At 34.7% G+C, this 72,089-nt stretch overlaps 1 long non-coding RNA gene across 1 annotated transcript; it reads left to right on the top strand.

Moving 5' to 3' along the window:
* The first annotated feature begins 16,793 nt into the window (after positions 1–16,793).
* LOC145681669 (uncharacterized) lies at positions 16,794–52,482 on the top strand. The gene is made up of 3 exons (XR_014130856.1): positions 16,794–16,835; positions 35,707–36,532; positions 48,443–52,482. It is a non-coding gene; the product is annotated as an uncharacterized LOC145681669 (long non-coding RNA).
* Positions 52,483–72,089: the final 19,607 nt, after the last annotated feature.

Below are 72,089 nucleotides of genomic sequence, written 5' to 3'. Positions count from 1 at the left end.
CTATCACCAGACTTACACATATAAAGAAATGGTCTAGAAGTATCAACTTTTGTACACAGATAGGTCTTCACTAGATCTAATCATTTACGATGTTCTCTTTTTATTTTCGGCTCGGAGTGTCGGATTTGGGTGGGTGGAGTTTAAAATATACGTATGAAAGTAGAGGATAATTATCTGGGAGGACAAATATCCGTTTCAAGAGCATAGTTCATCCAGCTTAACAGGAGACTCGAACTACATGAGCTGCCGAAAGGAATCGAATCCGAGTCCGCTTGAGGCAAAGCCTCTTACACTAACCATATGATCACGAGGGAGCTAAGAATGGATATTTGTGTCAAATCCATAGTTTTCAGAGTTGCTGAAATGAATAGTGACTTCCCAATGCTGTTTCCTTCCAACTTTAACCCACATGTCCATCGGGAAGGGGTGGATGGGAAACGTGTCCAAAATGACCGACATGAATGTCGAATCCAAAGATTTTGGGATGTTGAGATGAAAAGTACCGGTAACATTCTCGACAAGTTTAACTTTAGATCCATCATCATCGATATGTGTGTGTGTGCGTTTATGTGTGCGTGAACAATAACATACGCATACCCAAAATGTTCATATTATTGACTCATTAGTGGTGGGTACAAAAACCGGTTTTTCTGTTTCCAGCTTTTAGAAACACCGAAACAGGTTTTTGAAAATTTTCAAAAATCCGGTCTTTCACCGAAACCAGTTTCGATTTCTTCCAAAACCGGTTATCGTTTTTCATCGAAACCGGTTATCGGTTTTCACCGAATCCGATTTCGGTTTTCTTCGGAACAGGTTAAGTTTCTCATCGAAACCGGTTTCAGTTTCTCCAAAACTGGTTCTATTTTTTACCAAAATAATATTTCGTTGTTCTCCGGAATCCGATTCCGTTACCATGGAAGTAGTTTCGTGTTTTCCAAAACAGTTTTGGGTTTTTAGTTTCAGTGAAAACCGAACCGCTTTTGTAGAAAACAGAAATAGGTTTCGGTGAAATCCGTACCATTTTTGAAAAAAAAAACGGAAATTGTTTCGGCGAAAATCCGAACTGTTTTTTGGAGAAAAACCGGAATGCCAGTTTTTCGAATTTCGGTTTTCTAGAAACCGGTTTCCGGTTTTTGTAAAAATCGCTTTTGTTCATCGCTAACACGAATACATTGTTTTCAAAACCGCTAATCTTTATTGCGACGGTCTTGATTAATTTTAAGCCGAAATTTAGACACTAAGGGACATAGCAGCTTGCCCGGGAATAAACACACAGGTAAAACCGAAGGCATTGCTCTATATTAATTATTTATTCCATTTATATTCGCAGTGACAACGAAGACGTTACTTTTTATTACTTATTTCACTCATGTTGGCAGCAACAACCCGAAAGCATTACTATTCATATTTATGTATTTCAATCATCTTTTTACCCATTTTTTCTTTCTCAACTTAGGGTAATTGGCGAGGGCCAAATTGTATGCATAACAGGAGAGGATAAATACCGAGGATGACGAATATTGGTAACATACTCATAATTTTTCTGGGTCGCTGAAATGAATAGTAACACCCGCGATGCATTTCAGTTCCAATTTTAGTCGTCATCGTCATCGGGAGGATTAGAAGTAATATGTCCCAAATCACCATATTAGTGTCGAATCCATACTTGTCGAGATCACCAAGCTGTCTGGATACATTGGAGGAGGGATACAATGGCCTACTCCGAAACTCGAGAATGGTCAAAAAATAAAATTTGATAATTGTTTTGCGAGGCACAAATATATATATTTCAGCAAATTTGGGTGATTCTGTTTATTATTTTTTTGTAGGTAAAACAATATCTAAATGTTATTATTGCAGCATGTCCCGTTATTCACCTAATTTTTCTTCCTTGAAGACCCTTTAACAAGGTGTATGACTATACGCGTATGATAAAGCACGGGGGTCCGCTAGACATGAGTGCAATAATCCTTCTTTACAAAAAAATAGGAAGGCACATAGAATCACCATTAAATTTAGGAATTGTCAACAAATGAAATTTGGTAAATGTTCATTAGGACTGGAACACAAAATTTTGTGTAAGTATGGATGATTCTGTTTATTCCCTTCTACCAATAAAAATGCCGAGGTATTCATATTACCATATGTTTACTATGTGCTCGGTTATTCACCTAATTTATCTTCTTACATATGGATTAACACGTTCAAAGTGGCAGTAAAAAACTGAGTTTTATCACCGTGCTATACGAGTCACCATGTGTCTCGTTGAAGGTTTGTCCGTGGACGCTAGTAATGTTAAAAATCTGTACAAATGAAAATACCACAATACAGAGGTAATACAATGCATAAAACTTCACTACACAGAAATGAAGTATCGCACGACCCACCGGTGACTCGTAACGCAGCGAACGTGTTGACTACAACATGTACTTATATAATTCATTATAATGGTTAATTTTCTTTGGTACGACATAGGTACATCGATGCAATTCTCTTTAGTTTATAAAGAGTACATTGAACCATCCCTTTAAATTTATGAATTCTCCAAACTAAAATGTGATAAGTGTTGTCTAGGACGCAAATATATATTTCAGTAAATATGATTTTTAATGTTTGCCCCCTTTTATGATAGAGAAAATTGTCAAAAATTCCAAATGTGGAAGTTTTGATCCATTATATTCTCTTTGATGGAGTTTAATATGCTTATATAGATTATCTTCATAGGGTATGGGTACATTAATGCTTTCCTTTTAAAATCTGGGAAGTGTGCATTATCCACCATTTAAATTTAAAAAACAAAACTATCAGAAATGTATATTGGTAAATGTTCTCTCGGCCTTGGACATACCGTTTACTTATCTAAATCATAGAAATCTAAATCGAAATACATAGCTCCAATTTTATCAAAAATATTCAATGCTCCATTAAGAACTAGGTTATTTCCATATACAGTATATGGAAACATGTATTATCAGTCAGGAAAGTAAATATACACCTGTTTTTTGAGTCTGGCATTCCTGCGCTCCGTCCATGGAGAGTATGAGAATTAAATCAATTGAATCTTTACTGAGGGACAAGAAGAAAAGTCTAATCTGAATAAGACATTGTAGAGGGGCACAAACAGTGAATACGAATAGTGCATAGTGTAAATAAAGGGCGACACCGAAAGAGAAAGCCAGAAACAGCTGCTAAACGGAGAAAAAAGAGTAAAAATTGTCGAAGTGGGAAAATAAAATACAAATACAACAAATATGTCAACAACTAAGCGTTTACCAAGCAACGATCTCGGTGTAGTGGTTAATGCGCTAGATTACAAATCCATAGAACAGCGTTTCGAATCTGCCCCACGTGGTATGTTTTTTTATTATTTATTTAAATAATGCATACAACACATGAAAGGTGGTAAAAGAGAGCGTATTACCCGTTTAATGTGTTAAGTGAAAACGAGTTAAAAATTTCGGTGGACAATGAAAATGAGGAAGCAAGTATATTTAATCAGGGGTTGTATCAGAGGGTGGCCACCGAAAAAGCTGGAAATTTTCCCGGATTTTGCCCATGTGAGTCTCTACGATAGGCAAATTTCTTCAGAAATGTGCGTATTGCAGACAGAGAGAGAGAGAGAGAAAGAGAGAGATGCTGAGAGTGTGGTGCTTCCATTCAAATCAACGAGATGACAAATAGACGCTTACATAGTAAGAATGCCGAATGCAAACAGCCATAAAACAGCAAAGTAATAATTGCAAGCGTTATCACCTAAGGTTCAAAGATCCGAACAACATTTCACTAATATCCTGAATGCCGAAATATTGTGACTTACACAACATCCCCTTTCCATAAATGTGTCCTGTGGAAACAATCACAAGTTCTGGGATGAGGGACCATATTGAGACTACAATATTAAACTATATAAGTAGACTTTTAGCAGATTTGTATTCAGTTATTTTTTTACAACCAATTTTATTGATATTCAAGACAGCAAAAGCACTATATTTGTGAACGACAAAGCGAAGATATTGCAACATTGCGTTACACAGTGAAACATGCATATTACACTCGTGAGTTTTGCTATGGAGAGGCTAGCTACTGAGGCACGCTGAATAACGCCTGGAGGAAGCAGCGAGGACAGATAGCGATACAGTGAACGGAACCGCAATGCATTACAGACATTTCAAGAGAAAAAAAGAAAGATCCCTCTTTCCACACTTCATGCCGTAGTTCTAACTCCCATTTCCCCATCAAAGTTATATACCTAGACTATTATACAATTCCATTACACTTAATCCAGAGCCTTCAAACAACTTTGTTATACGAAGGGAAACGTTGAACACTGCACTTATAGATATACCATACATAGACAGTTAAGTAGTAATAGATGAATGCAATTAACCCCACATAATATCGATTGTCTAAATATACACTGGTTTCGAATAATTAGACACATAACAAACATTCACAACACCATTATAATCTGTCATATGTTAATTCCACTTCACAAGTGGTAGAATGAATACCGTAGACTGACCGTGGAATGAAAACCGTAGAAAATAGAATGATTTTTTTAAAAAATACAATTATGAACACAAGTTAGTAAAGGGAATAATGACAGCCAATGAAAAGAAGATGATCCGACGTCGGATTTCGAGAAATAACTTGATAATGAGATGAAAACAGAATTTTATAAAAAGAATGGTTATGATGCGTTAGACACAACATGTTTGCCTGTTTCGTCTTGTCATGTGAAAATGTCTCGTTTTAGACAGGCGAGAAAAAGCCTGTGTTTCGTCTTGTGCAGTGACGGATCTAGCTCGGGGGCGAGGGTCTAGGCCCCCCTACTTACAAATTGACGAAGATAATTTAAGCTATTATTTATATAGTTTTGAAAATTTATAATAGAGTCATGATATACTTTTCATGGTCTAAATTCAGGCAGCCCCCTAGTTTCTAACTTCTAGATCCGCCACTGGTTTCGTGGCTACCCCGGTGTCATTTCGTGTTTCCGAAACAAGACAAATTGTTATCTAGTCTCCTTTCGTCTAATTTTCTTTCGTAAACCTCATAAGAATAGAAGTAAAATTGGAAGCCATGCGGCTTCAAAATGTAACGAAGCTTACAAGTTAGAATTGATAATCGGACAAGAGAGGGCTATGGAATGCTTTCAAGACATTTAAAACGTGACGAGTCCAGACAAGAACCTGCCACGTCTCGTCTCGGAAAACGAGACGAGACATACGCTTTGTCTCGTCTCGCCTCGGATTTAACAAAGCCTATATTGTCTCGCCCATGCTAAATTGGAAGCCTTTCACAAGAGATGAAGTAGATCGTGGGCCGTAGGTCAACAGGACGTGACCCACTGGAACCCACCATCCGCCGTGACTCACCATAAACCAGCGAACAACCATAACCTACATATCCACTACGACCCACCGACACATTCTGCATTGTATATAGCACCCTCTGAAGAGTGGTGAATTTGTCTACATTTTACTTTTAGGATCTCCATTTTCTTCTTCTTCTTTTGCATTTGTTTCTATATATTTACCTGAGATGAGTATATCTAACAAGGATAAGGCAAACTTTGTTAAATGAACTTAGGGGCCATCTTTCGCGAGGTAGTAGTGCACATTTAAACTGGGAGAGCGCAATAGCCAGAAATAGCCTAGAAAAAGCGTTTTAAAGTTTCGACTCGCTGTATATATATGGTACGACGCCTAAAGTTATCAAGTGGCGGTGTAGCAGAGTGTGGAGCATTCACGACTCCCGTGTAAGGGGTCCAGCGTTCGATTCCCGCTCGTGTCAACTTGTGTTTACCAATAAACTAGTCATTTATAACTACAAGTAAAATATTAATTAACTATATGTTCATATATTCTAAACGATAGGAATTTTCAAATCAGTTGTAAAACTTTTCAATGTTTTATGTGAACATTGAAAAAAATTCACCACTGTTCAGAGGATGCTATATACAATGCACTAATCAGAGTGTGTCGGTGGGTCGTAGTGAGTCTGTAGGTTATGGTGAATCGCTGGTTTATGGTGGATCACGGTGGGGGGTGTATTGCAGTGGGTTCACTCCTGTTGACCCACGACCCACTAACTGACTTGCACATCTTGACCCACATGTTTCACATGACACAAAACCCACTTCAATTCTGGTGAGAGGTTTCCAATTCAGCATGGGCGAGACAATATAGGCTTTGTTAAATCCGAGACGAGACGAGACAAAGCGTCTGCCTCGTCTCGTTTTCCGAGACGATACGTGATATGTCCTTGTCTGGACTCATCGCGTTTTAAATGTCTTGACAGTATTCCATAGCCCTCTCTTGTCCGATTATCAATTCTAACTTGTAAACTTGGTTACATTTCGAAGCCGTATGGCTTCCAATTTTATTTCTATTAGTATGAGGTTTACTAAAGAAAATTAGACAAAAGGCGACGACATAATAATTTGTCTCGTTTCGGAAACACGAGATGACACTGGGATAGCCATGAGACGAGACACAGGCTTCGTCTCACATCGCTAAAATGAGACAATTTAACGTGAAAAAACAGGCAATCATGTTGTGTCTAGTGCATCATAATAATTTCTTTTCTAAAGTTCTGTTTTCATTTCATTATCAAATTATTTCTCAAAGACCGACATCGGATCATGTTGCATTGACCATCACCGTTCCGGAACCTTAGGTGATAATGCTTGCAATTATCACTTTGATGTTTTATAGATGTTTGTATTCCGCATTCTCATTATGTAAGCGTCTATTTGTCAACTCATTGATTTGAATGAAAGCACCTCACTCTCAGTTCCGGGAACATCTCTCTCTCTCTTTCTCTCTCTCTCTCTCTCTCTCTCTCTCTCTCTCTGTCTTTGCGTTTCAGAGGTGATGATAGACAAAAGGGCAAAATTGCATAGAAATTTTAGAGATATATATTTCTGGCAAGATGGTCTCTACAATAGGCAAACTTCTTCAAAAATGTGCCTATTACAGATACCATCATACTCCACCGATTGCGCTAGTCAAAGTTAGTTTAACAATAACAAATGGTTGTAGTGTTTTTGTCCACTTTCTTAACGATTGCTCAATTAGTATGAGAAGTCACTCTTTGATTCTTCACGATTGGTTTGAAAATAAATTAACTTGAAAAAGATTTGAAGCTATATTGATTAGCTGTATTACTCACAAGTCCAGCACTTCACCCATACATTATCTTCTCATGCAACATCATAAGCTAAATATTGCTAAGTTCAGCCCTGATGTTTGGAACCAACCGGCAACGTTCGTGTAATTATATTTCCACCAAAGTGCATGCCGAAGTTAATTTATTCGATGATCTGGAGAAAACTTAGTGCCCATTATTAAACTAAATAACATACAATGAAGTAAAATTACAGAAATGATATAGTATTATACAGTGATTTCACCGTGCAAGTTCAATAGTATAATAATTTTGCATCGGTCCTGCGCGGAAAGTGAGAATTAAATCAATCACATGTGTATTCAAGATAAGGAGAAAAGCCTAAACTCAATAAGACATTGAAGCGGGTCACAAGCTGGGAATAAGAATAGTGCATGGTGTAAATAAAGGACGACACCAAAAGAGAAATCCAGAAACAGCAGGTAAACGGAGAAACAAGAATAGAAATTGTTGAAGTGGAAACATAAAATACAAATACGAATAGGGATTAGCACGAGTCGAGCCAAAATTCGACTCGACTCGAGTTCAATTTGAGTCGAGTCAAAGGTAATTTTCTTGAGTCGAGTTCTGAGCAAAGTCGCTGTTTTCGAGGTCGAGTTTCGAGTTGAGTCGAGTTTGATAATGGCTCGCTCGCTCATTCAGCTCGTTTTAACTCGTTTTGAAATAATGGCCTGATTAGACTGGAAAGCGAAAGCCATGAGAAATGTAAGCATTAATGTGGAATACTTCGTGTTGCTCACGACAGGGGTGCATCTCGTCAAGTAATGTTAGTGCATCTCGTGGGGCAATTTTAGTGTATCTCGTCTCGTCTAGATAACGAGAAGACAAGAGTTTTTTTTTATTATTACGAGAGAGCCTCAAATGTCGTAATCACCAATATAAGTATATACTGTATTTCTTAAAATCAAGGGTGAGACCTGCACAGTCGGATTCTTGAGCCCAAGCAGAAGACCAAGCCGGGTAGTGATATCAACCGGCTCGGCTTGTATCAACTGAGCGAATAGCTTGAGTCGGCTCGGTTGGGATGAGCTGTCGGCTCGGCCCAATTGAGCCGATGACCTGAGCCGGCTCAGTTGGAACGAGCAATCGACTCGGCTCAATTGAGCGGATGGCTCGAGGTTTCTTGGTTGGAATGGGTCACCTACTCGGCTCATGTGAACCGGTTCGAGCCAGCTAAGTTGAAACTAGTCCATCGACACGGTTCGACTCAGCTCAACTAAGCCGATGGCTCAAATCGGCTCGGTTGGGTGAGCTGTTGGCTCGGCTCACTTCTCGGCTCTTCAGCCACTCGAGCCGCTGAGAAGCATAAACCCGGTCCCAGCTGTTTTGAACATGTTTGGCTGAAGCCTATAACTTTTACCATTTTTTGGCTTGAGCCCGAATACTTGCCCCTTCGGAACTCAAACCCAGAGTGTTCCACTGAAGTTTCATGTAGAAAGTATTCTATTAATTCTATTGTGTTTTAAGGAAAATAACTGTAATAAAAATAACTGAATATCACGCAACAGTAAGGCATATAATAAACTAATTTTTAGGATATACAGAGTTAAATATAAAAGCTTTGCTACAAAAATACCTATACAGAACATAATTCAATGAGCTATGAAGTACAAAGTAACAAAAAGCCTATAAGATTCAGTCTACAGAGCAATTGTTACTTAAAGAATGGACATACACTATTTCGAGAATCGAGACAAGACGAGAAATTTACGGTACTTTTTGTCTCGTCTCGATTCTCATCTCCAAAGCGAGACGAAAATTTTGAGTTAGCCTTGTCCCGTCTCGAATGTAAAATGTTAATTCTCATGTTATTTTGTTTGTTTTAGAAACGAGATGAGAAATTCCTCTTCTCGTGGGCAACATTAAACCAAACCGAAACATTCTTTCCAAATGTCACGTTTCTGCTTGTAATGGTATGACCTGAGCGATAATTAGCTCCTAGCTTTTAATCTTCTACGAGATAATTATTATTATTATTATTAGTTTATTATTATTACTATTATTATTCCTGAGGGTTTGATAGTTCAAATATTGAAACATCCGAGTGTTCAAATATCTGAATATAATAGAACGTATGTCATCGCCGATCAATCGCCATCAAAAATCCTAAAGTAAAAAAAATGTGCGACGTGAATTCAAACAAGCACCTTGAGCACTGAACCACGATCGCTACGCGATAAACGATTCGTCTTTATTCTGGTTACGTTAGTTTTTTTTGTCTCCGCTTGCAAAGTTGTATGTTATATTTCTTCGATTCGAAACGTCTTTCGTATTTCTTTTGTGAATAATGTTCACCAAACTTTATATTAATAACTTGAGTTGTTCTTAAACCTTTGCTTCACAAGTTTTTCTCCACACGAAACTACAGACACACAGATTTAATTCTCATACTTTGCATTTGTTTCAAAGCAGTAGCCATTACCTAGTTAGAGACTTATGTCCGCCACGTTACAGATTAACCAACATAAATTCATTTTCTGGAAGTGAAAGTTTTACTTTCGGGATTTCGGAAAATTATGGAATTTGGTAAAATTCCGGAATTCAGAAAAATTCCGGAACTCGGAAAGAATCCGGAATTTAGAAAATTCCGAAATTCCGAAAAATCCAAGAATTTGGAAAAATTCCGGATTTTTTCAAATTTCGGAAGTTTACGAAATCAGAAATCCCTAAATTCCGGACTTTTCCGAGTTTCGGAATTTTTCCAAAATCGTTTTTTCCGAATTCCGGAATTAGTCCGGTTTTACTTTCGGGAGTCCGGAAAGTAAAAATTCCGGAATTGGCCATCCCTAGTTTACACACAACCTTTCAGAATACTAAACTAATAGCTGTCTACAAACAAAGCAGTAATGCAAAGCTTTTTGTATCCTGCAATACGTCATGTATTAAAATCCGACAGCAGTTTCAGTATCTAACCAGAAATTGAATATATCTAGCTGCTGGAAGTTGAGGTATGAAGAATTATATTGTGTCTTATCTTTTTGTGTCTTAAACGACCCTGCAAACCACTGAATGTCTAAACGGCTTTCGTTAAATCCAAGTTGTAGTATTCACAGTTACATCCATTTGTGTCTATATGATCGGGTTAGTAAAGCTTTCTATATGATAGGGTTAGTACGATTTTCTCTGCTCTCCCGTAAAGTTGTGATACGATCTACTACAGGATACAGAACGAATTTAATCAAGTTGTTGTATTACTACACATCTGCTTCCGCCTCTGTCAACTCTGGTCGATCTCGTTGCCGCCACATGTTTGATTTCTATACCCCCTTCTTCGTTTACTGAACTAAACAGTAACTATTCTGAATTATATCACTGCGCGTGCCTCCTAGATAAATATTTTTGATGCCAATAGTTTCCGTTTTGTCCAAGGAATGTTATTTTTCTTATTCCCAGCATGACCCTTTTATTACATTATATGATGAGCATGTATGTCTAAATACCTCATGTATTACATAGAATGTAGATTTAACTCTTTCAGCAAAGAAGAAACATGTGATCATATACAACCCACAGAAGTGATAGCTGGTAATACATTGGTCGTAATCCCTAATGACACAGAGGGTGAGTGGTGCCCTCTCCGCTCGTCTAGTGGCTAGCATGTGCGCCTTTGCTGTACGGTGTCCCGGGTTCGATTCCTGGCGGGAGAGTCTTTATGAGTTTCAACTCTCCTCATTGTTTCTGCGTTCGTGTCCCTGCCGTCATAAATTATTAGAAAAAGCAAGTTAAACGAGTGAAGCAAGTAAAATTAGCAATATGTAAGTTACTGAAACACGTTTGGTGAGTCAGTTAAAAACAAAAAGTGAACAAAGCACTGGCTTTTCGGGCCGTTCATGCGAGTTCGAATCTATCTTGGCTTGATTTTTTTATCCATTTGAAAGAAAGTATTGTTTCTTTTCGCTACAGGTAGTCACTGTTTTCGTATTTTTCGCCGTCCTTCACAGTTGAAGTAACTGGCTCTTTCTATTCTTTCTACGAATGATGGTTCTTCTATTTGGTTTCATGTCAAACATGCACACGTAATGAAAAGACACTGTTGATAATAATAATAATAATAATAATAATAATAATAATAATAATAATAATAATAATAATAATAATAATAATAATAATAATAATAATATGAAATATTACTAGTTAACTCGTGTGTATATTTCGCACAATATAATTTTATATTATCATGTGGAAGCAAGTAAGGTTGGCTGGCGCCCCCCAAATTTTTTCGATGCACCTTATGGGTCCACAGTGTCCAACGTTGGTCCCAGCCCACTATCACCTCCTGTTCTCTCGATATGTTATCAACATTTTGCCTAAAGAGAGCTCTGCCTTGGCCCCATGACACTCCATCACAATGACTCTTCTTTCTTTTTGCATTGAAATCGCTTATTTTTCTGAGTACTATGAGTGCATACTGTCCAACGTTGCTCCCATCACTCTACCATTTACCGTTCTCTCAATATAAATTGCTAATATTGTGTTTGTAAGGGAGATATGGCGTTACAATCATTATGTTTGAAGAAGAATTGAGGAAGATATTGCCTTGCCACAAACAACACCTATTACTATTATTATTATTATTATTATTATTATTATTATTATTATTATTATTATTTTACTTACCACTAATGTTACCTACTTTTATTTGCAATGCAATGTGTTACTAAAAAGCAAATGAAGTAACGTTCCTCGCCATACACGCTCCCGAACTCGAAATACATGATTTACAGTTATCTGAGTTAGTGGAAAGCACATTTATTATATTATTCCTTAAATAACACGTTTCACTAGTTACTTCACTTTCAATGTGTAACTTCATATCCTAACTAACAATCATCTTGTTCCGATAGGAAAATATCCCCCCTGCAAAAGAAAATGTCTGACCGTAGCGAAAGGGCGTGATCCTTCTTTAGGTGATTAATAGGGTCCAATATATTAATAAAAGAGGATAAGTCCCTGCACACAAATATTTCAGTAAAAAGAGGAAAAGTTACCCAAACTTTGCGAATACCCATTTATGGGCGAAATTTGGTTCCCTTGGAACTTTTAAAGATTTTGACGGGTCGCCATTTTGAACACTTTCATCTGATTATTCTGGTTAACGAACTCAGTCAAGATATTTGAACAATTAATGTTTGTGCCAAGCTTCGTCTCAATCCGCTTGAAATTACGGTGGTTATGGCATTCACAAATAGCGTTATATATATATATATATATATATATATATATATATATATATATATACAGACAGATAGATAGACACACAGAGGGAGAGAGAAAAAGTGTCTTGCACCCTTCTCCCACCTGTGCTGCGTCAGAGCTAAATCGGGCCTCTTTGCAAAACGTATTGACCAGCTTAACCTAAACACAAGCCTCTTAGTAGTTAACGTACAAACATGGTCGAGAGGTTTAAGGCACATAGTGATTCTATTTTTAATAACCATGTGTATGGGTTTCGAACCCCTCCACTTCCATGTTTTTTTTTACTTTTTGCAGTTACATCGGAACGTTCAATTTTTATTCTTTACTAATTGCAAATGGCGTTTACATTCAAAATAAGAGGAATTTTGGTGGCATTTGTTCGGATATTCTTTTCTTTCGAAATGAAGACAACAATAAAAGCAATACGCAAAGACAAAACGTATTATCAGTACTAAACATTACCGATAATAATTGCTACGAAAGACTAAATACGACCCCTTTTACCATCTCTCATGAGCTGTATGTATTATTACCAAATAATTAAAAAATGTCCCTGCCGGGGATTTGAACTGGCGTCCTTTGCATTTGTAAGCCAGCACCTTAACCACTACACCAAGATCATGGTTTGGTGAACGTTGAGTTGTCGGTGTATTTGTTCTATTTGTGTTTTATATTCCCACTTCGACAATTTTTCCTCTTTTTTTCTCCGGTTAGCATCTGTTTCTGTCTTTCTCTTTCGGTGTCATCCTTTATTTACACTATGCACTATTCGTATTCACAGCTTGTGCCCCTCTGCAATGTCTTATTCAGATTAGACTTTTCTTCTTGCTCCTGAGTAAACATTTGATTGATTTAATTCTCATACTCTCCATGGATGGAGCGCAGGAATACCAGACTCGAAGAATAGGTGTACATTTACTTTCTTGACAGATAATACATACATGTGGTAACAGTTTGCAAGAACAACGGCAAATTAAATCCGAGCAACTACAGGTTGATAATCTTATTGCACATATTGCACGTAACATTTTTGAAATTATCATTCAGGAACAGTTGATTTTCAATTAAGCTAAAAAATATATTCTAAGAATCACAGTACAAAATTTACAAAAGTAATTCAATTGTAACCAACCTCTGTACAATAACAAATTTTGTCTACTGTTCAATGAAAAGGGGGCGCGGTGGCTCAGTGGTAGATCGTTTACCTCCGGTGCTTGGGGTCCCTGGTTCGATCCCAGCTTGCGCAGTGCTCCTGGGTTTTCTCGGTTTTCTCCCGCTTGCTCCCACTTTCTTCGTTCCACCATTCCACTCACCTCTCATAATCATCGTTTCCTTTATCCTAACCGGCATAACCGTGGAACGTAAAACTCAAAGATTTCATTTCATTTTTTTTCAATGAAAAATACTGTAAATCACAAACAAATGTTGTATATATTGACATAAGTAAACCCTTTGATTCATTTGATCATAGATTACTCGCAAAGAAACTGTCAAACATGAAGGTAACTCACTTATATCTAATATTTTAAAAGTTATTTGATTGATAGAACATATCAAATTAAAATTGGAAATATCTTATCACATTCATCAGATAACAGTAATGAAATTCCTCAAGGTTCTCCTCTAGGTCTATTACTTTTCTCAATTTTAACTCATGATATGCGAACAGCTTTAAGCATTGTAATATTTTGTTTTATGCTGATGACATTAAGCTTTCAGGGTAGTAAACAATATAGAGGGTAACATTGGACTACAAGAAGATTTAATCAGAATCATTATATGGTGTGAAGATAATAGTATGAATACCAATTGTTTAAAAACTAAGTGTATGACCTGCAGGAACTATGCTCACTCAATGCTATGTTAGTCTAAATGATATTCAAAATACTACAATACAAAAGTTGACACAATGAAGGATTTAGGTGTAACATTTGACATGTCATTACGCTTTAATGATCATATCCTGAATATATGTAATGAAATAAGGAAAATAATTGGGTACCTGTTTAATCAATGGCCTGCTTTGTGTCAGTCGGACACTTACGTATCTTATATAAATTGCTCCTGAGATCAAAACTAGAACGCATCAGTGCTTTGGAACAGCCTAACCAAGTCCCTCGTGAACAAACTCGAAATACTTGAAGTGCTTTATTACAATATTTTATTTTAATTTTACACTCTATAATTATTCTAACACATCTAAATACTGGCTAATGTATTTGAAATTAGAACCACGGGCTGATAAGAGAAAATTGATTGACTCTGCATTCGTTTAAAAGATACGTAACAATCGATGTAACAGAGACTAAATGTATATTTTAAAAAAATGTATATTTTAAAGTTCCAGTACATGCTATAAGGGCTAAAACTTTATTCTAGCCATATAATAGGAAACACATTTTAATCTCTAGGCTTTCAACAAGCTCTAATACTTATATATCTTAGAATGACACTTTATTTTAGAATTTATATTATATTTTAGTAGTCGGTTTCATTTTGATTTTGTGTTTATTTTTGACGTCTAAATGTTTTAGGTATTGACAACTGACATTGTCAGAATTTAACCTTTTATTCATTCATGTTAAACCTAATTATTAATCTCCTTTCTATATTATAATGTTACAATAATATTAAAATATATGACAAAGTGCAGTACTTCTGCTTTCAGCTTTTCTCAGCATGTAAATATAATTTTATTATTATTATTATTAATTCTGACTTTTATGAAGCAAACGTCTGACTTCTTGAATACTATTAAATACCCTATTATTTAGGATAGCAGTTGGTGACTGATGATGCGATGTAAATATAAATTAAAGACATATAAAGAAAAAGTTTCACCCTCTTTTATAAAACACTGCATCATTAGCATTCTACAGTGCAATTCACTACAAAATCAATTACCTTATATTTATTTAGTAATAATTCATCGTACAATCGTGAGGGCCGGGAATAGGTCGGAGAAAAGACAAAAATAACGAGAGAAATTCGAAGGACACAACTTAACATTTTATTTTGAGATACCGTATCAGTTAAGTATGTTATATTAAACATGTTTAACTTTAACATGTAAACACAGCATTAAAAAGTAAATACTACAATTTGTAGTCATATGTGAATAAAATGATTTACTAGATACACGACAAAGGACGCAAACGTAATTTTCTTATTAAACACAAGCTTAATTTGTGTATGTGAATCAATATTCTCTTCTGCGCCGTTAGTACCTGCTCTATGATGCTCAAGTTCAAACTGTTTTTACTTTGATTTACTCAAACCAACCCTTCACATAAAAACTACGTGAAATGTTTATATTTTTAGGAAGAGGAGATAAAACTCTTGTTCTTCGCATAAAGAGAATAAGTTTGTGAAATGTACTTAAACCCTCTTTCCCTCTTAGGATGAGCATTTTAATGAAACTACAATATAACGATTAAAAAATACATAATGTCACCACTCCCCACCATCCTTTCGCAGGCCCACATGCCGTGGGGGATGGATTTGGATTTGAAGGCATTAAGAGTGTCACTATTCTCTGTAACCGCCCTCTCCTCCCCCCCCCAAAAAAAGGATTTGATACTAATATCAGTGTCTTCGAATATGTTTCCGTGTCATTTCTTAGCAGTTGCACGTAAACGACAGCGCCTATGTCAATATTATCAGGACTTCAGAAACTAGGGACTGGACACAAATATTAGTCATTTTCCGTTATTTTTGCATGTCACTTCCTTCCCATACCAGCTCTTACCCCCTCGTCATCCCAGTCCTGATAAATCATAAACATCGAACGTTCATATATTAAAATCACCGAATTCTGTGCAGTTATTGAGGAATCCGTAAAATGTTACATCTCATTTTAGTTCGTATAGATATTGAGTAGGAATCTTTTTTCCAGAATTATTTTCGCAAAAGACTTGAAAAGAAGTAGATTAAATAAATATGTTCCATTTTTTTTTCACCAAGTGATGGGAGTAAAGTATGTCACTTTCCTATATTAATCCGATACTAATACATGTATTTCCCCATATTAGAATATTTATACCATTAAGTTCTACCAAATAATGCATAGCACAGTTTCCGTTATGGGCTAGGTTGTCATAATAGTTTTTTATGTATTTATTTTTTGAAGGACCACATATCCTACCAATTTAAAATCTCGGTAAATCATATTTTCCGAATGAACTTTAACACATATAATTTGGATGTTTGTGCTTGAAATAATTACCGACAGAAGGTCACATTTGCTATATATGTTCATGTAAACTTTAAAGAAAGAAAAAATAAAGAACATATCGACCTATTTATTAACATGTGGCATAGGGAAAAGAAAAACACTTTAGTATATATTGATCGCAAGTGCAATTTATACCCTTGTTTTCCCTTTGACAACGCAGTTGTGAGCTTGTGGCTGTTGCGTGAACATTCTGTCGAGATAGTGTCGCACTAAGGTAGGCATTTATTATTATTATTATTATCATTATTATTTCACTGCACATACAGACGCCACTCTACCCCTCCCTTTCTATCTCACTTTAGTTAACAACTTCCGAACTAATGGTCACCTTCAGTACTGAAGGCTTTGCATGTGAGTTTGAGTTATACTCCAAACGAATCAATGTTTTTCTCAAAGGTATCAGTCAGAGAAAGATAATATTGTTTTGAATAGGAACAGAACTTACATACAGCGCTCGGTAATGTTGTTTTTAAAAACATACCAAATACTCTGTAGTTTTCAACTTTGTGCTGTGTAACTGTTTTAGGCTATTTAAATATTTTTGTTTTTGTTTTGTTGTACATAAACATAAGGAAGCCTATTGATAATGTTGAACAATATTCTCACTTAGATAAGCACACTATGATTTCTTCTTTATGCTAAATAATAGGTCTAAAGCATTAATTTACATTTTAGTCAAATATATATGTTGTAGTATATCTTATTTGGATAGCGTTAACCTAGAAATTGAACTTTATTCTAACAGCTTTCTCACGTGCTGTTTGATAGCTCTGTCATGGACCGCTGGTTTAAGCCACTATAAGAAATATATATTAATAAGACTAGACACTAAAATTCACTTTTTAGAAAAAATGCGGGAAATTAGCAATGGTTTAAAATAGCAATATTTTAATAACTTATTAAGAAATTGTCTTTGTTTTACTATCTTACTTCGCGAGTCTGAAACAGAAAACTTTACTAATATATTTAACAAGGTATTCTAGAACTCGATAAATGAAAGCTTTTGTATATGATTGCAAAAGTTTATAACAATAAATATATATATAAAAAAACAGATATGTGATGAGTTGAGTTTAACGTCCCGTTTAGCAGCGAGGCTATATGAGACGTGGACCTACTGATTAACGTGGAATTCGAACCACATGAGCTCCCGCCGGGAATCGAACCCGGGTCTCCCACGCCAAGGGCGCGTACGCTAACCGCTTAGCCACGGAGGAGCCTAAAACAGATATGTGAGAAATTTATCAGAACAAAAACCAGTTGAGAAAGCTCCAAGAGCATTACCAGAGGGAACTTTTAAATAATGGAGAAATGAACTGGGAAGTAGAAATGTGATTTTTCAAACATGTAAAAGTATATCTTTTTATCCGCACCTTCTTCTGTTTCTGGAAAATATATCTTTCTATGACTTACGGTTCCCGAGACATGGCTATTCAAATCTCCCGAAATCGGAACTTCTTTTTAGCCAGTATCTGGAGAACGGTGACCAGTTGGCCAGTGGCCACCGGTTACTATTTGGTACCAAAATGTTTACCATCCTCTTAGGTATTGATCAACACCAACATGATTTCTCTATGACTCACGGTTCCCGAGATATGACTTCTTAAATCTCTCGAAAATGGAACTATTTTTTGGGCAATATCTTAGGAAAAATAAGTCATAGAAAGACGATATCGGTGTTGATCATTACCTAAGAGGACGGTAAACATTTTGGTACCAATATTAACTGATGACTACTGGGCAAACCAGTATTCAGTTGGACATTGCCCACCGGGTACTATTTGGTACCAAAATGTTCACCTTCCTCTTATCATCATATCATATCTGTATAACTTATGGTTCCCGAGATATGACTCCTTAAAGCTCATGAAATTTGACATTTTGGCCAATATCTCGGGAACGGTAAGAGTGACGCGAGAAATTTCATCACTTTCTTAGATAGATATTGTTGCTCTATCGAATGAAGGGCTGAAAATTGAAAAAAATCGCAAATAACAGACAGATGGACAGACAGAAACACAGACATAGAGAATTCAGTAATGAACTTTTTATGTTCGTTGATAAACGTTGTTTGTAGCTTCAATTAACCAATTTAGTAATGTAAAGTCTTTATGAAAAGGCGTTAATGTACAAATTCCACCAGCAAAAATAATTCAATGAATGATTATCCAATTATTAATCCAAGTAACATTTACGTCTAAGTTGAATTCTAGTAATGCTTAAATCCAATATTTCTTTTTATATAAAGTATATACAACGGTAAGATAATACTCATACAATACAAAATTGAACATTCACCTAAAATAGTAATTGTACCAGACCTAATTCACCTCTCTTATGGAATTTTACAACTCATCACTACGCAATAAATATTTTCAATTTCACAATGAAAAATTTTCGAATAACAACACTTCTTGAAATTTAGAAAGCTTGATTCGCTAAAGAATATTATGTACTTCTCAAATCAAATTATAATTATATGTATTTTTCATCGAACAATAAGAACGTAGAACAAAAAAGCCATATAAATCTTGCTCATTCGAAGATACAGGGTGATCAATATACAATGCACATGGAATTTGGGACACTAGAACTTTTGAACCTGAAGTTATACATGAATAATGGTTATACCAAAATGAAGCCTTGTTCATGTATATGTTTTCAAACTTAGAAGCAACGATTGAAGAGCACTAGGAACCACACAATGTTGCCAGATGTAACCGAAGGTGTAAATCAATTTTTTTGCAAAACATGTAAATTGACTCATAACTCATACGTATGGAAGTTCTGTCGTTAATTTTCAGTTTTAGTTGGAGTGGTTTGGAAACTATGGAGCAGAGAAAAGAATTTTTCATTTCCACCGATAGTTAATCGTATGAGGCCTCTGTAAGGAGGAACTAGGGAAATCGTAGTTTTCATAAATTAACACTCTGAATTGGCTACTTTGCTGATGTTTCAGTGCATCAAAAGGTGTGTTAAGGATCTGTCTATTTTATGCAATTCCTGAAAACAATGAAAAACAAACTTTGAAATTATCATGATAAAACGTTTACTTACATGCACCAGGCAACACTGCTACTATCAGAAATAAGTTACCAGCTCTACAGCGGATGCTGGGAGTGTCTCCTGTTTTGATTCACACGTTTCATCAGGTTGGCAGCAACTTTACGAAGATTAGAAGTGTTAATGTTCTCAATGGCACTGCAAATGTTCGTTTCCAGGTCTTGAATATTTCGAGAATTGTTCTTGTATACCTCTTGCTTTAAATAGCCCCATAGAAATGAATAGCAGTGTTGCCGGATATTTGTAAGTAAAATTTTTATCATGATAATTTCAAAGTTTGTTTTTCATTATTTTCAGGAATTGCATAATGTAGACAGATCCTTAACACACCTTTTGATGGACTAAAACATCAGCAGGGTTGCCAATTCGAAGTGTTAATTTATGAAAACTACGATTTCCCTAGTTCCCCCTTACAGAGGCCTCATCCGATTAGTTATCAGTAGAAATGAAACATTCCTTTTTCTGCTTCATAGTTAACGAACCGCTCCAACCAAACAAACTGAAAATTAACGACAGAACATCCATACGTATGAGTTATGAGTCAATTTACGTGACTTGTAAACAAAAATGAGCTACACCTTCGGTTACATCTGACAACAGTGTGTGGTTCCTAGTGTGATTGAATCGTTGCTTCCTAATTTAAAATATATACATGAACAAGGCTTCATTTTGATATAACCATTATTTGTATATCACTTCAGGTTCAAGAGTTTTATTATCCCAAACTCCAGGTTGCACTGTATATTGGACACCCTGTATGAGGTTCAAAATTTTCCAGAAGAGGCACTCAACTAACAGGTGGTTCATGCGGGTTTGCATAGCCTCCAGGTTACACTTTCTAAGATCTTTTCTTTTTTATATATCGAGTGGTAAATTTACCACACCTAACACGGGTACTGTTGTATCGGTTCTAGAAGGTAAAAACTGTTAGAGCAAGTCATAACCAAGACTATGATAGGTATATCAAGAGCTTACTATAAATTTAATATATATATATATAATAGCTTCAATTTTTTCCATTTATAAACTGGGGGGAGCCTAGGGTTCCCATCCTCGACATAGATGAGCCACTGATTATGTATCCAGTACATGAAAACGATTTGATAGTTTGTGAAATGCTAATAGTTGCAAAGCCATTTTCCTCCTCGGAACGTGATGAGAGATTTTCGATAGTAATGTTCGATGAATTTCATTATGTGTAAGTTGATTGAAAACAGAAAGAAACACACACAGAGACACACACAAAAGAAAATTAACTCTTTCTGTTTCAAGAAATTACAATCATTTTTCTCATCGAAAGTACTATATTGTATCGTATAAACCAAAATTTTTAATTACAAATATTTAAATTTTGAATTTCAAAACTGTGTAATAAAATTTAAAGGTTAGATATAAACTAATTACCGGTATTTGCTAAGCAAAACTATATATTTTCCTTAAAATTCAACACGTATTACAATTTCGCCAACTAACTCTTTGGCTTCATCAGACAGACAGATAGTGTCTGATGAAGCCAAAGAGTTAGTTGGCGAAACTGTAACACGTGTTCAATTTTAATGAAAATATATAGTTTTGCTCAGCAAACAATTAGTTTATATTTAATTATAACAAAGCAAAGCTTCTACTTATGAAAATATTAAAGGTTAGGTTTATACAAAAGAAAATGTTTAAATTACGTAAATTGGATTATACTTGCTTTGATTTAGATTTTTAGGAACAATACTTAATTAGTTTACCTTAGTAAATTTTTAATTTATTTAGTAAAACAGTGGGGGTTGTATTACGCTAGATTTCAAATATTTATATGAATTTACGAAACAGAAATGTTGATTATTTATAAGTCCTAATTTTGGGATTATAATTTTGGTAAACTACAATAGCCCTGTATCCTTTCCTAATAACGCACAATTTTTAGATAGAATTGACTTTATTTGATTTAAATGTTTCTCTGCATTAGGGCTCCAAATTATCGATAGGAGTGGAATGTTAACAAAAATGATTCCAGGATTGAACTATTGAACAAAGTCTACGACCTTTTCCAACATGAGGAACGATGCTCATTTCAAACACTATAATTTCAATCGATACTTAACATAAAATTATTATTATTATTATTATTATTATTATTATTATTATTATTATTATTATTATTATTATTATTATTATTATTATTATTATTAATGAAAATAATGTATATATTATTGTAAAAATAGAAAAACACAAGTATTATAGTACAAAAATATATAGAAAGATACATACATGAATGAATATACCTTATGAAAAAATAGAAATATAAAAGACTTCAGATTAAAATTGAAGAAAAAAACTGTGGTCCGATGAACATGATTAAGTAATAAGAGAACAAACGAGCTCATCCATGGTTAAGCGGTTAACATAAGCACCTCCAGTGTGGGAGGCAAGGGTTCGATTCTCGGCGGGAGCTCATGTGGTTCGGATTCCACGCTAATCACTAGGTCGAAGTCTCATATAATGTCGATGCAGAAGGGGACGTTAAACTCAAAATCTGGTCTACTAATAAAAGAAGAAACGAAACTTCTAGTTTTTTTTTCTTATCAAGTCAATACAGAAGTTTTAATAACATTTACACATCTATTTCATTCTACAGATTTCAATAAAACAAAAAGTAGGGTATGCATGCTCACAGAGACGCCTACAGAATGTTCCCAAAGGGTGCAAAACACCAGCTCCAAGGTGGGCAAAATACCGGCTCGAAGGGGTGGCAAAAATCTGAAAAAATCGCTAAATCGCATGCATGCAGTTTGACGCACGCGTAAAACAACAATTTAAGCAGTATCCTTAATAACTACAGTAAGTAAACTTTAATACTGTACTGTTTAATCGGAGCACGGTGGTTTAGTGGTAGAACGCCTACCTCGAGTGCATGAGTTTCTTGGTTCAATCCTCGGCTAAGTAAGTTTGTGGTGGGCAACTTCGTGCCATAGGTTTTCTTGGGGTACTCCAATTTGGTTCCAAAATCTCATTCCACAAATTATTCCAACAGTTTTTCACTTGGTTTAATCACCCGTCTCCGTTAGTCTAAAGGACATAATCGTGGAACGTTAAATTGAATGAGCTCATTTCATTTCATTGTATGGTATTTAATACAAAATATACTAGAAATCTGCTTGAGCAGATTACTATATTTTGACATGTTTCCAAGAACTGCATACCCTTCGAAATCGAATTGCCCTCCGTTGTCCCCGCATATCCAGTATAGAATCTTGTAGCTCGTTCTGAAAACATTCAAGAAATTTAGTAACAGTTTATCAAGTACTTTTCATGAAACTAGGTATGAGTTTAGTGCTTATAATCAATGGCTGATCTATGAAGGGGCCTTCCAATTTTTTGATTGACAAAAATAATTGAAGCTATTATTTATATATTTTTGAAAGCTTATAGTAATCTCATTATATGCCTATCATAGTCTGGGTTTTGACTGTAGCCCAGTTTTTACCGCCTCTGATTATAATATTATCAAAAATGGACAGTATCCCAACTATATATAAAACGATAAGAACTGACACAAAATAAAGGGGTACTTATGGTTGACGTGGAAAGTTGAATTTTGGCTTGATTGAAACTTTTTCGGACTAACCCACAGGAAAATTGTCAAAAGTGAACATTTTTAATTTTGAGGGGTGTCTAAAGGAGCCATAAAGAAACTCCCCATGTTATTGAAATTGGCCTTTTTTCTGGACATACAATCTCATGTTTTAGGTACTTGGAATTGAATAAAAAAACTTGAAATTCGGTATGCTTGTACGTTTTTGTTAGCGTTACGTAAGTAAATCACTGATTTTTTTTTTATTTCGGAGTAGTTCAACGGGGAACTGAAAAATCTTCCCCATGTTATTTATATGGGACATCTTCTAAACTCCAAAATGTTTAGGCACTTCCGGTAGGATTAGAATGATAAAATTTTGCATGATTGTAGCCTTCTGGGACTAAACCGCAGGAAAATTGCGAAGTGAATATATTCAGTTTTTAAGGGGTCAAAAGGGGGGATGAAGAAATTCCCGTGTTATTTAAATGGGCGTTTTCAAAATCTTATTTTGAATTCAGATTGGGATTTGAATCTTATTTGAGATTCAAAATCGTATTTTTATATAGTTGAAATACGATAAGAAACTTGAAATTTGGTAGAATTGTAGGTTTAAGAGGTGTGAGGCCGTAGGCCGAGCAAACGTGAGGGTCAGTCGGCGAAGCCCGCAGCTTGGCCAATTTCGGAAAATGTTATTAAAGAGCAAATGCAAGAAATTCGCTCTTGTTGCAAAGGCTGATACATAAGAGATGCGAGGCCGTAGGCCATGCAAACGCTGGGATCGGGAGGTAAAGCCCCCAGCTAGCCAAAGGCTAGTCTTTAATAACACTGAAGTTATTCTTCTGTTACATGAACGGACACTAGCACAAAACTTTGAAACTAATAAATTATCCACCATATATAGTTTAAAAGTTTTATTGAAAGCGCGAGGCGTTAGGACAAGACAACAAAAAACAAATATTAATACGTATTATAGAAGGCCTATTCTAGATAGGTTAATAAGAAACTATAAATAAATAATCGAATTATAGAAAAGTAGTCCATAAATATGATAAGTATACCTAAATACTTCCATAAATTTACATGACACAACAGCATATCAGTGGCTCAGGAGAAGACAATGGTATGCGCTACTTTCGGGAAAATTGAGTTATTAGGTGAAATAGACTGGGATCGGATCGGAGAACAGTTCGTAGATAGTTTAAGTTCAGAATTGTATCTACATACGGCAGTTAAAACTTGTTTAGTGTATGCCATTCCACCGTATTGTATGGGAATGTTCAACTTTCTTTTTGAGTTTTCTCGAAATTTAGAAAATAGCGCTTATCTTTGTTTTACCCCGAGTCGCTCATATGTGGACGAATGGAGTTCGAGTCTAGTATTCTGTTCGGCATTGAAGTTATATGAGATGTGCCCCTGCAGCTTAACGTGGAAACCCAGTCAGTAGGTCGTGGGTGAAGAGGATGTGACCCACTGCAACATACCGTGTCCCATTTTGACCCATTACCCACTGTGACCCACCGACCCATTACGACCCACCGATGTATTCTGCTCAGTGTGTTGTAGACAGCATCTTCTGAACACTGGTGAATTTGTCTACGTTTTACTTTCAAGGCCTCCTTCTTTTTTCTTCTTTCCTTTTGTTTGTTTCTAATGAAAAAGGAACTTCAGGTACTTTTGGATATTCATATTTGTAATTGTAATAATAGCAATAAAACTTACTACATGGCTTTTGAGATACAGCCTGAGTTTTTAGAGGAGCTAACTACTAGAAAAAATCGCTTGTAATACATGAATTATTATAGAAAAATTGAATGTAATTATGCGTGCTTGGTCGCCACGTTCAAATTGCAAAGTCAAATGAAATGACTTTTGATATACAGATAGACCCCAATCCTAAGTGGGAAGTTATCATACGCGCATCGCTTTCATTATAATACATGTCTCAAGGTGGGAGTGTGGATCCGAATTTTTGCAAAAATTGAGTATCTCCCAAGCCCTTCAACTTAGAGAGCTGAAATTCAGTATAATAACTTTTTATTAGAAATAAACAGAACTAGTTCTAACTTTTTTTTAAAAAAAATTCTCTTTTATGAGGAGGGGGGAAATTTTATTTATATTGTAAATTGGTATTGAGATGATTTGTAAAAATAATCGAAAACGATCGACACTAGTTGAGAAACAAATTGAGAAACAAAAGCTACAGTGCTTAGCTGTTATAAATTAAGCTTATACCTTGTACTAAACTATAATGTTTTATATGCGTATCATGTAAATGGATTCCTTCAATGACATTATCTATTAGTAGATTTCCTTTGATTCCTGTAAAGAGACGGACGAAAGGAAAGTCGATCTACTGTATTAGGCTTTCCATTTTATTAATTGCAACTTTTATGAGTACACATCATAATCGTTATTATTATTATTATTATTATTATTATTATTATTATTATTATTATTATTATTATTATTATTATTATTATTATTATTATTATTATTATTATTATTATTATTATTATTATTATAGAAAAGTGCTGGATAATATACATGGTAGTGTATACTATTTATATAATATTGACTTATTATGTGCAAGAGGAATATGAAATAGTAAGTAGGTTGTCTCTTTCTTTTCAAAAAATAAATTTAGATCAAATAAATACATGCATAATTTTACCACTCTTTTACTGGCCCCTTGATCCTTAGAAACACGATTAACCATTAGTTTGCCCCAGTAAAATATTATTGAAATAAGGCAACAAGCACAATTTGAATTGAACTCTGTGTTTTAATACCTGATATATACATCTGTGGTTTAGTTGTAGAGTGAACGATCTGTTTAATTGAATCAGTAGTTTTGAAAAGGTCCTCAGTCAGAAAATGACGAGTTTGCTTTGATTACACTTTTTGTTACTACCAATTGCTCTAAGGAATTTTTTCATTTTGTACAATGACAAGAAAAAACTAATTTTTCAAACAAATGTCGATCATTTTATCTCTAGCAGGAGTTTCAAAGGTTAAACAGTTTTTTTTGTTCGACTTTTCATAAGTTTACTTTTGTGACTAATGACCTTTTCAAAACTACTGATTCAATTGTACTTAAGATGCTAATAAACAGAAAAATCATACTTGAAGACGTAGAGGATAGATAAATACCGTGCAGCATGGAAGCTTCTCAGTTGCGGCAAGTAACCTGACAATAATGAATGAGTATATAAGATGATCATAATGATATGTTTTAAAATATAACGTAATTTACTTGTAAAATGAGACATCAGTTTAGTTGTATTTTTGCTGCTAATGAATCGAATTTTCCCTCATTAACCACTACTCAAAAACTAGTGAAGCCTCAGTGACCAAATTTTAAGCACCTATTACTACCCAATAATAATTATTTTTGAAAAGTTGAGACTTTTCAAATTTGTCTATTCCTTTTGAGATATTTCAGGTTGAACATATACGATTTTCGAAAAAGAAAAAAAAATACGCAATATTTTAAGATCCATAAAACTAGAAAATGATGAATCTCTGAGACATGAAGCTCTTTTAGGAAGTGGTATGATATGAAGTCTATATCTTAGAAAAAGTGAACAATGAGTCTTATTTTTGTTTTTGAAATTTTTAATTTCAAAAATGACAGTTTTCGTTTTAAATACTTTAAGATTCATCATTTTTTTTAAAAAAATTTGTACTGTAGTAGGCTCTTAATTGTCTACCGGATATAAAATACTGTACAATTAATTCTCTTTCAACCTATTATTATTATTATTATTATTATTATTATTATTATTATTATTATTATTATTATTATTATTATTATTATTATTATTGGCGTCTTTGGCATGTTAAAATTGGAGGACGGGGACGACTAGAATGCTAGTAGACCCCAACTGAAGTTATGTCAAAATTCTGAGTAAACTGGAATCTACTTTACAAATGGCATTCGCTCTTTCTACCTTTACCAACACAATTCATCATTATTTTCTTCCATCACTGGTCCATAGACTATTTGCTGAAAAAAGTTTATATATAACATATGGTTCTTAGGTAATTTTTTCACCTTGACATTCCTCTCGGTGAATTCCTACTCAGTGATCTTAAAAGCATTTGCAGCAGTATAGTTTTATAGTCCTCATATATTTCGATTTTTTAGCTAACAAAATTTTACGTCTCTAAAAGAAGTCTTACGATGATACTTCATTTGATTGCGAATTTCGAATTTTTGATTTTCATTCTTCTTCTGTATTCTTAATAAATTCAAAATGTATATTATCTATTTTTGTTCTTCATTTCGCTATTTGTTTTTGAACTTGTCCATGATTACTTCGTTTTCCGTTTTAATGTCTAAAATGTACAGCTTATTCTTGCTGTCATCCGGCTCCTCAATGTATTCTTTCCATATTCCTCAAACTCAATTCGCTTATTAAACACCCATTTCTATCTTTAGTTTCTATATTGTCATAGTAGTGGTCGCTTGCTGCCCTTCTACAGTATTCGCATGTAATTTACTGTCATTTGTAATATTAAAATTTCTCTATCTTTTTAAATTCTTCTTCTCACCTTCGCTTTTATTGTATATTTCCCTGTCTTTGTAGATTCCCCTTTTCAATTCGCAGATAAACTTTCTTTGCATCCTTTTCTTCCCTTCTCCAGTCTCCCTTCGTCATGCAAACCAATTGTTGCTGATTCAGCAATGAGAAAATTGTGTGCCTGCAACCGACGCTACTTTGATTAACCAAAATGATTAACTTTAAAAAAATTCTTCTTTGAAAGTGACACACGTCAGGCGGACAATATAATCACATTAAACTAATGTTTAAGAACAGACAAATTTAATTTGTTCTGCCTATGTTTTACTTCCTCCATATAGGTCTAAATACTTTCAGCATTGATCTATTTATCTCGTACTCAAAATATTTGGGGGGACGCGTCCCCCCTGTCCCCCCCGCCAGAGACACCCGTGATTATGATTATGATTATGATTATGATTATGATTATTATAATTATAATTATTATTATTATTATTATTTGAAATCAAATGACAGATCTACAACGTTTATTACAAACCTTTCAAAGTGCAAGATATACTCACGGCCCTATACAAAATGACCGCTTGAAGTAAAACTGAACATAGAAAACATAAAGTAATGCTTCTTTTCAACTCTCTAATTATAGTAAAAGTCTGTGGGTATTGTGGGTTCCTGTCACCATGGCATGGCACATCCTGAGGTTAGGGATCGAGGAGAAGACTTCTAGATATAGATGTTGCCTGCGAATATACTGAATAAGCAGTTGCTGACAGACGACAAGGAGTGATCCTCCAGCTTGGGCGTTGGGCATGAGGCTAACAACCTCAATCCTCTAGAAAAGACACTTGTTCAGAAACATTTACAAAAGACTCGGACCAGGACTGATAACTTGGCACGACCTCAGCAAAAGAATGGTACAAAAGTTATATAATAATAATGAATTTGTTAGCAAACAACATTATCCCACAATATTCAAATTTCCGGCTTTATATGTATTACAGGTTATACCAGTGGAAACAAGGGACCATTTCTTGATCTTATATAGCCATAATTAAAACCCAAAACCTATCGAATTTTTGTGCAGGATATAAGTGAAAACTTGCTTTCTTGGCTCCTTTCTACCCATTTCTATGAGCTAAAGCAAATTATTTTCTTTATTGCACTCGGTGTTATGTTTATTAGCAGTTATATCGTGATTCACTAACAGGAAACAGGAAGTTTCCCATGATATCTGCACCTGGATTATTCGGCAATCCACATAAAACTGATGGAAAGCTATGATAAATGAGCTAATATTAACACAAAACGAAAAAAAATATACTTCGTGACATTTCTGTCAGATGCATGTATCGATTTTATATTTACGATATACAAAACTGTATTGTTATAATGCGTGTCAAGCTTATGGCATCCGTGGATGACATGAAAATATATTCTAAATATACTGACTACTACTACTACTACTACTACAACTAATACTAATACTACTACAACTACTAGTAGTAGTAGCAGTAATAATAATAATAAGAACAACAATAATAACACTAGTCGGCAAAATGAAACTTTTTTTTTCGCTTCCACGAACAAAAATAGGTTATTCCTATAGGTTTCCAGCTCCTGAATTCGAATCAGTAACCCATTTTTCTCCAGGACGTACCAGTTTTTAGGGAGGAGGAGGTGTTTCAAAATCCGCCCAAAAATGCTATTCTCCACCCATAATAATTTGCACGTTATAATTTAAATATCAATATAACTTATGCAGATAAAATGGCATAATAAGTTAAAGTTTAACACTTGCGTGTCACTTGGTTTTCCTACTCCTCTTGTAATTACTACAGGGTGTCTTGCGTGTCACATTCCAACAGAAGTGTGCCAATATATTCACACTCCATTTACCACTGTAGCGTCTCTCCATGGTAGCTATTTGCTGGTAAAACCTTTCCCCGTGTTTGTTAGAGACCTCCCCCAAGCTGTACATTTCAGGGAAGAAGTCCAGGTGGCAATGCAGAAAGTGTAATTTTAGGGGCATATTACATCCCATGTCACGAAATGAAGTAATTAACCTGACCACAATGTCTTTGTAATCAGGTGACATATGATTCCCTAGAAAGTTACTGCACACTTCTCGAAAGGCCTTCCAAGCCTTACTTTCCTCTTCATTAAGCTTAGAAGAAAATGTAGTATCCTTAAAAACGTCTCCTATAAACATCTTCTTCGTAACGGGACCCGGATTTGAGGTCCCGTAAAAACACCTTCTTTCCCCTTGGCCTTGCTGAGACTTGGGAATAGTTTTCGGAGATGATTAAATGCTTCACAATCCCGGTTCAGGGCCTTGACGAAGACCTTCATGAGCCCTAATTTGATATGAAGGGCTGGTAAGAATATTTTCTCCGGATCCACAAGACGTTCATTAGCCACGTTCATCCTCCCTGGACCAGTTGCTTCCTTGGCGGCCATTTTGTGATTGTGTACTGATCTTTGGCTCGACTATCCCAATGAAACAAGAAGCGGTAGTGTTTTGTGTAACATCCTTGTAAACCAGTGAGGATGGCAATAACCTTAAGTTCATCGCATACCCACCACTGGAACTGTTCGTACTTCATTTTCTGCAATAGATTTCGCATGTTCTAGTATGTTTCTTTCGTATGTACAGCATGAGCAATAGGGCTGGCTGGCTTTTCATTGCCATTGTGTAGTAACACTGCCTTGAGACTTATCCTAGAGGAATCTACGAATAGCCTCCGATCTTCAGTGTTGTAGTTCAACTTCAGTTGTTCCATAAGCGACGAAATGTCACTGCAATACACCAAATCACCATCCTTTGTAAAATTAGGAATTAGGCTCACCTCTCTTTTCCTATACATCGAGATATTCACATCTTGGTTTAGTAGATTCCATTGTTGAGGTCGTGATGCAAGCAACAGGGCCTTAGACTTTGGAAGGTTTAAGTCTCTGATCATATCATTCAACTCTTCCTGACTTATCACATGTGGTTCATTAGTGTCAGGCACTGCAGCGTAATTGGGATCTGACTGTGTACTCGAAGATTGTGCAACATCCTCACAAGCAGCAGGTTCTTCATCGGATGAAACATTGCACAGGGTGTATGAGTCTGGTGGTACGGGTACAGGCAGCCAGACATTATGTTTCACAGGTCTCCTCGCGGAATCCAAATTAGGATACTGTATTTTATGCTTCATGTTTTTTTAGAAACCTTTTATATTAGTCAGGCAGAAGTAACAGTCTGAAACATGATCACGAGGCTCGCGCCAAACTATAGATACGGCGAATGGCATCGATTTATGTGTGCCTTTCAACCATCCTGTGAGAGTACGCGCACACGAGTTACAACTTTGTTTCGGAGCCCAAACGCGATCTTCGTCGCCAATTTTACACCCAAAGTACAGATGGTAGGCTGTCTTCAGGAACGGTGACAATGGCCTACTTTGTCCCTTGCAAATGACTTCCCCACATATGTAGCAGAATGAATCTGTCGAATTGTTGCAAGTTTCCGGCATGTTCGTTTAACACAAACGTCAATATTTCACGCAGAAATATTTTTCACCTACGGCATACACAGACACAGCGTAACACCATCTTCTAACACGAAGATCAACTCGAAACTGAAAGAATTGTTTCACGCGACAACGTGGTGTATGTCTGGCCGTCTTTTTCAACAATCTGTCTGTCGTCTAGACAAAAGGGAGCCAACAAATGATCGCAAGTTGATTACGAAACCTTTCTCCGTCAATAACGCCTGGGTTTTAGTGTATGCAGTGTGGAACGACAATAAATCTTTGCAACCCAAGCGGAGGGGGTACGTTTCCGGGGGATCGTGAGCTAGAGAAAAGAATGTTCCTGGGATATAGCCTAGTAACAGTTCTTGGATTAAGATAAAACTTCAGAATTATACACTCCAAACACGGAAAACACATATTAAATACGAAAAATACGATTTTTCTGTCAATTATGGAAACAGACTTCGCCAAAAAGACCTTACGTGCTGGAAATTTCTGGATGAAATATTCGTAATCAGCTTCTCGAAATCTATCCGGTACACCCTTTCAGCCTCGTAAAAATTTAGAATTATGCACTCCAAACACGGAAAACACATATTAAATACGAAAAATACGATTTTTCTGTCAATTATGGAAACAGCCCTCAATAATTTACAAATAAATAAATAAATAAAAATAAAATGATTTTATATACAACGTAAACCACGTCTTCCCCTTTGAGCAGTCTCCTATCCCGGAGACGCATCAAAAATTTAAACAGCCTATCTTCTTTTGTAGACTATGGTTTCTACGTTAAAGTTACTTAGAAGTATGCCAAGCAAATGGCTTGGATTTGTATACCGAACAAACAATCAAACTATTCATTTTTATATTATAGTGTGTATGTTACTTCTTTTTACACTAAATCAGTCTATATTTTTGAAAAGTTTGATTCTACGAAAGAAGTCTGAGTGTCTCTTTTGTATAGAATCTTACAAACTACAATTTTCCTTATATCTGTTTTCTCCAGAAGCAAGTATAATTTTCGATATAACTTCAAAAATCTAAAATTTCCCTCTTTAACTCTTCGAAACAAACAAGCAAACAAAAATAAGCTCAAATGGAGGGGGCTTTCCAGAATACGCTGACGGCATCAAAACAAACGTCTCTACAGAAATATGGCGTTAAGACTTTTTGTCCAAGTTACTGTTTAATTGTACTGGGCTATTATTTGTTTGCCTAGAAAAAGTTATCTACACTTGAGCATTAGACCATTTTGTGCTCTACACATGCAGAATAGGTTGGTTTCCTATCTATACATGGACGGTAGATTAGATTCGTTTTTATATAAGTACAGTAAACTTGGTTCGTCTCTACTCGTTGGTAATAGTCAGCAACTGTGCACTTCCGCAATATGGGAGAATCTTATCCACACAGGCACACTGCCGTGTCGTGACAAAACGCTGTAACTTTGGCGAAGAAGTTTTGCGAAAATGAACCGTAAAGTTTTCATCCGAAAATGTGATCTGTATCGTGTAGAACCAGTGTAACTAGGCAATAATGGTCAACCAATCAATTTTCACTAAATTTAATCACGCAACATCCATTTACGTAACGTTACATGTAACCACGTGTTTCCAAAGTCAAGATACACTGGTTCTACACGATATAGATCACATTTTCGGATGAAAACTTTACGGTTCATTTTCGCAAAACTTCTCCGCCAAAGTTACAGCGTTTTGTCACGACACGGCAGCACAGTAATTTAAACATACTCATGTAATCCGAACATATTAGGAATAAGAGAGAAAACTTGAGTAGAGACGAGCCCGGCTTACTGTGCATGATTAAACATGAACCTGATACATATACATTTTCTATGGGTTTCTAGTTCCTTTATTATTTAAATTTGTGTGCGCAGGTTTCATGTCTGGAAAAATTAAGGTAGATTCAAATCCACGATAATCATTTTAGGGCACAGGTCGATTTCCAGAAAACCTTGGATTTTGAGTGTGACAATGCAATTTATGAAATTGTCATGTCTTTAAAGTCATTGAGTAAATTCGACTAAAGCCAATGATTTTACGTAATAATTTTGAAGTGATGTAACGAAGCTATTGTCTAATATGCCAAAGGTCGTTATGAATTTTTAATAAAGGTAGCGTTTCGGAGAGACAACAACAACCACACCATTTCGATGATTTTCGTGATTGAGTGACTAACTATAAGTTTGAGGTAGATAAAAAGATTTAAGTAAGTTTTGAGTTTGAGAAAATAGGTTACGATACCGTTTGAAAAACCGTTTCTAATAACTTCTTTGGGAGAATTTATTTTACAATGATCTAATGTTACTAAATGATTTTCACGAATTTGTGGTGAATAAGATTTGAAAATGAAATTTTACTAGGTTCCGGCTCTATTTTGCTTCAATTTTGTGAGTAGCATGATTTTCCGAAACACCGACAAATTTTCAACTTTCGTCTGCTACAATCGCAAAATTATGTGTAGTATCTTTCAAATATTCTCCCTGGAACTGATATTTTCTTATGTGAAGAATACAATAATAATAATAATAATAATAATAATAATAATAATAATAATAATAATAATAATAATGTAAGGTATATGTGTTAATTATGACTACAGTCTTTATGTGAGATGATAATTTTTAATGAAATTAACCACTAATAACGAACACTATTTTTAACATTTCAATGCACGTTTATATATGTATTAGATGTAGATGTATTGCACAAGTCTTTCTTCTTATTCTTGAGATTCCATAGCGTGACCTACTTTCAAAATTTATTTCTCACTGCCTATCTTTGAGATGGCCTGGCACGAGTTAAGGCACAACTTACTTATAGTAGACTCTTTCGCAAAGGAATGATTAGTTTTATAATTTATTACTATAATAATAATTATTATTATTATTATTATTATTATTATTATTATTATTATTATTATTATTAGAAATAGTAGTAGTATTTAGAGCAATGGCGTCTCCTTCCTATTTGTATGCTTTCTGACTGACATACCGAAGCCATTTCTGCTTCTATTGTGTTTCGAAACTTCTTTAGTTTATTTTCATTCTTTCTATTCTTTCAGTTGGTGAATCCTCGAAACTAGGTGTAGGGTAGGGTCTAGTATAAGCTTTCTAATTCGTTTAAATCACACCTGTTATATTATAGTTTTCCTTATTCTTTTCGATTTTTAAATATGCAATATTATTTATTTCAAGCAAATAAGCGTCTTTCTCTACTTGTATACTATTCTAATACCGATGTTTCTTGAAGAAACTACATGGTCCATGATATCTTTGCTTAAGTAACTTAAAGTCGAATTCAAACAAACTCTGAACAATGTACAACACTTAAATAAAATGATCATTGCATAACAGTTTCACCAACAGTCTATACCTCTTGGCTTCATTAGACACAGTACTTGAGATGAAACCAAGAAATATATATATTGGCAAAACAGGTACAGATGAATTACTTTAGTAAACGTCGTGCTTTTTTCACAGGTTATTTTAATTTCTTCTTTACACTTACTTCTTGGTTTCCGTCTTCCGCGTTTACACTTACTTCTTGGTAGAATCATCCACAGATTTCCCTTCAATCTCATGCCCTTCATTTAATCTTCTTCTTTTGTTGCATTTCTAGTTGTGTCAATTAGGCATTAAGTCTACAGTTGTATCAGTCAATAGACAAATTATTAATTTGTATATATTTCTCTCAAACCCTACAGGCACACTCAAAAGTTAATTATTCATTCTATTTACTTTCCTACTAGAATTTCTAGTACTGATATATTTTTGCGAAGATAACTTTTAAATCGTTACATTTGCCCTGTTTTCAAACTAACTTACTGTTGAAATAATCGTAATTGTACATGTATTGTTTAATGAGACGGATAGATTAGGGATAATTATTTCCTCTAACAATTTTAATTTTTTTGACCTTCTTATTAGGTACAAAGGGTTCACATTCGATTCCCAGTGAGATCTACTGAGATCTGAACTAGACTGTAAACTAAATACATTTTTGTTTTAGATACATCCTCGTTTCTGTATGATGACGTTAAACTCCAAAGGAACCAACATTTTCTCGAAATGTAATTTTTGACGTCCTTCAATCTGTGTGATCTTCACACGCTGGTTCTGCAACTAAAGACCTACAAAAATTTAATATATTTTTATTTCGGATGCCATAATAAACAGGGTAGAGATTATGCAATATTTTATTTTGTTAAAGGAGCCAGTGTTAAGAGGACATTATTAAATTTGCACCTTTGTTTTTCTAGAGGCAACAAACCATGGGAGAACTATACGATAGATAATGTCACCGATAGCTGGTCACCCTATAAAGAAATGAATTTAATACAAAGTTTTGAAAACGAATGCATGTTATAGCAAGTGTAATCTCTTATTTACAGGTGATACATCAGGGTGATTAAAATGGCTGACCAAGGATCACAAAGGCAACTTCAACGTATAAACGAACACTTGAGATGTGCGATATGTAATGAATTTTATAAACAGCCGATTTACGTATGCAAGTCTGGACACAACTTTTGCAGCAACTGCCAACACAGTAGAAATCGCTGTAGTATATGTAATAGTGAACGTACTCGTACGCGAAATATCACATTGGAGAATCTTATTGGAATCATTCAAGTGCCGTGCCTCAATCAGAGATTTGGATGTAATGATATGATGAGACTTTCAGAAATTGATCAACATATGAATGGATGCCCTCACCGCTCTTTCTTATGTCCCATAGATGGTTGTATGGAAAGACAAGGTTTCAATACTATTGATCAACATCTGAGAAATGAACACAACTTAAATGCTGTCGAAAACGTTGAACGAATCGGCAATGTGATTGTTTGGGAAACTGCTTTAAATCATAATGAAGATAATTTTTTAATTAAAGTTGATAATTTTGACTCCTTTCTTCTAAGGAAAGTACGTAATACCATTAATAGTTTAATGTTTGTTTGTCAGCATTTGGGGCCTCGAGTCGATACAAGATATAACTATATATTAGAGCTATGCATGTTGGAGGAGGAACCGGACGAGGAAGGAGATCCTGGAGTGGTGTCTTCTTTCACTTATAGAGGCACACTTTATACATTAACAGATTCACTCGAGGACCTAATCGAAAATGGGAAATGTTTGTGCGTCAATGGAAGACTTGAGAATGTTCTTTTAAAAATAACAATTCAACAGCTAAACCAGTAAAGTCATCGTAATGAAATAGTAGGTATCTCTTAACGAATAATACTGTAGTAATAGTCATAAGAGTAATATGGAGATATTTTAATAATACGTATGTGCTAATAGTATGTAGAACTCTACATTAATTATATAAATATGAATGCTGGAATGATATAAAGATCAAATATAAGGAATGATATATAGATAAAGTATATCAATTTTCTTCTGGTTTAAGGTCTTTAACTTGTCAAAGTACCTGCGATGCATCAAATCTGTGATAAAGATATTAATACTACGACTGTCTCACATATACCGGACATCAATACTTTGAAAAATAAAAATACGCGATATATCTGAACCTGTAAGATTTGTCGAACATGTAATCAAGTTATCCCTTTTTGCACTGATAATCATGTTGAGATTCAAGAAGCAAAGAAAATATACATTACAATATGTTTGTAGTGAATTACACAGTGAGTTAAGTTGTTCGAATATTCAGTATAATACTGAACTGGAAGTTAGAAATGTATTACAACGAATTCAAACATTGAAGCTTTAGAACAACTACTACACTAAGATGATCCGGATGAAAGTAATTTGAAAACTCTGATGCTAAATCTGCAGTTTATATCTTCCATAAGTTTTAATCGTATTCTCTGGAAAGAAAATAACTAAACATCTTTTATCACCTGATTTTCACTTCATGAAAACATCAAAACTACACAAAATTATTTTTAGCTTACTACACGTCAATGCCTGTTGTTTCTTTTGATTATGTTTCTAAACAAGCAACTGAAAGACGAAAAGATCCCACATAAGCCGTTAGAATTCTATTAATGTAGAGTTTTTGTTTATTACTTTATTACAACGTAAGATACGTAACAAATACAGTGTTTTCGGTAAATTGAAGTTTACATTCACTAACCTGTGATAATAAACACAAAAACATGAAATAATCAGATCGTAAATTCCACATAAATAAACACAATGATGAAAAGCTTTATTTTCATAATTCCTTTCACTCATGCAATACAATAAACTCTTGGAATTTCTTTATAGCATTTCAGTAAATATAACTTGTTTTGATGTACGTATCACTGTATTTCAGTTTATTGTCTGTCCTATGACTAAACTGTTCATTATATCTGAGGAACCAAATTCTTATATTATATTGAATTCAACATATCTTAATTAGACTGTAAATCTTGAAATTTAATGCGATATTAATATTTACAGAACCAATAGAATCAGCACTTAAATTCTAATGTTATCAATGGAGCAGTGAACCGCTTATGTCATGTAACTCTGTTTCAACAATAGACATTACTTTATTAAATAAATAGTGTACATTCACATAGCGAGAAATAAAAAGGAGCTATGTAACAAGTACAAACGAAATGATTCATATCTCATAGAGATATGATGATGCTGTTAAACATATTATTACAATATATATTCGAGACCAATAGGTTTAGCAATAAATTTGATGTGGAGAGAATGGCTCCCTTTACAAAATTATAGGTGGATTGTTCTGTTACCAAAAATTATTCTTCGTTACAACAATCATTTATCGAGGGCACTAAATATTCATAAATAAAATGTTGTTGTTTGACAATTTCAGTGAACATGAAAACCACTAGGAAATTTGATTGCTGATGTGACAAGGAATCACAGAATTAATGTGATGTTCTCCTGATGTCAATCAATGTCTAATACTTGTGTTTGTTGTTTCTCGAACCTTAAAAATCATACAGGGGAAATTGACAAATAATTTAATGATGAACAAGCTATTCTGTGAAAACTTTAAATTCAAGTTTATTTACTGTAAATTTGCAGTTCAATAAACCATGTTCCATGAATCGAGATATTGGGACTTGAATCACTGTCAGCTAATAGCTTATAGTTTCCTGTGTTATTGTGTAATAGCTCTGTACCTATTGGTACGGAGTTGTAAGTCAAATCAGTTATTTAAAATTTCAAAGTCTTTGAAGAATTCGTTATGGTTTTATAAATAATGTCAACTTTTTTTTCCTGATTAAGGATGAAAAGGGACGATAATTCAGAAGTATTTAACATCCCCGTTGAACTTTTGAGCAGTATTAATTCCTCTCTCATCCAACTGGACTTAAGGAAAAAAAAACATATTCTCTATTTGCTTATGTTTAAATCACTTAAAGTATTACCAGTATTTTCCTTAATAATTAAGTTTAAGGTTTGTTTAAGATCTAGTGTTAATATTTTCTATCAAAGAAATATCTTGCTCTTTTCTCTAGTTTCATGTGAGAGATATCAATCATAGTAATGTCGCAGTCATGGAGAAAAATTATAAAACACAGGTAGCCTACCTAAACTTTCTCATCATTATATGCAACAACAAGAATTCCTTTAGCCTTGTTAGAGGCTTCTGTTACGTTTTGTCTTTTGATATTATTAAAACATTCATACACGTTTTCCTTGTTAGCATTAGCTTCAATATCTTCGTGTGTTTCGGAACATGTTTTCCTCATGCTTCCGCATGGGGGTTAAAGAAGCGTCTAATCACAGATATCCCTATGCCGCATCACTATGATTTTGCTGAAATTTTCATGAATAGTGTCTTTTATTTAGTTTTTGATGTTTCCGAGTCAACAATCAAATGGTATTAGACATGCCTGTTAATACAAATAACATTTGTTGTAACCATATTTATTGTGTTCTCTTTACCAGGGGTGGACTGGCAATCTTAGGCCAATCCGGGTTAGCTACAGAACTATAACCCACGTTTCTGGATTTCTGACGTCCTACTGAAATACACCGGACAAAATTATAACTAATGACCATAAAAAGTTACCGTGCATAGATATGTAAGTTCTGGTTCGCGAGTCAGGATCTGTGTTCTTACATGTAATTCACAAGCAGATAATAATAGGATGAAATTTTGTCTATTTCAACACAATCATTGCAAAATTACCAATGACTTAAAGTATTTATCAATTATAGAAAAGTCTTCATTACATTCTAGTTTTGAATGGTAAAAGAAAATGGGAAGAAGAAAACTTTTTGTTGTAAAGACAGGGACGAGGTCATTTCCGATAATCAGGGCCTACCCATTTGATTCTTAAAATGTAGTATCAATGGGGAAGTGTTATGAAACGAAGGAGTAGAAGGCGTTAAAAGCATCTATCTAACATTGGTGGTTAATGTAAACTACTTTTCCCACAAATAGGCACCTTCGTCTGTATCAGGTTCTCCCACTCGGTAAATTTGGGGTAGCCGGTTAAGCCAGTTCGCCCCAGTTCGTTTATGTTTGTATTATATTTGTTCCACATTCCATTCCTTCATCGCCAACATTATTCATAAAAACTGGAAACTGCACATACAGTTTTTGCGAATAATGTGCTGCTACGTCATTTATTAACAACATCCCAATCTTCAGAACGAAAAGTTTTCTTCTTCCTTTTTCTTTTACAATTTGAACATAATGACGACTTTTCTATAATTGATAAATAGATCATTGCCAATTTCGCAAGATAATAACAATTATGATAATGGTGTCGTTGAAACACACAAAATTTCATTCTGTTATTATCTGCATGTAAATTATATGTAAAAACACAGATCCTGACGCGCGCACTAAAACTTATATATCTATGTACGGCAACTTTGTTTCGTCATTAATTATAATCTTTTCCTTTGTATTTTAGTAGAGTGTCAAAAATCCAGAAACGTTCGACAAAGCCCTATAGCTAACCCGGATTGATCTAAGATAGCCAGTCCGCCCCTAGTAAGGACAACATAATAAATATGGTCATAACAAATGTTACCTGTGATAACTGGTATGTCAACATCATTCGATTGTTGAATTTGAGCCATGAAAAACTAAACACAGAATACTATTTACGGGTTTCAGCAAAGCATAGCAACGTAGAGATTTCCATGATTGTACGCTTTCTTGACGCTCACGCAGAAGCACAACGAAAATATCGAAGTGTACTGCGATACTGATATTTTTTTTTCATTTAAGTACCATTTCTAAATTTTTAACATTTGTACCTTCTGATATTTTTTTCTCGATTTGTTGCACTTTAGATAAACTTTATATTCTTAATAGTGTTTACGATTATTCTGTCAGTTTATAAAACTCCATTTTCACTCTAAATACTATTGATATAATTTTGTTCTGTATAATCGCTCAATTTGGTCCAAAATTGTTTTGTAATTTTGGACTTTACTAAGGACTTTTGGCACAAATGAGCACTATCTTACCATTGAAAAAATAAGCTTTAAAGTCAAATACAAATGAATTAGAAATGTTTTAACTCTGAGAAATATTCGCATAAAGTAATGTTAGTGTCACCGTTAGGAAACGACAACCAAAAGTGTTTACGATTTGTAATTAACACATCATCTTGTTACCTATACAATACATCATGAATTATAAAATTTCTAAATTTTTAACATTTGTACCTTCTGATATTTTTTTCTCGATTTGTTGCACTTTAGATAAACTTTATATTCTTAATAGTGTTTACGATTATTCTGTCAGTTTATAAAACTCCATTTTCACTCTAAATACTATTGATATAATTTTGTTCTGTATAATCGCTCAATTTGGTCCAAAATTGTTTTGTAATTTTGGACTTTACTAAGGACTTTTGGCACAAATGAGCACTATCTTACCATTGAAAAAATAAGCTTTAAAGTCAAATACAAATGAATTAGAAATGTTTTAACTCTGAGAAATATTCGCATAAAGTAATGTTAGTGTCACCGTTAGGAAACGACAACCAAAAGTGTTTACGATTTGTAATTAACACATCATCTTGTTACCTATACAATACATCATGAATTATAAAATAACACCTTTAACGAAAAATGTGTGACTTATATTGATTGATCTAAACAATATGATATGCATGAGTTTTAATGTTTAAGCGTTGTTTGCGAGGAAATGGAGAAAAGTAAATTCCTTTTTAACCCTAAAATATTATGCTCCTCGAAGACCCTACCACAATTCAGGTGTAATTCGTACTAAAATCTACCATTATTCAATCACGTAAAGCCACACATTCAATAAGTTTGCATATATAGTGTCCTAACTAAGAAAACATTTGAGATTATTCCAACCGCAATCGTTTCACGTTCTTAACATATTTTACATAAGCCATTATGACGTACAATCAAAAGTGCCTTGTGCGAAAAAATACGTAGTACATATATACAGTATGTATTATATATATGTATTATATATATATATATATATATATATATATATATATATATATATATATATAATATTATATCGCAAGATCTGTTAATTCCTATTATACGCAGAAGCCAAAAAAAATAAGGTATGATTTCATTTCTGACATATATGTATTTAGTTACGTGATGCCATAATATTCATTTAGTTTTACCACTCAGTTGTTTCCAAGAGTTTTATTGATTGTTATCAATCACATGCACAGGATTTCATCAAGAGGGTCAAAGCTTTCAAGTTAAAATTGTTTTAGGAGCTTGAATTTATATTTTAATATGGTAAATGTATATCGACCAATACTATTTAGTCAAATGAGAGTTAAAACATGGAACTGTCCGTTTACTTGTGTCACTGATTGTTATTATAAGTTCATATATGAAAATATGTATGCTATCTACTGGCAAGTAAGTTCTATCAATGCTTAAAGTGTAAATATAGAAAATTGAAGTTGTAAAGACAACTAGGTTTTCTACCCAAAATTCTTCTGCTGGTTAGTAAAATTAAAATGCGAGGTGGCTGCAACGAGATACTATTCGCAAAAGAGCGTGTCATACACAAGAGTGAAATGTAATTGCAGTTTAATTTATCCTAGCACTGAGACCAAAACCATATCCATGAAGAAATCAAGTGTCCTCTTAAAACAGGGAATTCTTGTTATTATTCGGTGCAATTTCTTTCATATTCGTGAATTATGTCGAACAATTTGAAGCTTAAAATGTGTAAGATGTTAATTATACTTGCTGTGCTTTATGATTGCAAAATATGGTTGCTTGTCTTGAAGAAGAACGCAGAACGAAACTGTTTGAAAATAAAATGAAGCGAATATTCGGACCCAAGGCGAATAAGAATGGAAAATGATGGAAACTTCATAACGAGAAACTACAAAATTCATACCGTTTACATAACAGTGTTAAGGTAATTAAGTCTAAATTTCTGTCGCGTTCTAGATCTCTAACCACTTTCCAAGTGTAACACTCCAATTTTGATTTAAAAAATGGCAGGTAGATACTACGCATGAAATAAACGAACACGTGTCTCTTCTTATTTTCTGCGGTAAGCAGTTTTAGGGGCAAAATCACCCACCCAAAATTTTGAAATTTGACATCCGATTGGCAAGAAGTGGACCGAAATGAATGAAATTGCGCACAGATATTGTAGAGGTAAGATGAGAGAATACGTTTCGTATTTTCCCGAAAAAAAAAACTGTTTGGTGGACTGAGGCGTTGGATGGAGGAAGTAGTGGACCGAAGCGAATGAAATTACGTGTAGATATTGTATATCTAAAATAAGGCCTTTTGTGTTTCGCAAGTGTCCCCATTCGATTTCTTTCAATTTGGCAGATCAACAATAAGCATAAATAGTATAGTATATTTTATAATATTTCTGGAGGCGCCTTTAACCCTTACAATGTTTTTCCGCATAAATAAAAACACGTGTCGATTTATTTCCTGTTTACTGTTGATGCTAAATTTGAAGCAAATCGGATAGAAATACTTAAGAAATACGAAAAGCCTTATTTTAGTACATATACAATATCTACACACAATTTCATTTGCCTTGGTTTATTCCTTCCTGCGTTATTGCGGTAATATTTACTTCTTTTCGGAGGAAGCTTTGGCCACAACACTCTTCATCCGCATAAATTAAAACGCACTTCGTTTTATTGTTTTGCAAATTGTCTCTACACGTAGTTTCGTTTCAATTCTCCATACCCTTTAGGAACTTCTGACGTATACATATTTGCACTTTTGATATTTCATAACTAACAGTTTAGAAGATATGTGGCCCAACCAACCATTTCTTAAAAGGAAAATACGAAATCCTTATTTTACGTCTACAATATCTGTATACAGTTTCATTCACTTTGGCCCAATTCCTCATGCCTTTCAGCCGTCAAATTCCAAAATTTTGGGTGGATGCTTTTGCCACGTAGGCCTACAACCGTTTTTTCCGCGCAAAATGCAGAAACCTGTATTAGTTTATTTTTTGCTTACTGTCACTACACAAAGTTTCGTTGCAATTCTTCATGTCCTTTAAACACTTCTGATGTACTGTTATTAGCACATTTGATATTTCATGATTAAAGGTTTGGAGGTGTCCGTGCCCCACCCAACTCTTTTTTTCCAGGAAAATACGAAAACCGTCTTCCCTTATTTTACGTCTACAATATCTGTATACAGTTTCATTACTTGGGTCCACTTCTTCTTGCCTTTCGGGCGTTAACTTTCAAAATTTTGGTTGGGGTATTTTGCCCCTAAAACCTTTTTCTCGCAGAAAATAAAAAAAATGTATTCGTTTTTAATTTTGCGTATTGTAAATACACAAAGTTTCGTTGCAATTCTTTGTCTTTTAGTCACATCCGACAGACCGTTACTAGCACTTTTGATATTTCGTGGTCAATAGTTTGGGGGGGGGGTGGCGTGCCCAATTTATTGTTTTTTCAGGAAAATATGAAACAAGTGTTCTCCCATTTTACGTCTACAATATCTGTGCATAACTTCGTTCACTTCGGTCCACTTGGTTTTGCCTTTCGGGCGTCAAATTCCAAAATTTGGGTCCACTTACTTTTTCCTCTCGGACGTCACTTTTCAAAATTTTAGGTGTGGGCTTTTGCCCTCTAAAACCGCTTTTCCGCAGATAATAAAAAAACACGCATTCGTTTGATTCATGTGTCGTATCTACCTGCCAAAGTTTATCAAAATCGAAGTGTTACACTTGGGAAGTGTTACTTGTAAGAAACAGTTACCTCCATTGCTGCTCGACCTGGGATTTTATTTCGCAGAGCAACCAAGTGCTCCGCAAATTATAGAGGAGTGATGGAGAGTATTGTATTGTTTGCTTGACATGCACTTTCGTACATCCTGCATAATTATCTTTTCTCGTAATGTTTGCAATCTCTGGATGAAGTGGGGAGTACGCGAAAGAAACAAGTGAAAAAAAAAAAGCCTTGACTTTGCTCAGGCTTTGGACACTCAAACATCGTATCTTCAAACCACTCACTCAAACTGCATGACTAATTCCTACGCTCTCTGATACTTCCTTTAAACGTTGGTGTAAAGTGGCTTTCTGCTTTGAACTATAATTTTTAGTCAGATAGTTTCCAGTAAACAATTAGAAATCACATATCTTGCAATGAATAAGATATTTTTTGCCCATGTCATAATAATTTTTATGCCATAATAACATATAAAACAGGTTAAATCCGTGAAACTTTTGGAGTTGAAATGAGTACAAGTGTTTTCATAGTTAGGAGACTATATGAAAACCTGTTCTCCGTGGGTATTTACTTAATTGAAACATTGTATATTCATTAAGCTCTTCATTAGCAAAACGGCAGTACGGTTAATGAGACATAATCTAAAGATAACATTAACTCTTAAGTAATTACTCACATTTCTTGTGAAAGGTTGCCTCCGTTAAATTTTTCAAATCTGCGAAATTTAGGTTCGCCACATATTTCGGAACGTAACTCATAATGGGCACAACAATTAGAAAGCCCCTATTCTGATCTTAAATAGCATTATGTAGCAACCAACCTTTATAACAATAATATGGGAGTTTCTGGTTAATTTAAAGTTACTTTCATTCGAAACATCAGTAAAGTTGTTTAAAACAACTTATTAATAAAATACTGTAGTTCGATGATTCAACTAGGTAATCAAAATATGCGTTAATATACCTATATTCAGAAATTAAGGTGAACCATGAGAAAGTAACACACGAATAAAGACAGGGAATGGAGTCCGATGTCCAGAGTCGAAAATGTGAGGAACTCTCAGAGACCACGCTGGAAGTCATACGACATAGAACTTTAATACAAAATCACTTCATTTCGACATTGGTGTAGTACAATTGTGGTCATTTAGTGTGATTGAGGATTCTTGATTGTGAAACATAAACTTTATCGGAAAAGTAGTCTACTTTCCTAGTTAAGTGTATTAATATGCTTGGTAATAACATCTCAACTGTCTAAACAAACTGAAACTATTCGTCTGTGATGGCTTAATCCTTACTGTGAACGTGAACTCGTGGTACCGTGATATAATGTCGAAGTATCTTTTGTCGTGACATGTTACCTCTTTGCTCTATGAAACCAGACGTGATAGTAAGTTTGTACTATTTTCGGTATTTGTAGGCATAAATGAGCCTTTTAAACCAATTCTTTTGACGCTAAGCAAGTGTCTTTATCTATTATCACTAGTGTTATATGGAAAGCTGCAGGTGGTAAGAGTTTGTATCATCATTACAATTTCCAATGTGTATAAAGGCGGGGACTAAATACCTTTTTGGAACATTGAAGCTACATCAGAAAACCGTTTCTTGCTATATATTACTACTTTACTCTACGGAGATTAACATTGAAAGCTAAATTACTATTACGACAGAAAAATAATCAATTCTTGGGATGTTGCACCTAGATCGACAAACTTTTTTCTCTCTAAATGTTATCAGTTTTATTTTATGGTAATATTTAAATTTGAATCGGTAAATTTATATAATTTTCTCACTCTTTTTTGCTATATAGGAATAAAACACTGATGATGTTTACTCTTTGATCTCTGAGTCCATATAAAATTATTTTCACTATCCTTTACTGTTTTTGCTATATGGATAATAATTTCTTTCAGCGGTATTAGTTTCATTAACAGCTAGGGTTTACACACTGGAAAGTGAAGATATACATAATCTGCAGGAAACTTTAAATTCATACAAAATATCGTTTATCATTATATATTATGGCCTTGACTCTATGAACAGCAACATTGTAAATCTATGTTGGTGTAGGTGTTTACTACTTTCGATTTTAGTAGAGAGATATGAGCATAAGTGGAATTATTCGGGGTTAATTCATAAGAAAAAAAATAATACTTTTTCACTGCTGTTGTCCTATTGCCCCATTATGATCAACACTCGAACTTGGAAACGTAGAATGTAAATACTCTCGATGACAATAGAAGGATAACAGATGAGATGAAACTTATTGTTGTGACGCTACGTCCATGTTTACAAAACATTATCGTTGTTTCGTCTTGTTTTGCACTTATACCTGCCGACAGTCAAATTGATATATAATAATTGGGAAAGACTAATCCTATTTACTTATTCATGACTTAGTTGAATACTATTTAGAAAATGTTAAAGGAAAAGAGGAATTAGATTTATTTCTTTGATTTTCTTGAAGGATTAGCACATTTATTTTCAATTGTATAGACATTATTTCCTGTTATGAATTTATGAACTAAGTGCATGTAACTGAAAGGTAACTAAAATAATGTCCAAAGTACCAAAGCAATTATTCTTGTTTAATATCTCGTAGCTGAATATAAATTATTGATGTGCACGCAGAGAGAAACAGGCGGGTTCAAAACCAAAGTTTTGAAAAAAAAATGTTAGGTGTAGAAAGCTTTTTCTATTGTGAAAATATTCAATTCATTTTAGAATATCTTTCTTATGAGTACATATTGCATTTAGAACATACCTAACATTCAGAGTATAAGATATACCATTTCTCAACTAATTGAGAATATTCACAAGACATTGAAGTTTATTCAATACACTTAACCTTCATAATGACTTGAATTTGCAAGCACCAAATTTGATTACCAATAACTTCCAACCAAACGTTTAAAAATGAACATTCTAAGTCTAGATATATCTCTGTGCTAAGATTGGATAACATCAGACGAATTACTAAGATAGTAAAATTGTTTATCGTGTCATTCTCCAATCATTGGTTCATTAAATATTCTACCTGAAAGTGAAATGTTTGATATCCTTTCCATGTTTATATAAAATATTTGGATGTCGAGAGACTCACAAGTTAATTGTGAAACGTTTCTTGAAACTAAATCTTACATTTGCCATTTATCTGTAAAATCAGAAACAGCACTCAATCAGTTACCATGGGACATATATTTCAAATGCAAACTCAAATTTCGATGGCTCATAGTTCGCGAATCAAATAACTGCACAGTGACTTATTCCGCATCCGTACTATACAAGTAGAAATCTAACTTCATGTAAAAGATTGTTAAGATTGGAGAGTTCGGTAGGTCACGTAAGATGCATAATATCCTTCTGAGAACATCTGGTGAGCTACAAAAAGTAAAAGATCAGATGCCTGAAGGTAGATCTTCATAATGCCTGTCGAACATCATATGGGCAATAATGTCGAAATTGCTATAATAATTAAGACATTTAAATAACATGACAGATACAATGCAATGAAAATTTTCTCTTTAATGTCGCACGTTTACGCCCTTTGTGGCTAAGTGAGACGATGATAAAGCAAGTGAATGTTTATGGAAGAATTGGGGGAATGAGAAAGTGAGAAGAAATGAGGGTACCCTCAAGAAAACCCACAGACACGGTGTTGTCCACCACAAACTTACTTAGCCACGGATCGAGCCAGGGATCCCACGCATCAGAGGTAAGCGCTCTGCCACTGAGCCAAAGTGCCTCCAACATGAAAGATAAGTACTATATACATACATCGCATTTTATGGACCTTTAAAGATATTATATTAAGGACAAATCTAAAGTAGTTTATTAGGAAGGTGTAAATATGTGAATCTAACTGGTTTTGCAAAGATAGGACCTGATGACAAGTAGGTTCCTTGCACAACAGAAACATTTAGTTTTTCATATTTATTACACTTAAACACTTCGAGGAGAATATAATTTAAATTAATATTTTTTTGCACTTATTTCAGGTGTCACAATAAATCTGATATCGCCGATGGAGGATATTTGGAAAACACTGGAATGTAATCAATGTAAGAATTTTTACTCAAAACCGATTTATTTGTGCAAAATTGGACATAGCGTTTGCAATGCTTGCTGTAGTGGGAACAAAACTTGTTTAATGTGTCATTCTCCAGTCACTAATACTAGAAATATCACAGTTGAGAGTGTTATGAATTTAGTACCTTTTCCATGTTTGTATAAAAGTTATGGATGCCCAGAGACTCACACGTTAATTGACAAAGCACTTCATGAAGCTAAATGCTTGTATATACCATTTACCTGTATAATCGGGAACTGTACGAAATCAGTTACCATGGGAAGAATCCTCGACCATTTCTTGATAGAACACAACATTTCTTCATTTGAAGCTACAACATATCCTCATGGTACTTCAACATGGACATGGGTTTGGCATCAAGAGCAGAATAGGACAGAACTTTCGGAAATCCTAGTGAATATACCTTGCGGCGGATCTGTTCTATGCAAGAAATCAATCGGTCCATTTCCTGATTTTACCTACTTGACTTGTCAATTTATAGACACTCTAAATGAAAATAAAGTTTACAAATATTCTATGGAATACACTGATGAATCGGGAACAAAGCTTAAAGTAACTGATGGTCTACAATCCATAAAAGTTGGAGAGAACGAGCTTATTGATCGAGGTAACTGCTTGACTGTTGTTGGTAAAATGGTGCCTAAGGAACTGACAATTACAATTATGGAAGATACTTCAACAGTTCTTATAAATTTGTTTTCGTCAACTTCTTTCTCATTTTCTAATGCTCTGCACTTTTCCTCCGATATTTTCCCGTCCAGCTTAGATATGTGTGAAATACGATTGTAAATGGTACAAAGTTAAAAGAAACTTTGTGGCTTAATCCCATCTTTATAAATGCTAACAAGAAATAGTGGAGTTACTTCAATATATAGCTGTAAGGTTTAATGGGTAAATTGCCCTGTTTTTGTCATAACCTTTTGCAATGAAAACTTAGTTCTACGTTCATTGTCATTTTGTTGTTAAACGAGGTTTTATATACATAAAAGAATGGTCCTTTTTTTTTTGTAGTTTATTTCTTGGGAGGAATATGCTCTAGGCTAACGGGACATTTACCTCACTTGTCCTGTAGATAACACATAATGTTCCTAAACTTCTGTATTCTTACCATTTAGAGCTGAAACAATTTTAATTCAGATTTATTTATCACATTTTTAAATAACATTTCATGTGCAATTTGTAACAAAATAAAATTTTTTGCAATATAATTCTCATTGCTAAGAGTAAAAGCTTGTATCATAGTACAGTCCGGAGAATAGTGATTTTTTTTTTAAAAAAAAAAAAAAACTTTTCTCCGAAATTTATTTGCACTATTTCTGTAAATATAATTGCAATTCTTGATATGAATTTTGAGTGATAAATGTATTTCACAACACGAGAAATCTTACTCAATTGTTCTAGTAGCTCATTGTCATTTTATTGTTAAATGACATTTGTATATACAAAAAAGAATTTGGTACTGTTATTTGTAGTTAATTTCTTAGGAGTAATAAGTTTTAGGCTGACGGTCATTAATCTTCCCTGTAATTTACTTAACATACAGTTAAAATCATAAGTATTCGCACGCCGACTGCAAGCTATGATTAAATATTTGTAGCTCCGACTTTGTTGAAGATAGACCGTTGAAACAAACAGCACAGTTTCCATTAATTACTTTACTATGTACAGAAAAAACATTCCGTGAATGCGAAAACATAAACACATAATGGCAAAAGAAACAAAAATGGACATGGTTTTGATGTGTCAAAAGTATTCGTACACTGAAATTAAATACAAGAACGTCCAGCTATTCGACTTGTTGTTCACGCCCTCTGGCGGTTTGCAAAGCTAAACACAACCAGAGGCCAGCGAAACATCATTCAAGTTCAAAGCGTGATTGAAGGCGAAAGACATAATGGGTCGGAAAGGGACACAAACAACAAAAGCAGAAAGAAAACTAGTTATGAGGGCTCATAGCGACTGCAAATCCTTATGGGAGATCTCAGATATTATCGGGAGACCACGTTCGATCATGTAGTCAATCATAGATCGATACTGCGAAACAAACAGTCAAAACCAAGCCGCAAAGTGAACGTCCACGGAAGAACTTTGGACGATGTGAGCGTATACAGCTGAACGAAATTAAGAAAAACTTAGAATCAATGCTCCGCAGATGATGACAAAAGCAGCCAAATCAGGTATGTTGGTTTCTTAAAGCACTGTGCGTCGTGCTTGTAACAAACAAGCTTATAATGGGCGTGTTGCTCGAAAGAAATCTTTTGTTTCCGAGGTAATAAGGGTAAGCGGTTCCGGTTTGCAAAAGCTTACGTGAACAAAGATGTGGCTTTCTGGGACAAAGTGATATTCTCAGATGAAAGTAAATTTAAAGTGTTTGGTTCCGACGGTAGACAAATGGTCTGGCCGAAGTTATATAAAGAGATGGGCCTGAGAAATCTGCGGCCAACTGTCAAGCATGGAGGTGGGGAGTGCTAGATTTTGGAGGTGCACGAGTGTTTCGTGAGTGGGAAAGCTGACAATTATCGACTGTATTATGGACAAGCATATGTACATTGACATCTTGAAGAAACATCGACGTCCTAGTGCTGATCAAATGACCCTACAAGACCACTTCATATTTCAACAGGACAATAATCCCAAACATATGGCACACAATACAAAGCTCTGGTTAATATACAGAGTGCCAAAGCAACTGGCTACTCCTCCTCAATCGCCTGACCTCAATCCGATTGAGTATTTATGGTATTACTCGAAAAGAAACTCCGCAAACGCAGCATTACGAGTAAACGTTCTTTGTAAACTGCACTTGAAGAAGAATAGGCTTCTATAACCGTGAAGATATGCTACGTTTGGTGTACTCGATGCCGAACTGCCTTCTAGCTATACTTATGGCCAAAGGTAACCCGACCAAGTTTTCATGCGAAATCATTTTCTTTTTGAAGTTTCGTAAGTGTACGAATACTTTTGACACATTAAAACCATGTTCACTTTTGTTTCTTTTGTCATTATTTGTCTGAGTTTTCGCATTTCACGGAACGTTTGTTTTGTAAATAATAAACAACTTAGTGGAGAATGTAGTGCCGTTTGTTTCAATGCTGTCTCTCCAACTAAGTCCGAGCTACAGGCATTTAATCATAGCTTACCGTCGGTGTACGAATACTTATGACATTCACTGTAGATGTTCTTAAACTTCTATATTCTTGCCATTTACAGCTGAAACAATTTTAATTCAAATTTATTTCTCATATTTTTAAATAACACCTCATGCGCAATTCGTTACAAAATATCATTTTGCAGCATAATTGCCACTGCTAAGACAAAAAGCGTATATCGCAGTACAGTCCGGAGATTAATGACTTAAAAAATAATCTTTGAGATTCATAGTAGCGACTTGTACTCCTTCAGTGTGTGTATATATAATTGCAATTCTTGATAAGAAGTGTGAATGATAAATGTATTTCACAACACGAGAAAACTTACTCAATTGTTCTAGTAGTATAGTGAATTGCAATTCATACACTTCGTTAGAGGATTTATCATTCCATTGCTCTCTTCAACTGTTGTTATAGATTTCTTAGTGTAGTGAACTTACTGATCTTTATAGTTTGAAATCTTGGAATACTGTGAGTAATTATATTCATTAACTACAGAAAGAATGTTGTAGAGAAATACATGGTAATACTCTATTTAAATATCAATGTACATAACTAATTACTAACCACTTTGCTATATATAATTGGTTATCAATTACTGTTTACATAAGATTGAGCAGCCATATTCTAAAATTCATGATTCACATTCTTTTATAGTAAACATGATTTAGTATAAAAGTAGAAATGAAGTTATTCTAATTCAGACATTTCGGTTAATATTATCCTCATATGTATACTAATTATCAACTGTTGTTCTTGTGTGTCTGTCAACTGTTGTACCATTTCAATAAAATTCTATCCCCACAAGTTCTGTTTCATAGAATTATATCAATACCTCTCCTTAAGGATTAATGGATAATTTACTGAATAATTGTTATGACGTGTCGCACGAACAATGTAACCATATACAGTATATTTATTTTAATTTTGTTTATTGAAAACTATTTCCACTATTCGAGAGAATTACTAATATTTGACGAATAAAATAGTGGTGTGTTCAACCTTCTTTCTTCCTTCATTTATTTTAAAATATACATTGAGTGCTGAAACGATAAGAGATATACAGAACTCATTCATTTTATAAATCAAGCTTCGTGTAAAGTGACAACATTTTATGTCAAAATATATTTCTATTGTGAGTTAGTACAGCAACTGACAAAAACAGAGTTAGTGGAAAGCAGTATATATGTATCAGTTTTCATGTAAAATAATGATTCATGCTTTCTCCTTAGCGGAAAACGTTTGCACAAAATTCTCATATCGTCGTTTGAAATACAATCTGTATATCAAAATTTGCATTCTTTTTAGTTAATTCCGGGACGTTATATGATTTTACGCAGGGGTAAAAGTAAGGGGAACTCATTTATTATTTAATTTTGCTATACAAAATAAAAGTGTTTCCTGTTCCTATCTTCATAACCATATCAAAAGAAGTTAACCCTGCAATGAATGAAAAGTATCTTCTTCTTGGAAGATACATTTTGGTTTAATGGGTAAATCACAGTTCTTCCCTCAATCAATTCGCACACTTGTGGATTGCACCGTGAAAACAAGATCAGTACCAGGATTGTTGTTAAGACTTCTCGTTTCTAAATGTAGAACCCTCGGTTTAGAATTTGCCTGCTAGCATCCTCACTGAGGTTATTATAGGGCCTTTCCATAGTTCTATCAATAGAGTGCAAGGGTAGTCCCTTCAAAAGCCTTCGTCGACTCCATTCCATTTCATTTTTAAATGTTCTTTATTATTCCAACCGGCTGTATCTGGAAATTTGATGAGTAGTTCAATCAATAAATAACGCATTGCACAGCTGAGAACATTACCGGATTCTAGTTCCAGAAAAGTGAAATATAGTTTGAAATAAGATAAATATAACTTAAAGTAAGTTAAATTGGCAACTCTGCTCTTATGATTAAACAATTTTAGTTTTAAGAGAGAGACATATTCTGTAACTCCCACACTAAAAATAACCAATTTTAGCAAATCGGAAACCCATTTTTTTTAAGGAAGTTACTCGTGATATAAACAACACGCACAAGTGCACTTGGTATGAAATCCTGGGAACTCGGTTAGATTTTGTAGTTTCTCTATAGTACAATGTTGCACGTCATCCTCTACTAATATAATGAATTTATGAATTATGTCAATCCAACCAAGCTGTATTCATCTCTATACTTTTACCTTGACACGAAAATAGACGTATTGCGTAATCCATTGGCGGTATATTTACTACAGATTGCACAGATAAACATGGTATATCTCATATAGTTTGCTGTTGGTAGAGATCACAGAAGATATACACTTTTGTACACAAACAAAACTTTTGTCGTTATATTTCCCAATATTTTGTAGCGTGTCTGACTACTTGCATGTTTCTTCAGACATCCGTGTACTATTAATATAATGTATACAGATGCGTGGGCGATATTTATATGAACGTTAAATGAGCTTAAGTTATTACAAAAATAGAAGCACCTTAACAAAATGAAATTTTACTTATACGGCATTGCACTTCATTTAAATGGTAGAAGAGTTTTAGTCATCGCGGAATTGAGGCTTATGAATTGTGGATTTTTTCCAGTCACAATGGACCATTCTTTGTACAATGCATCATTCAAATACGTAACCATTGGATAAAGTAACTTATTCGAGACTCGATGTTCCAAGGCCCACCAAATATGGAAAGTCCTTTCCTCATATAGAAGTCCTTTACTTCATGAGGAAAGATCAAATTTATTTAAAATATTAGATAGAGATAGGTGTTCTCTCGTTTTAAAATATGTGTAGATTTAAGTTCTATTTCACTGAAATTTTGTAAATACTCACACAAATGCTCCTAAATAATTTTTACAGCATAAGAACCAAGTCAAATCCTTTGTCGCATTTCAATTCATGCAAAGTGAAAGTAAAATCTCTAGTTATCCCCGATCACCCTTAATTCAATGCTTTCTGTATGCATAGATACCCTTAACTACACTTTTTCAAAGTTGTGGACAAATAATTTTTTTTTATCGCGAAAAAGACAGATTATTCCAGGTTCTTGGAACGTTCTACTAAGGATTCTTCTTCTTCGAAATGGAGTTTTTAAAAAAAGTGAACTTTAATGTCAGTTACCCGGTCTCGAGTCTTAATCAAATCGACTTTTATTTTCATATGATATACTTAGTATACAACGTACCAGCATGATTATCATTTCAAAATAAAAATATAAATAAATAATAACAGAAAAATAATTTAATTCCTATACACACTCTTCAAATTGTCTATAATTTAAGGTATATAATAATATTTGACGAAATCTCACGTTCCATAAGTGAGAAAATTCCTAAATTCAATCCTTTTATGAGAGCTCCTCCTTGGCTAAGCGGTTAGCGTACGCGCCTTTGGTGTGGGAGATCCGGGTTCGATTCCCGGCGGGAACTCATGTGATTCGGATTCCACGTTAATCAGTAGGTCCACGTCTCATATAGCCTCGCTGCTGAAAGAGACTTTAAACTCAAAATCAACTCAACTCAATCCTTTTATGTACTAAATTATACAGAACTCTTTTAAAACAAAGCCTACGATCTGGGGATTTCAACAAATCTCAATCTTTCTAATGTTTTGTCCTACTACCAAACGTTTGGGGAAACTGAAGTGTGATTCAAAGAAAAGAATAGTTTAAGCCCTTAGGGGTCCCATTTTTGACAATTCTCTCTTATCTTTAGCCTAGAGCGAATTGAGAGTTCTGTACGAAATTTCAATCTATCCTAACAGCTTCCAACTTCTGAGAAAGAAAGGAAAATGCTCTGAGAACTCGTTCTTTACTTGAATGTTGCATTACCTTGAACACCGTCTCAGCATCAGCCAAAAGTTTAAGTCAACTTCTATACAAAATTTTATTTTTCTATGGTCAACTGTTTCAGACATATGACAAGTGTCGCAGACGTTCATTCCTCTTTCTTCCCTAAAATTCTTTCTTAGTCTCAGCAAAGAGTTAAGTAGAAAATTTGTATACTTTTGTTCGCAAAATCCTAGACTCTCTTCCAGAGAAAAGTACAAGAAACCTCCTAAATCCTTACGAATTCCCTTTAAGTCAGGATCGTTCTTTCTGCACTTTTGCCACTGTCAGAGGTAGAAACTGCACGATAATAGAGCAACATGCTTACAAAAGTTTTGTTCTAGATAATAAAAATATCTACAATGCAGTAAATTATAGTAATTTTAACTGGCACTATTTATATTTTTATTCTAAAAGGATTTACAGACGTGTTCAAATTATTGGACTCACGCTCGAAAAATGCAAAATTGAAGTAGGAGCCCTAATTTCAGAGTTCTAGAGCATTTAATTTAATGGTTAAACCACCAATATAGGATCTTTCATTTGTTTACTGTACAGTTGAAGTGGTGATATTTCCGCTAAACAGCAGATGGTATTAGTGAGGGGGGAGGAGAATTCTGAGGGTGGTGTTTCAGTTGTAGATATCTATTGTGGTTCCTATCAATAAGTTACAGTCTGAAGTGTTATGGTTGCTTCGTAAGAATTTAATGACATTCAAAGCGTTCAACAGTTCGAATGGGCCAGTTTAAAATGATGGTGACGTGTTTCATGTATCAATCTTTTATTCTGTGTAGTCCTGTAATTTCAGCATAATGAGAAGAGCAAAATACTTTTATCAGCGTAAAATGGAAGTCAACAAAACACTTCTGGTGGTAATAAGATATACACGGCAATACATTGCTAGTAGAGTTGGGATAGAACAAACATATGTGAGTAGAGCCTCTGTGAAAATGAACAAGAGCCAAACTAGGGCTGGTAAATGTAGGCGAAAACCAAAGCTACCGCTAAAAGGTATCAGAAAACTAAACAGATTGGTTCTGGGAAACAGAAGTGCAACTTCTAATAGATATAGCATAAAAAATGGCTGAGTATGGCGCAAATATTTGGCCTGAAAATGTTCGAACGATTCTCTGTGCCGAGGAAATAATAGCACACGGTCAAGAAAGAAAACAATAATTAGAGTCTACTCCAATCATGCCAAAGAAGCGTCTCGAATGGGCACGAGACCTAGAATATTGGAATGCTGACGATTGGAGAATAGTGTGTTTCAGTGATGAATGATGTATCTTTGTGTCTGATGAATGTTCACAATATGTGCGACGTTGACTTGGGAGGAATTCAATTTGGAATATCTTATAAACCGTGAAGCATTCTACTTCAGTCGTGGTCTGGGGTCCGACCTCCATCTTCGGGCCTGGAAGACTGTATATAGTAGAGAGGACAATGAAGCACGATCAATACCGAAGTTCTTCAAGAAGAATTGCTTTTCCAGAGTGCACTCTGGTTTGATGACGTACAATTCATTTTTACGCATGATGGACCCCCATGCCACCGGGCCAAAGCTGTGACAAAATTCTTTGAGGACAACGAAATTAATGTTCTTCCGTGGCCAGGCACTAGTCCTGATATGAACCCGATTGAAAACTTTTGGAGCTGCATGAAAGGAAAGCTAGAGAAGAAGCACATTAGAACCAAACTTCAATTGATCAAGGAGATCAACAATTTGTGGTACCACGATACTAAATTAAAGGCAACATGTTCTAAATTCGTATATAAGATGCCACAAAGGATAAAAGACTTTACGAAGAATAAGGGATTTCATAAGAAATGTTAATCTTTGTGCCAGAGATAATTTTCTTGTAAGTATTCCATTTCACTTTTTGTTTCCAATTTGGATATACAAATTTTATAGTAATTATGTTTGAAAGTTACGTATGCATTTTTTATATTGAATAGCATATGCTACACCCACTAGAAATTAGGATAGAGTTACAAAGTAGTAATTTGGACTGAGTTCGAACGTATTTTCTCATGTAATATTATAAGAACAGTAAAATATTGAGAAACTGAATGTTGAGTCTAATAATTTGAATACGTCTGTAAAAAGCGATGGAAGAGGGGTAACATTATAACAACAAATAGACTGTAATGGTTAATAATCTGCTTTACGCTACTTGCTAGTTGTTTGACTGCCAATTCGAGTGTCCACAAAACATTCCTTTGCCGGGGTACCTTTCTTGGAGCCAAAACTAAATTAATGAGGGAAATACCATCTATAACAGCAGAGTAAAAGCAAGAATGTTTGGAAACTTTATGCTGTTTTCTGACACAACATGTGATTCATTCGACCGCCTTTAACATAGGAGTCTGAGAGGAAAATGATCTTTTATTCTAAAACGGTTGAAAATTTCAAGACTCAAACTAACTTCACATTTACTTGAAATCACTGTATTACAACTGTCACGTCACAGTAAAGCTATCTTATGTTGGAATATGCTATAAAGAAAATAAACCACAATTTGAATACATTTTGCTGTGCATAAGGTGAGTTACATTTTTTCCTTCTCTTCTTAATCTGGGAACCTAAGACTATATTGTTTCTGAAATCAAATTAGAACTTATGTAATTAATTTTCTGTAAAGCCATTCAGCAAGTGATTATATGATTAGTATTCAAAATAAACATACCTCCTACGTAAAATCTATTTATGTTTGAAAGCAACACTCGTTTCCTCCCACGATGTTCGTTTCACCATTATCATCCATTTCATTAATACCATCAACTTTAGCCTTGATGTATAAAAGTAGGACTTTAAACTAAATGAAAATCGCTCTCTTATTTTAAAATTAGATCCCCTAAAATATTCTAAACTAAATTTTATAACAATTCTACCCTTTGCCAGGAAAAGGAAAAAATGAATTTTTAAACGCAAGTTTAATGCTGGTCTTTGATTCTGTGTAGGGTTGCCATATTTCAAAAATGAATATGCGGGACGCTACTAAATTACAAGAATTTTTGAAATGCTTAAAAGAAAAAGAAGTGTTATATACTAATTTAATTTACTTTCTTCCATTAGATAGAGTTGTTCAAGTATTACGTAATAACATGTTTTAGTCATTTTAGTAGACCTTCTCATCCCTAGTTAAGCAAACGTAAGCAGATAATTTACTCGTAAGCAGAGAGTAATATACACCTAATCCTGTGAAAAAACAAATTACAATATTCCCTTCCTTTTTTCTTCGCTGAAATTCGAGACATTTAAGCGTCCCGAGAAATATTTTCGGGACGCCGGAACGCAGATCTCGATTCCGTGACTTCCTTATGTATCTACATCATATTTTCTTTATATTGCAGAACGTAATGTATACCATGTTTCTATGCGAACCTAATAGATAATTTCCAACCATGAGATCATCCAAACTTAACATTTTAACATTACTTAATGAATTTTTTAACATTTTTTTTTCTGTCATGAAATCACCTGGCAATACCTGTACGATTACATGAATAATACCATAACAAAGATTCGTATATATAGAGAGAATAAGCCGTTGCAAATAGCTTTACTAAGCGCGAATTGCACTTTACTCACAATTTTCTTCTACATGAACTAGTGCTGAGTGATGAAATAATTCAATAGTAAAATGGGTGGAAAATACGAAAATAAAAAGAACTTAAAGTCAGTGGTGAGAATCTACCCAGCGATCAATGAACATTTTTCACTAAGATTATGGTAAAGAAAGAAGATTAAGGATTGATAGTAGGTTAAAAAAAGCAACATTTCATAATGACGTAATCTACATCAAGAAAAACCTGCTTCATGCCAAATTAATATTTTACACCAGGAGCCAACCAAGTTGGGTAGTTTTTGGTTTTGATTCCTCTAAGTTGTAACAAGAGAAGCTACAGCGAGTTGTTGTAGATTGAACTGTTACTTGTCAAATGAAAAGATTGCTAAATGACAAAGAGTAATTGAATGGTAGATGGAAGAAGTTTATTCTTAAGGTTTTACTTTCTACTGTTAAACTTGGTAGTTAAATTTCCTTAATGAACTTAAGTTTTTACTTTCGGACAACAGAAGAGAAGAAAGTATTGCAATTTTGTAATTTTGAAGAAAATTTAAATTCGAGATTTTAACGGATTTACTCGTTTCATAACCCCTAGAAGGCGAAAAAGTTATATTCGATGCCAGTCCACCTGTTCGTCCCGATGTAAATGTATTTACCTGTCTACATGCCGTATTGTTCAACGCATCCATTTTTTTTTTCATTAGAATAAGGAACACCTTCGACCTCCTCCCCTTCAGATCCAAACTTTACAACATAATACATTTTTGAACACATTTTCACTGGGTTATTTGAAATGGATACAAAGAAGTAACGTAAATCTGTAACATAATATGTTCTCAGGATACTTTATGCCTCTGCGGAACTCTAGGAGAGCTCCTTCGTGGCTAAGAGGTAACCGTACGCGGCTGTGGCGCGAAAGACCTGTGTTTGATTCCCATGCGAGCTCATATGGTTCGGTTCAGATACGTCAATCACTAGGTCCATGTCTCTTATATCCTCCCTACTGAAATGGATGCTCAATTAAAAATCAATCAATAACTCCTAGAAGTGTTTTGCATTTCCATGAGATTTTTCATTGAATACGCTACCCAAATATTATGTTAAAAATTTAGCAAACGAAAGAAAATGATGCACCTACAATGTCCTACAGACACAGTAGTGCACATTCCAGAATGACTCAAGAAAATTAAGTGTTGTTATTACAAATAATAATAATAAGAAAAGTAAAAATAAAAGTAAAAAATAAAAATAAGGGTTTTCAGACAAAGAAAATTAGTGCATGAAATTTTATTCATGTACTGTTACATATAAACGCTGAACATTACATCTTGTATAAATATTTATAACAACACTCAAGTAGTATAAAAATAACAACTTTTATACAGTTGAATGATCAGAAACAACATTAAGTATAAGTTGAAGGCAGAGGCGTATTTAAGGGGGATCTTTCGGCTTAATCCCCCCGAAATTTTATTTACAACTTTAAAATAAATAAAATATCTTCCAGAATTTTCACATTTCCAGGAATAAAGTTAGTAAAAATCCCCCGAAACCAAATCGTAAATACGCCACTTGTTGGAAGTATAAGAAATGATAGCTCCAATCTATACTTAATATTGTTTCTGACTGTACCATATCTCAATGTAATTTACTAACAAGAATACAAGTAGCATGCAAGTTTCAATGGCATACACAATGATATTTAGCACATATTGTTTGTATGACTGACACAAGGAATCCTTCAATTTACATGTATTTATCACTAGAATGGATTTTTTAACAGATTTTTGTTGTTTAGAAATTGATTGTATATTTGAGTACATGAAAAGTTCAAGCAGCTTCAGAATGAAAACATTTGTAACGATTGCTCTGAAATGTTTGTTTCCTCGCTTAATCAGACGTACTTAATTTTAGAAAAAGGACGTTCTACTCTTGCATTTGACCCTCGAATGTAGAGACAAAATTTGATAATGTTTGGGAGGACTATTACATTTATAAATCTTTTCTTGAGAATACTTAACACAGCCAACCTTCGATCGTGTGCTTTGTCAGTTGAGCTATTCCAGTTATTTAACTCTTCTGCTACAATATCTTTAACAATAGAAAACTCGTCAAAGAGTGTTGTTGTGCTATCAATTTGAATACATTTTGTATTAATGATGTACCTAGGTAGTTTCATCAACATTTGACCATTCAGGCTCTGATTTCAAAGTACAAGTTAATGTGCTAAGATTTGGAAATTGCTTTTCCCATGAAATTGTATGATCATACGATACAGTGTACTAAGTGTGAACATAATCCTGTGTATAAAATCTATCATGAGCTTGTTTGTCAGATTCATATATGTCTTTCAACAGAGATTTAGCTTTTAGACTCAAAAATTATTATCTTTCCTATTTTTCACTGTGAGAAGTTCATAATGAGCTAAAGCATCATCAACAAATGCATGCTGTTTTTCAGTTTCTCGTATACTAGTCTCAAGAATATTTAGCTGATTGTGTACAAAGCAGAACCACAATTTTCACTGTTCACCATTGAAAAATTATCTAAAAGCATTAGGAAACCTCTCAGACAGAAAAAAAAAACATTTTAGATCAGAATATAAACTACAAATTCTTTCAAGAGTCAGTAAGAATGCCAGCCATCTTGTGCTGCTGTAACCCAACACTTGTCAAAATTCACACAATTCATCGAGCCTTTCTACTAAATTCCAGAACTTTTAAGTGTACCCCACTTCCTGGCTACGAAATATTGAACTAGAACTTGTACGGATTTTCTGATTTATGGTTAGTGATGTCAATGGATAAATGGGATGGGACTAAAATATGGGACATTTGTCCGTCCCGACTACATTCACGGGGACACGGGACTCTTGGGTAGAAAATCGGGAATGTCCCGTTTTATACGGGACGTATGCAGGCTTATCATTCCCTTGCCTTAATCATAGTCTTATTTAGCCTAAAGGGCATAATCTTTGTTAAATTGGAAGATTTCATTTTCAATTTTGGTATTCTCCAGTTGCCTCACTATGTGACCACAACACCTAATTATCTACTTCCACATTCTGACTCGAACTTGGAGCTACGCACTCTAACATTTTAAGTACATGTTTCGACTTAATCACTTACTATTTCACACTTAGACATTTCTGTCTTTAGATGTTTGAAGTACAATCGTACCACTGGAATCAAAATTTAAAAGTCGTTTCTTATATAGCAAAGCATATTACTTGTTACTTTTCTATGTCTCAAACGTTCGTGTAGCTTGAAAGATATTCTAAATATTTCTAGCTCACTATTTTTATGTACATTTTATAAAAGTAAAATACTCGGGATAGCTCCTTCATGCATTGTGTAACTTCATGAGTATTTTGATCATCATGACAATAGTCATTCAAAAATCTTTGTTGTTATAATCTTGTGTATGTAGGTTGTTCAAATTGATATTACTGGTATCACTAGTGCGAATGTATTGATTTCTTCTATATGTATTCCTGCTTTTTAGCATTGTTCTTGCGTGTTCTTCGTTTCTATTTGCATGACCCTGGTTGTCAAGGAAATGGATTGTTGTTCTGAATATCTAATGCAATAGGGAATTCCCACTAATTTTCTTATCGGGTAATTCCCGTTGTCAAAACATTAGCAAGGAAAAATCATAGGTGTACATTAAATCTGTGAGGCATCGCTCTAGGCCACAGAACGAATATTAATTAACCTACTCATTTCCAGCATTAGACAGAAAGAAAAAAATGTACAGACACCCCCCCTCGAAAAAGATGTCGTCTTGCTTGCGACAGTTCTATTAGCGACAGGAACTGTTAACTATCCTATGAGCGACCGATTCGATCTGTTAACTGCTCTATGAGTCACCGATTCGTTCATACTAAGATAATGGAAGAATATAAGGTTCTCTCTTCTTTAAGTTGATTCATGCTAATGTGATTTAGAACCTAACAATATGTACTATGAAAAATTTCGCTCCACCTGAATTTAATACTTGAGAATGCTCTCATTACATTAACAATCTTTTATACGTTCTTCCTAATATTATATTTTTGAATTAATTTCTATGAATACACTGACTATATCCAGGGGAAAACTAACTTAATATTTAGAGTAGCTCCGCCTTTGTCTATGATTCTAATATACTTAAAAATTACATGTTAAAATGATACGGAGCATAAGTTTAGCTTGAATATGTTTATGGCATAAGAAAGAAATCAGAAAGAGGTAGGGACGCCCGAAGAAAATTTTCTAGGGAGGAACATCTCCATGGTTGCTATATCACGTCTGGTATATCTGGTATTTAATATACGTGGTTTGCTATGTTACGCATACATTTTCGTGAGCTAGAGGGGCGCCCCCTGCCTTCCCGTCAGGAGCCTATGGAAAGAGGGTATTCACCACTTGAGGATATCAAAGAAATCTAAAAACACGGTGCATTCGAAGAAATTAGTACATAAGTTACAAATCTCTCACACGGGACTTAACAGTTCGTCTAGTTTCATATAAGGGATTATTTCAGATTGCTATGCAACAGGCTTTTATGTATAAATCAAAACAAGGGAGGAAGGCAGATTAAGAAATTAGTTTACGTTTTAGTAGCTTACAATAGGGGAAAGGTAAGTTAAAGAGTTTACCTTTTGGATGGTTTAAAGTGCACTGCATTGTAATTGGTGGAATTGGTTTAGAATAGCCGATCAGATGTAAGGAATCTCAAAAGCTGTCTTTTATTATTTATATTTTTTTATCATTTATCAGTAATATCATATTTTTCTAAATTTTGTTCACAGTGTCTTAGGAAGTCTAAAAAGTAGGTAGTTGGCGAAAGAGTTTCAAAATAAAATATGATATTACTGTGCTTAGTGAGTAATTAGATTTTGAATCAAATTAAGTAGAGAAAATGGAGCTTTTGAAGAAAGGGGATATCACAACTGGATTTTCAATAATTACGTACGAATATACTTTTCATGGATATATCCCTGTTGTCTCGTTAAGTAATTTGATATGTTTTATGTCAAATCTAACTCAAAATTAAAGCAAGTTTTATTTGCACTCACAGTAGAGGAAAAATATATTTGACGAACAGTATCACTGGCACGTACATATTTCATACCAAGGTTGTTCGGATGCTAATAACGCCAGAGGCAAACATATTTTACGAGATAGAATCATATAATCTTCCGTCATCCCAATGTAAATGAATCGGTCGCTCGTAGGACAGATAACAGTTCCTGTTGCTAATAGGACTGTCGCTTCTGGGACTAATTCCCAAAAGAAGGCCTCCCACATTTCAAAGACGAGTAAAACAAAAAGTATTGCAGATAGAAAGTTATTGACTGAAAAATATAAAATAATATTGAAAATAATTTGTAATCACTTTGGTCTGATTTGTTCTGTTCTTACACTCTACTTAGGAAGCCTTGCAGAATATATTAGGGGCTGCAAAATAAATTGTCTCACAGCCTTGATATTCCAACGGTTACCACCTTGTTCGAAAGTTCTCAACCAAATGCAATGAAGTCTCCCAATCAGGAACATTTTCACAACATGGACGAGGATTCTTTAAGGAAAAAGCTTTATGATATGAGACACGAGAACTGCTGAGAGTTTTTGAAAAAGATTTAGGCTACTTATGCGCGATAAAGTTCTGGCCAAATCATAACACTATGTAACAAAATTTCAACTGCGGTGGCTCAGTGGTAGAGCGTTCACCTCTGGTGCTTGGGGTCCCGGGTTCGATCCCACCCCCCGCCAAGTGAACTTTGTGGTGGACAAACACCGCATGCGTGGGTTTCCTCGGGGTTCTTCCGTTTCCTCCCACTTTCTTCATTCCACCCTTTCATTCATTACTCATCATCACCGTCTCCTTTAGTTTCACCGACATAACCGTGGGAAGTAAAACTCACAGATTTCATTTCATTTTTTCCCTCATGGCCAAGTTGTTAACATATTCGTATTTGGAATGGGCAGGCCCGATTCGATTTCTGACAGGAGCTCATATGGTTTGGATTCCATGTTATAAAAATCAGAATTGAAAGTGCTAGTAAACTTGAACTACTTCAAGCTTTGGTAGATTGTGTGGTGGTGGTGCTGATTATGTGTTTTGTTGAGACGTTGATTTGATTGTAGAAAACAACTTGGCATCTTTTACCACATTTTTTTTTCAATACGATAAATATTGAAACAGGAAATGGTCGGTTTCTACAACTGCGAGTTTGAATAGAGGGTTAACAGAGGAAATGGTTCGTATTCTTGGAATAATTAATCAATTGCAAGAAACTGTTTCCCGATATAGGTCTATCTAACCTTTTTTGCTCTGATATCTGAAGATAGAGGGACAGACAGACCTAATCGTTTATAAGACTTAGGGCATTTATGCATACCATAGTTTGGAAGTTTAATGAAAACAAAAGAAGAAAAAAAGTAGAATAAACTTTGCCGCGTTGTTAAAGCGTTCAACCTGATTTAGGAACGAACAGAAAATAAAGAGCAAAATAAGAGTAATGACCTTAAAATCACATTTAGCACAATATTACTACAGTTATCGTATTGAAAGGATCAATAAACAATCAAAAGATCAGTAAGAGGATCGTAAAATTATACATACGTGTTTAATGTAGTTGGCCTAAATTTATCTATTAAAACAATGAGTCAACCTTTTGAAAAGTTCACATTTCCATTGCACACGACCAGATAGCCAATCTATATATATGAACTAGAAAATCACTATGTTTGTGACTCTAAATCTCCTGAACAACCCTACCGATCTCGATCAAATTTGTAACATGGGCGAGGTTCGAAGGCTGAGCTGGTTTTAGGCTATTCACCTCGATGGTAGAAGTGAAGTGGAGGTGGTATAAAAAAATATAGCTTAATAACTCCTGAACCACTCGACCAATCTTGATCAAATTTCCAACATAGATGAGGTTTAGGCCTTGGACCATTTTTGTGATTTAAATTTGATGGAGCAACGTAGCAGAGGAGAAGAAGGGAGAGATAATTATATAAAAATCAATTTATATAAAACTGAAAGTGACTCTTTTTGTAACTTAATAACTCGTGAACTATCGGACCGATCTCAATCAAATTTTCAAGATACATGAGGTGCGGATCTTGAAACATTTTTGTAATTTCAATTTAACGGTAGATCTTAGGGTAAGAGAAGGGGAGGGGGACGTATAAATAAAAATTAACAAAACCTAATATCTTTTGAACCACCCAACCAATCTCTATCAAATTTTCAGCAGATATTAGTGTCGGGCTTTGGGTGTTTTTTTATAGTTTCACTGTGACGAGTCAACGTAGGAGGGGAGGGAGAGATACATGTAAAAGAAAATAAAAATAAAAATGACTGACTGCATTTGTGACTTCATCATTCTTGAATCACCCGACCGATCTCAATCAAAGTTTCAACATACATGAGTTTAGGGGCAGGAATTATTTTAGGCTATTCACTTTGAGGATGCAACGTAGGAGAGGGGGACAGAAAATTATAAATGATCAAAAATGACCGATATTAGTGTTGAATCCATAGTTTTCGGGGTCGAGGAGAGAAGCAGTGACACTTCTTATGCTTTTTCAATCCACGTTTAGCCCTGATAGTTGGGAGGAGGAAGATACAACGTAGAGCAGGGAGATAAACATTTATAAATGACCGAAAACGACCAATATTAGTGACCAATCCATAGTTTTCGGGATCATTCAGATGAATAGTAACATTTCCGATCCGGTTTAAATTCAAATTCAAACCCACAACTTGGGGGAGGGGGGAATATATATATATATATATATATATATATATATATATATATGTATATAAATGGTCAAAAATGACCGATACCACTGTTGAATCTATAGTTATTGCGGTTGCCGAGATGAACAGTGACACTTCTGATGCTGTTTAAATCCATTTCCAGCCCAGACACTTGAGGGATGAGGAGGAGTGACATACATTAAAATGATCGAAAATGACCAATATCAGTGTGCATTTAAATTATTTATTTCAACCCAGCGAAGCGGGTAATATATGCCAGTCTTATATAAATAATAGTCACTGCAATTTAGATACCATCCAATACTTCTACTGTTATACTACTACTACTACTACTACTAATAATAATAATAATAATAATAATAATAATAATAATAATAATAGGTTGCAAAGCATAAGATGAAAATCTAATAAATTAACTGTTTTCCATCTAAGTGTCGATGCTAAATCGATTGCAGAAACCTGCTTCTCAATTTTGTTTACCGTTTTTTTTTTTTCTTTGACGATTAAAGCTAAAATTAGAAATAGTTAATTTCCACCAGTTACGGCTTAAATAAAGGATTAGCGAATGAGATGAAGTTTATTCTTCAAACATTGAATCGACAACAAATATAAAAATAATTTCTTGATATATTTTATCATTCTTGTTCCATGGAAATCCGTATTCAAAAAAGGAATATTAGATTCAATCACATCCAGATTTGAAAAGTGTTGAGGGTGGTACTGATATGTTCCGTCGAAATGTGAATTAATTAAGAAATAAACACACACACACGCATTTCGCTATTTTTGCTGTTCTTGTTCTATGACGATAAGCGTTGAAACCAGAAAAGTTTGTTTTCTACTAATTCAGGTTTGAATAGAGGGTTAGCAGAGCAGGGAAACCTGTTTTTGGGGCGCTGAATCAGCAAAATAACGATTCTTCATATATTTTACTGTTTTCATTCTATGGAAATCAGTATAGAAAACCGAAAATAGAAGTCAATTTCAACCACGTCCGGTTTTGGTAGCATGCTGTATGGGTGGTAATGGCGTGTTTTCTTAAGACGCGGAATCAATTGCAAAAGAACTACTTGCCGATGTATGCTGCTGTTTTTGTTCTATGGCGATAAACGGTGAAAGAGGAAATGGTAAAATTGTACCATTTGCGGTTTGACTAGTTGGCTGCAAATGACATGGAACCTATTCTTGGGACGCTAAGTCTATTCCAAGAAACCGCTTCTCAATACCTCTTAATTTTTTTAAAAAAATATTCCTTTGATGCCTGCTGATAGACAGACGCAAGGTCATAGCCGATCTATAATCCTTCCAACACTTCGTATAGCACAGTTTGAAAGTCTAATAATAATAATAACAAATATAGTACCTCATGATTAGAATTTATACACTTTTCAATCGTTGAAAATGTATAATTTGTGGGAACTGTGAAACGTTAACAAATACACAGAAAACTACCTACGTTCACTTACTGCGTAATTTTCTAAGTCTTCTGGTATAAAATTGCAACACGTTTAATGATATCCAAAGCTCCTTTTGCGCAGTGTATTTACGTAGAAAATTTAAATAGCGTTCACTTCCGGTGCTTGAGGTCCCTGGTTCGATCCCAGCCCGCGCCGTGTGGACTTTGTGGTGGACAAACACCGTGCTCGTGGGTTCTACCGTTTCCTCCCACTTTCTTCATTCTACCATTTCATTCATTTCTCATAATCACCGTCTCCTTAAGCCTAACCGGCATAATCGTGGGACGTAAAACTCGAAGATTTCATTTCATTTCATTTCAGAATTAAATAGCAAAATTATTTATACCAAGCTGAATTTTGTGTGTTGATTCTGAAATGACCTATTGAAGAGCTATACAGCTACGGTATTACGACTGGCGAGTTGTCTTATATATATATATATATATATATATATATATATATATATATATATATATATATATATATATATATATATATATATATATATATATACTAACTGCTACAATGGATTTCATTAAGTTTTTCCTTACAAATATTAGCGTGATTATATGTGGATAATCTGACAGACCAACGTCAAGTTGAATAAACCTTTATCATGTTTTCATCAGATCAAATGTTTAGAACCTTGATCATTCAGAAAGTCATTATTCTAATGCTACAAACCTAGTAGGAATTGTGATTCAGAATTATACCTAGGTATATACTAGGTATACTAGGTATACTAGGTATAGGTATGGGAAGAAGTTGCCCATAATAAAACGGAAGCACTACCTTCCTTCTATCCAAAAGTTATAATCATATATTCCTTCCACATAATCACCTTGCGCAAGTCCAGGTCAGAGAAAACACTACCAATTATCCTCCAGAGAACATCTTTTTACCTATAAGGAAAGATCTCTGGGTTCCTCCAGGTTGAACAAACAGTAATTGAACGGTGCAACTCACAACAACATTTCTTGGTTGAATTGTTTCTATACCTAATGCTTTCGTCAATGCCTAACAAATTTAGTAAATCTCAGTCTCGATATGCGTCTTGGGTTCCTATTCTATTATTTTCGGATGTGCCGTACTTGGTGCGTCCTGGTGGCATCGATTACCGTTCTAATATTTTAGTAATCTACCATTCTATTATTCGTTTATTTATGGTATTCTTATTGAATGCTTAGCATACAGTGATGGCACCGAGTTCAAGGAGGAAGTCACATTGGCAATGGCGGTGAAGACTTCACACTCTCATTCTCCTCACTCTCATTTGGGGCGTGTAGCGATTTTTCACTTTGAATTCATTCTTTAAATTCTGATGTGAGCCACAAATACTACAGGCAAAATAACTAAGAATTTGGCATTGCATTATTATATTTTCAGAGGGTGAATCCAGCTAAGCAGCGCTCCGACTCTCAGTGTACTCCGAGTATTGGAAGAGTGAAGACGGGCCTGTCTCTGAGAGTTGCTTTTGATCTTGTGCAAGTGGAAATGGCGCTCGTTAGAACAAAGATTTGCGATCAAGTTTTGCAAGACCGCTGCGGAAACTGTTACAATGATCAAGACTGCTTACAAAGAACGTGCCCTATCAGATCGGCAAGTATTTCGGTTACACAAGACCTTTCTGGAAGGGCGGGAACAGGTCGACGACGAGGACCTTGTCGGACGGCCATTCACGACCACCACGGCTGACAAGCTGACAACGTGACGTGAGTGAGGGAACTGTTGTACTCAGACCGACAATTTAGTGTTCGTTTAATTGCCGACACGCTAAACATTACGAAATCTCAAGTTCATGAAATCGTTACAAGCCATATCGGCATGCAGAAGGTGTGCGCAAAAATGGCTCCAAAAGTGCTCACTGACGACCAAGTCACGCGGCGTTGAAACGTGCCAAGAAAACCTCGACATGTGCAAACCTGATCGAAAATTTTTGGAAACGTCATTACAGGTGACGAGATTTGGTATTTGAATATGATCCTGAGACCAAAAGGCAATCTTCGGAATGGGTCACGCCCTCGTCCCCTCGCCCGAAGAAAGCCAGGATGAGCAAATCAAAGATCAAGATCATGCTCATCGTGTTTCTTGACATCCACGAACTGGTTCATCACGAATTTGTAGAACTTGCAACCACTGTGAACTTCAAATTTCATCCTCGAAATCCTCGAAACAATGAAATACAGGGTTCAGCGCATCGCACCGGACATCGCAGACAACTGGAAGTTGCACCACGATAATACGCCAGCCCACAGTGCCTTCGCCCTCACCGACTACCTGGTGCAGGCATGCCAACGATCCCCCAGCCCCGTACAGCCCGGACTTGGCTCCCCCACCCTTTTTCTCTTTCCAAGCCTCAAAGCACCCATGAAAGGCAAGCATTTTGGGACAGCGGGCGGGATCAAAGCAGCTTGCACTGCAGCATTAAAGGAGATTACAGAGGAGGACTACCGCAACGCATTCGAGAGCTGGAAGTCCCGCTGGAACCGATTTATTGACGCGAAAGGAGACTATTTTGAAGAATTTCAAATACTTGTAACGATAAATTCAATAAATGATTTTTAATAGACTTACTGACTTTACTTAGAGGACAGACCTTGTATGTCTTACATGGGAATTATTAAACTTAATTTTAAATAGGGGAAGTTGGGTCAAAGTGAAAGGAACACAGAATGAACAATACCACAGAACAGAAAAAATCTGATTTAAATATATTTATTGATATTTGAATTATCCTTGAAAATTGCTTGGACGTTTTTTTGATAATAGGAATTTAATATTTGATTTTGATTTGAGTTAAGCGTCCCTTTCTTTAGCGAGCCTTTGTGTGATGTGGGTCTAGAGCTTAGTGTGAGATCTGATGTACCTAATGGCATTTCTCGCTTTTTCCTTTCATAATTAAAACCATATTCCGAGCGTATATGACAACAAAGTATACTTGACACCGACTCCTTCGTTCCAGTCACCATGACCTTTGCCTTTCTAATATTTATTTTTATCCCATATTCTTCACAGCCCTTCCTCAAGTTTTCTAACGTCTTATTGATTTTCTGTTCAGATTACGCAACAAGTGTCATATCATCTGCAAACTGTATATATATCTAATCATTCTCCTCCTACTGAAATGCCGTCTTCATTTTGTAGACTCTTTTTCACTGTCTCTTCTGGATGGATACTAAATAATATTGCGAGAAACAGCATCCGTGTCGAACTCTCCTTCCAATTGCGCTCCCCTTTGTCATTTCCTCCCCTATCTAACACTTACTTGTTGGTTTCTTATATAAGTTTCTCATGAGTTCGATCTTTCTATTCCAGCCCAACCTTCTTTAGAACTTGCAGCAACAATTCCCAATTCGCGCGGTCACAAGCCTTTTTCTACGTCAATAAATACTACATACGCCTTTTTCCCTTTTTCTATAAACTTACCACCGATCACCCTTAATAATCCAACTGCATCTCTTGTGCCCTTAGCTCTCCTGAACCGAGCTATTAATCCTCGACTTTTTTATTTGTTCTTCCATACAACCTTCTGTTCAGGATTCGAAGCACAATTTTTGCTGCATGAGATATGAGACTAAATAGTTGTATAATCCTCACATCTCTTTGGTTTTGATTTCTTAGCCATCGATACCATGATCGTCTTTAGGAAATATTTTAGCCACTCTCCTGTTTCATATATTTCATTGCAAAGTCGGAACGATTCTTTCTCCCGCTTGCCTCCCATATTCTTAATGAGTTCGATTGATATATGTCGATTACCTTTCTATTGCAAATCTAGAATATAGC

This window comes from Thermobia domestica, chromosome 3 (genome assembly GCF_964235325.1).
Source record: "Thermobia domestica chromosome 3, izTheDome1.hap1.1, whole genome shotgun sequence".
Lineage (NCBI taxonomy): Eukaryota > Metazoa > Arthropoda > Insecta > Zygentoma > Lepismatidae > Thermobia > Thermobia domestica.
This window is presented reverse-complemented; position numbering and strand designations above follow the sequence as displayed.